This window comes from Labeo rohita, chromosome 16 (assembly GCF_022985175.1).
Source record: "Labeo rohita strain BAU-BD-2019 chromosome 16, IGBB_LRoh.1.0, whole genome shotgun sequence".
Lineage (NCBI taxonomy): Eukaryota > Metazoa > Chordata > Actinopteri > Cypriniformes > Cyprinidae > Labeo > Labeo rohita.
The window spans coordinates 21,797,789-21,867,332 of NC_066884.1; the positions used below are offsets into that span (position 1 = coordinate 21,797,789).

The 69,544-nt window shown below is 37.6% G+C and overlaps 7 protein-coding genes across 14 annotated transcripts in view; 6 read left to right on the forward strand and 1 right to left on the reverse strand.

Annotated features, from left to right (window-relative positions):
- Positions 1-281: 281 nt before the first annotated feature.
- On the forward strand, positions 282-6,932 carry tubb5 (tubulin, beta 5). Of its 2 annotated transcripts, none has more exons than XM_051130338.1 (4): positions 282-441; positions 2,557-2,665; positions 4,764-4,874; positions 4,968-6,932. In XM_051130338.1, exons 1-4 carry the CDS (start codon positions 385-387, stop codon positions 6,023-6,025), a joined length of 1,335 nt encoding a protein of 444 aa, XP_050986295.1. In that variant the 5' UTR covers positions 282-384; the 3' UTR covers positions 6,026-6,932. The 2 variants fall into 2 exon arrangements, with proteins under 2 accessions (XP_050986295.1, XP_050986296.1); XM_051130339.1 differs by having other exon boundaries at positions 4,767-4,874.
- A 645-nt stretch (positions 6,933-7,577) lies between these two features.
- On the forward strand, positions 7,578-17,457 carry mdc1 (mediator of DNA damage checkpoint 1). Of its 2 annotated transcripts, none has more exons than XM_051130331.1 (10): positions 7,578-7,620; positions 8,028-8,174; positions 8,598-9,188; positions 9,280-9,361; positions 10,643-11,841; positions 12,038-15,417; positions 15,502-15,684; positions 16,637-16,762; positions 16,860-16,970; positions 17,057-17,457. In XM_051130331.1, the coding sequence occupies exons 2-10, from the start codon at positions 8,036-8,038 to the stop codon at positions 17,264-17,266; spliced, it is 6,021 nt and encodes a 2,006-aa protein (XP_050986288.1). In that variant the 5' UTR covers positions 7,578-7,620; positions 8,028-8,035; the 3' UTR covers positions 17,267-17,457. The 2 variants fall into 2 exon arrangements, with proteins under 2 accessions (XP_050986288.1, XP_050986289.1); XM_051130332.1 differs by having other exon boundaries at positions 7,580-7,620; positions 8,024-8,174.
- Positions 17,458-17,693: 236 nt separating this feature from the next.
- si:dkeyp-77h1.4 (uncharacterized) lies at positions 17,694-35,487 on the forward strand. 4 transcript variants are annotated; one of them, XM_051130334.1, is made up of 10 exons: positions 17,694-17,829; positions 17,910-17,951; positions 22,043-22,095; positions 24,032-24,052; positions 24,161-24,433; positions 25,199-25,495; positions 28,361-28,648; positions 28,730-28,908; positions 28,997-29,098; positions 29,193-35,487. In XM_051130334.1, the coding sequence occupies exons 3-10, from the start codon at positions 22,050-22,052 to the stop codon at positions 30,108-30,110; spliced, it is 2,124 nt and encodes a 707-aa protein (XP_050986291.1). In that variant the 5' UTR covers positions 17,694-17,829; positions 17,910-17,951; positions 22,043-22,049; the 3' UTR covers positions 30,111-35,487. The 4 variants fall into 4 exon arrangements, with proteins under 4 accessions (XP_050986291.1, XP_050986292.1, XP_050986290.1 ...); XM_051130335.1 differs by having other exon boundaries at positions 17,910-17,935; XM_051130333.1 differs by having other exon boundaries at positions 17,694-17,951.
- A 2,151-nt stretch (positions 35,488-37,638) lies between these two features.
- On the reverse strand, positions 37,639-44,018 carry si:ch73-54f23.4 (zinc-binding protein A33). Its single transcript, XM_051131595.1, has 7 exons — positions 44,009-44,018; positions 43,572-43,711; positions 43,253-43,348; positions 41,939-42,172; positions 41,510-41,532; positions 41,301-41,416; positions 37,639-39,124 (listed from the first exon to the last, which is right to left on the reverse strand). Exons 1-7 carry the CDS (start codon positions 44,016-44,018, stop codon positions 38,562-38,564), a joined length of 1,182 nt encoding a protein of 393 aa, XP_050987552.1. The 3' UTR covers positions 37,639-38,561.
- A 3,536-nt stretch (positions 44,019-47,554) lies between these two features.
- Positions 47,555-54,092, forward strand: ino80e (INO80 complex subunit E). 2 transcript variants are annotated; one of them, XM_051131820.1, is made up of 8 exons: positions 47,584-48,085; positions 48,178-48,248; positions 48,329-48,381; positions 48,464-48,536; positions 50,031-50,148; positions 50,408-50,506; positions 50,686-50,894; positions 53,998-54,092. In XM_051131820.1, exons 1-7 carry the CDS (start codon positions 48,005-48,007, stop codon positions 50,890-50,892), a joined length of 702 nt encoding a protein of 233 aa, XP_050987777.1. In that variant the 5' UTR covers positions 47,584-48,004; the 3' UTR covers positions 50,893-50,894; positions 53,998-54,092. The 2 variants fall into 2 exon arrangements, with proteins under 2 accessions (XP_050987778.1, XP_050987777.1); XM_051131821.1 differs by lacking the exon at positions 50,408-50,506 and having other exon boundaries at positions 47,555-48,085.
- Positions 54,093-54,148: 56 nt separating this feature from the next.
- On the forward strand, positions 54,149-59,551 carry LOC127178740 (uncharacterized). 2 transcript variants are annotated; one of them, XM_051131817.1, is made up of 2 exons: positions 54,149-54,887; positions 57,020-59,551. In XM_051131817.1, the coding sequence occupies exons 1-2, from the start codon at positions 54,603-54,605 to the stop codon at positions 58,310-58,312; spliced, it is 1,578 nt and encodes a 525-aa protein (XP_050987774.1). In that variant the 5' UTR covers positions 54,149-54,602; the 3' UTR covers positions 58,313-59,551. The 2 variants fall into 2 exon arrangements, with proteins under 2 accessions (XP_050987774.1, XP_050987776.1); XM_051131819.1 differs by having other exon boundaries at positions 57,023-59,551.
- A 2,520-nt stretch (positions 59,552-62,071) lies between these two features.
- The window catches only part of vars1 (valyl-tRNA synthetase 1), an 18,361-nt gene continuing 10,888 nt past the window's right edge, over positions 62,072-69,544 (forward strand). The window contains exons 1-16 of the mRNA XM_051132182.1: positions 62,072-62,156; positions 62,819-63,163; positions 63,376-63,519; positions 65,006-65,213; positions 65,401-65,516; positions 65,617-65,692; positions 65,785-65,885; positions 66,535-66,662; positions 66,880-67,044; positions 67,150-67,231; positions 67,401-67,520; positions 68,128-68,236; positions 68,311-68,399; positions 68,480-68,570; positions 68,662-68,786; positions 68,907-69,010. Of these exons, the coding sequence (XP_050988139.1) occupies positions 62,819-63,163; positions 63,376-63,519; positions 65,006-65,213; positions 65,401-65,516; positions 65,617-65,692; positions 65,785-65,885; positions 66,535-66,662; positions 66,880-67,044; positions 67,150-67,231; positions 67,401-67,520; positions 68,128-68,236; positions 68,311-68,399; positions 68,480-68,570; positions 68,662-68,786; positions 68,907-69,010 (2,003 nt within the window). The 5' untranslated portion in view covers positions 62,072-62,156. The remainder of the gene's footprint in view (positions 62,157-62,818; positions 63,164-63,375; positions 63,520-65,005; positions 65,214-65,400; positions 65,517-65,616; positions 65,693-65,784; positions 65,886-66,534; positions 66,663-66,879; positions 67,045-67,149; positions 67,232-67,400; positions 67,521-68,127; positions 68,237-68,310; positions 68,400-68,479; positions 68,571-68,661; positions 68,787-68,906; positions 69,011-69,544) is intronic.

The following is a 69,544-nucleotide window of genomic DNA, read 5'->3' on the forward strand; positions in this document are numbered from 1 at the left end:
GTGTCTAGATAGTAAAGATACAGATGAAAAGTATGTTAAAACATTAGTCACAAAGGAGATTTCCTTTAAAAGTGTGAGCAAAAAAAGCTTAACAAGAAAACCACAACTGGATACAACCAGCATACTTTTCTCTTTTTTTCTCCATACAATCCTTGTTGGCACTCCCTACATACTTCTGGTCTGCACTCCAATCCCTGTCACTAAAATGTGTCCTGCACCAATCAGGATTCTCAGCATCCAGCAAAGCCCCGCCCACTACTATTCCAGCCTCGTTCTGGAGACTCTCCAGAAATATAAAGCCTTTGTCCGGCTTTTGCAAATTATTGCTGAGCCACGCCGTTACTTTCAAGATTTGCTTGAGAACTTCTCACACAATTACTAACAATGAGGGAGATTGTTCACATCCAGGCCGGTCAGTGCGGAAACCAAATCGGTGCCAAGGTAAGAACAGTTTTTTAGAATAAACTGAGTCATTTATATTGAGCATCTACGACTAAGTAACAAAGAGTCGTAATATGTAACAATAAATCCACTGTATGTAAAGAATGCAAGTGTTATTATAGTTCAAAGTCTAATCTAAAAGAGAAAATTGTGATTTTATCATATTGTTTCTCAACATGCATTAAGCATATTTTTGCAGAATGTACCTATTTTAACTTGCACCTTTAGCAAAGGTTATTAATAATGCATTACACTATAGCAACACGTTATAGACCCACTTCATGTACAAATTTTTTTTTTTTTTCCATTACACTGCTTTGTCTTTTTTTGCCTCATCTGAACCCCCCTATACACGCCCAAAATATGCGGATCCCACTCCTCATTCATTCCCACTATTTCTTTAACACGGTCTGTATAGCTATTTCTCTAAATAAATGATACTCAGATTCCACAGACTCCAACTATAAATCTCTTTGTCTGTAAATCAGAGCTGTGGGTGAAGGGATTCGCTGGGGAAAGGGGGGTCTGTCCTCTTTCTTTCTCCTATTCTTTACAAAGCACCGGGTGTGGCGGATCCGAAGCGAACAGCAGCGCTCTCAGTAATTACCATGACTACCCGTTATCAGTGTCACAAGCCTTTTAAACAGCTGTCAGGACCAGTGCTAGTGCCGTGACACGTGGCGTTAATATTACCGCCGCATACCTTAACATAATTTTGACGCGAAATTATTTTAGCAAGCGTTTTCTGAGTTTGAACTAAATACGGTTATTAAAAAATCGATGTGCAGATACTGAGCGCTGTGATTCAGCGGTCAAGCGGAGGATGATGGGAAGGGTGGGGCGATGGAGAATGACAATGAAAAATGTTGATAGTAATAACAATAGAAAGTAGAGTAACAATGTGAAATTATGAAATTAAATCAGGTTATTTTTAGCGTGAGTCATTGTTTAATTCGCCCTGTTATTACTTTAAAAGTACACCCTTAAAAGTAAAGGTTTCTTATTGGTTCCATAAAGAACCTTGAACATCCACGGAACCTTTCAAATACAGAAAAGGTTCTTTATAGACGCAAAAATGGTTCTTCTATCTATGGCATCACTGCAAAAACACTCTTCCTGAGCCTTTTTAAAGAGTGTATTATCAAAAGATTTTTAAATATCCAATTAATCCATTAAATCTGATTTTTTTTACCACAAGCCGGCAACAAAGACATATTCACACCCGTGGCCTCATTAAAGATGCACATTTTTTTCAAAGATTGCCCATGAGATGCTGGCATCAGAAATTAGGTTAAATCGTCTTCGTCCTTAAGACTTTGACATGCCTTTCAAATGATGTGATTGCGAGTGTGTTGAACCCATCTGAGGTCAGGGTGGGGACGGGGAGGCATCCACAAATGGACTTAATGGTTCAAACAGCTGCTGCCCATCCCTGCTATGCTACGGATATAAATGAAATATGAATAATTAATGAGTTAATTACATATTCATGAAACCTTGATTCTGTGAATTGAAAAATCCAAAAATCCAAAATTGTCCTAAATTGTGGTTAAAAGGTCATGTAGGTGAAGCTGGATGATTTCATATGTGTCTGCCTGCTATTATGTTGATATACTGTGGTGACACAGCAGAAATGTACAGTAGGTTGCTTGGAGTAACAGGTTTTGATAGGCGAGAGTGTCGGAACAGGGTCACGGTAGGGCTTTGTCAGTCAGCGCCTTCCAGTTTATTGGCCTCATTCTTTCAAAACAATTATTTTCAGTATATCCCGAGAACAATCTTTTCTTTTTCCATTCGCTCGCAGCCTTGTTATAAGTCCATCTCGACCCCTCTCTCTCTTCGCTTCTCTCTCAGATTAAGGTCACTTGGACAGTAACATAGAATTAATGATTTAAACATCCATAAAGCCTCTTTCTCAGCTGAAACTCATTGAACGGATTCCAGTCATTGCAGATTACAGATTAGCGATAGATTAGTTTACACTTTTTCTCAAAGTATTTCAAATGTGATTTACAGAACATATGTAGCGTTGCATAAATGAACTGCTGAAATGATTACAGAACTATGTTTAATTGCATAGGGGATATGTGTTAAATTGCAATGTGGTGTTTGCAGTTCTGGGAGGTGATCAGTGATGAACATGGCATCGACCCAACAGGAACCTACCATGGAGACAGTGACCTGCAGCTGGACAGAATCAGTGTCTACTACAATGAAGCTACAGGTACTTTACTAATTTGCACATGTAGGGCAAGATGGGTAAGATGTCTCCTTTAAGAACAGTGTGCATTCACTGTTTAGTTGTATTATATATGTACAGTATTACATACATATTGAGAGATGCGTTTAGCATGTAGAGGATGATGATACATCAAGAAATATATTATTAGAGTCATCAAGAAATCAAAAGTTCATAGTTTTCATATGAAAACATTGCTAACCCCCTCCCCCACAACATCTCTTCTTCAATGAAGCATATACTGGCATGAGGGCGGGACCAAAACCCTCCTCTCCAGCAACCTGTCACTCACATGAAACAAACGCAGTAATTAGCAAACAACAGCAAGCCAACAATTCAGTGAATTCCCAATGGTGAAATCAAGTCCAGCGCTACATTTTTTTTTTTTTTGGGTGAGAGAAGGTGTTTAATATGGAAAAACATCATAATAGAGAAGAAATGAGGGGCAAAATATCTGTTTAATGCTAACTTTTTAGGAAATAGTTTGTTCATTTACTTTCTAAAGCAAAAAATGAAATATCATAAAAAAATGACAAAAACCCTTTTAAGATGAAATTAGAAGTTTGAACTGATTTCTTTTCTTTTTTTTTTCAAAATATGTAAAATGTTATCGTTTTTAATTATTTATTTTTGGAAAAAATGGTCATTAACCCTTTAAGTGCCACCCCCTATTTTTCTGAACTTAAATTGTTATAATTCATGAACGCTTTGGAATACAGACACAAGACTCTTTTTAAAGAAGACAATCAGCAGTTTATTGAAAGTATGAAAAAGTTATAGAAAAGAAAAAGCACTATACTTTAATTTCATATAAAATAAATATTTTGCATAATATTTTTGAATACAATAATATTCTATATAAAATTAAAGCCTTATGTCTAAATAAGTTGTGTTTCAAATTTAAAGTTAATATAAAGGAATGAGATTCCTGAGATTTAATTTAGGGCGTTATACCACAAACAGCCACTGGGGTTTGCCATGCAAATTTTCAAATATGTCTACATTTCTGTCAATATTACTCCTATCACAAAATGACCAAATATGGAATCCTGAGACTCAGACCTTTCCAACAATATGTATTTTGTCAAGATTATAAAAAGTTTTGATTGTAAAATACCATAATACATTTTGTAATATGACACCTGACACCGCCCACTAAAGGGGAGAAGACAAAAGATATTAAACAACCATTTCCATGGTAATGCAATGTCCGATTTAAAAATGGTTTTCACAGGATGAATTTTGAGGTTTAAGCTTTTAAATGATACATGTGACCTTGGACCACAAAACCAGACATAAGTCACACAGGTATATTTGTAGCAGTAGCCACCAACAATACATTGTACGGGTCAAAATTCTTAAAAAATGCCAAAATTCATTTTTAAGTAAAGATCATGCTAAGTATTAAATAAAGATCATACATTTTCTACCGGAAATATATCAGAACTTAATTTTTGATTAGTAAAATGCATTGCTAAGAACTTTATCTGGACAACATTAAATGCGATTTTCTCAATATTTTTATTTATTTATTTATTTATTTTGCACCCTCAGATTCCAGATTTTCAAGTAGTTGTATCTCAGCGAAATATATTCCTATCCTAACAAATTATATATCAACGGTAAGCTTATTTATTCAGCTTTCAGATGAAAAAATTGATCCTTATGATTAGCTTTGTGGTCAAGGGTCACATATAACTTATGATGATTACTGAAAAATGTGATAGGGAAAAAAGACCACGAAAAGCACCAAGCGGCCCACAGGGGTCTCTATTTTCATTTTTGAATTCTATAATAAATATACATTTTTTATTCTACAAATATAAATACTGTATACTGCTGTAATTAAGTCAACATTAAAGCGTAATCATTCAATAAACATGTTGAGAAGAGACTTAGTGACATTAATAGATCACAAACTAATTAAACATGGAGAGGACATCCTACCTCATCTTGCCCTACATCTTTTATTAATTTTTTTTAAAGCCCTAAACTTGCATGCCAGTATTAAAATACCTTCATTTATGTGTACTGAGCTGGTCTGCTTCGTTCCCTTGTCTCTGTCTGTCTCTGTCTCGTGGAGGAGGTAAATATGTGCCAAGAGCTATTCTAGTTGATCTGGAGCCTGGCACCATGGACTCCGTGCGTTCAGGACCCTTCGGACAGATCTTCAGACCAGACAACTTTGTGTTTGGTGAGTAACTGGCAAAAAATATGCAAAATATGTTACAAATATCACATTATAGTAGCAAACTGATGCGTGCGCTTCCTCCCCGTCACATTACAGGACAGAGCGGTGCTGGTAACAACTGGGCCAAGGGCCACTACACAGAGGGGGCGGAGCTTGTAGATTCCGTTCTGGATGTGGTCCGTAAGGAGTCTGAGAGCTGTGACTGCCTGCAGGGCTTCCAGCTGACCCACTCCCTGGGTGGTGGTACCGGCTCTGGCATGGGTACCCTGCTGATCAGCAAAATCCGTGAAGAGTACCCAGACCGCATCATGAACACCTTCAGCGTGGTACCTTCCCCAAAAGTCTCTGACACCGTAGTGGAGCCTTACAACGCCACACTGTCCGTCCATCAGCTGGTGGAGAACACAGACGAGACCTACTGCATAGACAATGAAGCCTTATACGATATCTGCTTCCGCACCCTCAAACTCACCACTCCCACATACGGCGACCTCAACCATCTGGTCTCCGCCACCATGAGTGGCGTCACCACCTGCCTGCGCTTCCCCGGCCAGCTGAATGCTGACCTGCGCAAACTAGCCGTCAACATGGTGCCCTTCCCCCGTCTGCACTTCTTCATGCCCGGTTTCGCCCCTCTGACCAGCCGAGGCAGCCAGCAGTACCGCGCCCTCACCGTGCCTGAGCTCACACAGCAAGTGTTCGACGCCAAGAACATGATGGCCGCCTGCGATCCTAGACACGGACGCTACCTGACCGTGGCCGCTGTGTTCCGTGGCCGCATGTCCATGAAGGAAGTCGACGAGCAGATGCTGAACGTCCAGAACAAGAACAGCAGCTACTTCGTCGAATGGATCCCCAACAACGTCAAAACCGCCGTCTGCGACATTCCACCTAGGGGCCTCAAAATGGCCGTCACCTTCATCGGAAACAGCACGGCCATCCAAGAGCTCTTCAAGCGCATCTCCGAGCAGTTCACGGCCATGTTTAGGCGTAAGGCTTTCCTCCACTGGTACACGGGAGAGGGCATGGACGAGATGGAGTTCACCGAGGCAGAGAGCAACATGAATGATCTGGTGTCCGAGTACCAGCAGTACCAGGACGCCACCGCCGAGGAAGAGGGCGAGTTTGAGGAAGAAGCCGAGGAAGATGCTTAAGAAGGAAACGAAATGTGTTTGGGAAGGGTAGTGTGTTCAACTTTGAGTAAATGTAGCAAAACGCATAAGGAACAACTTTTAGTGTCTCAATCAATTGAAGTAGAAATTAGCACTAGACAAACGGGGCCAAAAATAACCAGAGGAAGGCAGAAAGAATGTTCTTAAACGCGTGATGGGTGGATAACAGTGTTTACGATTATAAATCACTCACTTTATGTATTTCTTTACCTTTCTGATGGTCAGTTCCTCTCTGTACAGAACGGGGAAAAATAAAGTGGCAAACATCCAGTTAGAATCAATGTTAAAATAGTGGGGTCAGGAGGACAGTAACATCTCTTTTTTTTTTTCCATTGTGACATTTGTTTCTCTTTGCCTGCAAAGAGCTCAAGTTAAAATTATTATTATAGTGTTTTAATGTTTTCTTTTAATAATTTTGCACTAGAACAGGGCAACTCTGTGAGATAATGGCACTTCAGTGTGACCTCAGCGGGTCTGATTGCAGTATTTAGAGAAATGTTTTGAAAAGTATGTTGTGTGGAAGATGAAGGACAAGAAACGGACTGAAAGAAAGATAAGGTTCAGAGTAACAGGGTTACTGAATCTTAACCTCGCTTGGACGCCAGCCAACGTCTACAGGAGGATGAACATGATTGATGAAAATGGACGATACAGGAAAGTATTTGATTATCCAGATGGAAAGAGCGTTTTAGCATGTTGAATGGATTGTTGGTGCAAATTTTTAATTCATGGACTCTCTTATGTCTTATATCTGAGCCCATAGTTTTAAGTGTTACTGCATATTCTTTATTTGAATGTTTTGATGTTCCTTAATTGTCCCTGTGTGGTAAAAAAAAAACTGAGCCTCTGGAGAAAACCAAAATAAAAATGAAAACAATTTCGTTAAAAATCAAGCCTTTGCTTTGGTTTTTGGTGTGTTTTTGTTGCATTACACCATATATGTCACTGAAGAAGGAATTTAATAAAGTCACATTTAGGTTTGCACTTACATAAACTATGCCTTAATGAAAACATTAAACACATAAAATAGCAAAGTACATAATATATGACCCTGGACTACAAAGCCAGTCATAAGTAGCATGGGTATATTGTAGCAATAGCCAACAAAACATTGTATGTGTCAAAATGATCGATTTTTCTTTTATGTCAAAAATCATTAGGATATTAATTAAAGATTTATGTTCCATAAAGATTTTTTGTACATTTCCGTAAATATATCAAAACATAATTTTTGATTAGTAATATGCATTGCTAAGAACTTCATTTGTACAACCTCAAAGGCGATTTTCCAAATAGTTTGATTTGTAAAGAAAAGTAATATCCACATTCCCGCGTCTTGAATTGCTAATGTTTAAAAAAACATTTTCAAACACGCCCCCTCTGCAGAACGCGCGGAAAACTTGGACAAAGGCGCCTGTATTTCCTCAGAAGACCAATCAAACCGCAGTGACGCATTGTCAGCCAATCAGTGTACGCTCAGTTTCTGATTGACAGCTTGACTAGCGAATCAGTAGTGTTCGTCTTAAGGGCGGGACTTAGTGTTCAGGAAATGGTTTCCAAGTCTTCTGCATGATAAGGTAAGCGCACATTTTTTTAATAAAAAGAAGTAGATCACGCACGATCTATCAGTACAAACGTTAAAAAACACTCATGCTTTGCATGTTCATCTTTGCATTTGAAGGGAAGCATTATTTCCGATGAAATATTCCTGAAAATGAGTGTATACATTATTTTAGCCAACTAGGCACTGCTGCCAGTGTGGCACTTATGAAAACTTTATTCGATTACGAAATGATTAGAAAGTCATAGCAATGTCCTTGCATCACACACAAGTGTGTTAAAGTAAACTGTGTTACACACACATCGCTATGCATCAGATGATGTTGATACTCTTGTATTATTTATTATTTATATCCGTATTTACTTTGTGTTATTCATGACAACCATATTTTCGTTGTTACAACACTCTTTATCTTTTAGCTAGAGAGGAGGATGGATGCCACTCAGCAGATTAACGATCCCTTCTCTGAAGAAGAAGAAGAAGAACAGGAAGAGGAGGAGAAAGGAGGACCAGAAAGAGAACAATTAGCAACACTGAAGGTGTTCAAAAATGACCACATACCAGAGACAGGTGAATGTTCATATTGACTAAGTTACCTTACATATTAACTAACATTAAAACCTAATATGTGACCCTGGATCACAATTTTCATACAACATCCACTGATGCATGGTTTGTTAGGATAGGACAATATTTGGCTGAGATACAACTATTCAGCAGTCAAAATCTAAAATTAAGGTTTGGTATATTTCCGGTAGGAAATTGACAAAATATCTTCATGGAACATGATCTTTACTTAATATCCTAATGATTTTTGGCATAAAAAAAAAATCGATAATTTTTACCCATACAATAAATTGTTGGGTATTACTACAAATATATACTTGATGGTGCTACTAAATGACTGGTTTTGTGGTCCAGGGTCACATAATCTGTGCGTTATTGAAATTATGACATTGCTTTCTCTTTTTCTGTCTTCACACATTCATTCAGAATTCCCTCTGTACGTCGGAGAGAATGTCATCGGTCGTGATCCTGCTGCCTGTTCTGTTCTGCTTCCGGCCCGATCTGTATCCAGTCGGCATGCTGTCATCTCCATCTCAGTGTTCCGCTCTAGCAGCGATCGTTTCGGTAACGGTGATGATGTAGAAGCACTTTTATGGGACATGGGCAGTTTGAATGGAACCAGAAAAGGCAGATTGAAGCTGACGCCTCAGGTACGATATGCTTTGACCGAGGGAGAAAGTGTGGTGCTCGCTGATGTGCCGTGTCAGTATGTTGCCCTGAACATCTCGAAGGAAGATACACGCATAACTCCAGAGAAAGAAGGAGTTTCCAAAAAGGAGAAAAATTCAGGTCTGGTGTTATCAAGCAGTGACTCGGAGTCAGAGTTGCGTAAAGGTGTGCAGAACAGGTTGAAAGTGAAAGAGAGGAGCGTTTTGCCTCCTGTGCCTTTATGGAGCTCTGAGGATGAACAACCCAAGGTGAGTTCACCACAGCCAGCTCACAAACTGCCTGAGATCACCCTGGTGCCTGAATCGGACTCAGACGGAGAGAGCGCCCCGGATGAAAGGAAAGATTTTGGTAGGTAAATTAAAATGTAACACATATTACTGAGAGATTTATTAACATACTTTTTTCATGCTTGTTTTTTTTTCTTTCTTTATTGCTTTAGTTTCAGACTCTGCATCCTCCTCTCATCCATGTAGTTCCACAGATTCATCATTCCTGACCCCTGCAAAAGTCATTCCAGAGAGGTATGTTAAATGTTTCTTCAATGTTTTAATTGTTTTCTTCTAATTTTCCTTGATCTAGTCAAAAAAAAATGATGCATAATGTTGATAACTGATATAAACTCCATTAGTGTTGGGAGGTTTAACCAAAAAACTGTATCATGGTTTTTCTTAGGATTCTGGTGGTTTCACAGTTTATTACACTTTATTTCCCTGACTATGACTTTATATGAATCAAAACGCATGGAACAGATGCAGAACCGCTGCGTTTTAATCACAATCCAAACAAACAAGTTACATGTAGCATGAGCAGTTTTTGATGTAAATTAGACTGTGTAATTTAAGCAAAAACAGAATGGTCTGACCTTTTTTCTTTTTTTGAAAAAGCTTTGTGAAATTATAAAACATAAAACAACTGCACAAAAACAAAAACAGCAGACAGGCTGAATGAGATGCAAATTCACTCTCTGACAGCAGGTGGCGCTTATGGAACAGCGGTATTATAGTGTTTCCTTGGTTACTGCTGTAAACAAAGTAGCGCTGAGTTTTTAAATGCTACATTAATGTGCACTATATGGAGGAAAGATGAAAAAAAATGCCATCTAAACCTATAATAGTCGTTTTTTTTCAGAGATGCATAACCCCCTCCAACAATTCAGCACTTTTTAGTTTAATATTTTATGCATTTTCAAACAAAAATGCACTAGTGTAAACATAGGCTTAGCTACTTGTAACGGTATTACATTTTTTCAGAAATTTACACCGTATGCGTAATTCAAACCAGTTTACCATTTGAACTGAAATTGAAATTCTGGCATTGTTTACTCACCCTTAAACATGTATGGCTATACGTTTTTTGTAAAACACAAAAGAAGACATTTGAAGAATGTTTGTCAGTTGTTTTTGTCAATATTATAAAGGTCAATAAGATAAAAATGCACATAAAATGTGATGTTCCTCCTCATGTGGTTCGAATTTTTTGAGTAAGTCTTGTAATAGTTTTCGGTGGATCACTCCTAGTCACATATTTACAATTAAAGGCCATTATTAAAGGAAACGCTCAATGTGATAAAGCAGAAATTACTTTACTGTTTGAATTCACTTTGTAGACCAATAGAAAGCTGCATGGTTTAAAATTGACTTCTATGTAAACGGTGTTTCATATAATGTTAAACTATTAACAGTAAACCTTTCTTACCCATGTGTGATTGCACCTTAATGCTATAAACTGTGCATTAACACTTGTGGATTTCAATATATTGTCTCCCAATTAATTAGTTTCACCATATATTTTTTTCTTATCAGTGAGGATGAAAGTTCCATCACTCCATCTTCTGCTTCAATAGACCGGTTCAGACTGAGGCAAACCCCTGATTTAAACTCATCTAACCCTAGCCCTCTAGTCTTAAATCTGGACAGTGACATTGATTTTGAAGAAAAGGACATGGAGAAAAGCAAGTCTGAAGCAGAGGCCCAGCCTGAATTGGCTCCAAAAGTGGAACCAGTACCTTCAGCTGAATTTCATATGGACAGTGATACTGATGTTGAGGAAGAGGAAGCAGAAGCAAATAAGCCTAAACCAGAGGCTCAAGAAGCAGTATCTCTGGAGAAATCTGTGTCCTCGGTTGGACTTCATATGGACAGTGATACTGATGTTGAAGAAGAAAAGGAAGAGAAAAATAAAACTGAACCAGAGGTTCAGATTGATCAAGTTCCAAAGGTGGGACCTGCATCTTCAGCTGATCTTCATATGGACAGTGATACTGATGTTGAGGAAGAGGAACCAGAAGCAAGTAAGGCTGAACCAGTGGCTCAAGAAGCGGTAACTCTTGATAAATCTGTCTCTTCAGTTGGACTTCATATGGACAGTGATACTGATGTTGAAGAAGATGCAGAAGAGAAAAACAAGACTAAACCGAAGGTTCACACTGAAGAAGCTCCAAAGGTGCCATCAGATCTTCATATGGACAGCGATACTGATGTTGAGGAGAATGAGGCTTCTATAACTGAAAATGTCTCTAGAATAGAAGCAGTTTCAAAAAATCCTCCATCAGCAGCAGCACCACATACAGAATTCCACATGGACAGTGACACTGATGTTGAAGATGAAAATCCCATCAAGGTTTCTACTGCTACAGAGGTTTCACATCCTGCTGGAAAGGAAAGTGATGTCAGACCTACAACAGCGTCAGGGACAGACATCCACATAGACAGTGGCACAGATGTAGATGAAGAGAATGAGGACAAGGAAAAGGTGATCACCAAAGATCTTCTGTCCAACAGTGAAACAGATGATGAGGATCCTTTTAAACCTTTACCAGGCAAAGCTGTGAAGGTTGCACAGAGTCACAAAGTTTCTGTAGGGAGCAAAGCAGAGCAATCCGAAAAGAGCACCCATAAAAAACAAGACTATCATTCTCAAGGAAAGACTAATCTTGAGGAACCAACCCAAGCTTTTGGTGACTTAGAAGAAGATTGGGACCTAATGCCCACACAAGCATACGGTAACCATCCTACTCACTTCCTTTTCAATCTCATTCTTTTTTAATTATAATATTTATACATGTCAATACAGTACAGTAAATTCCTGAAAACTTTTATATTTCCTATGACAGGGGTTTTCAGACTGGCAACCCATTAATTGAACCCATACAATTCTTTTAAACTAAGATTGTAATTATTGTGTTGTGTCAAATTTAGGAGCTGCTGGAGCCAGTGCTAGGCTCAAGCCAAAGCAGCTTGATCTTGAGGCTACACAGGCATATGGAGCAGAGACAGACAGGGAGGAAGAGCAGGAGCCTTTGAACCAAACCCAACCATACTCCAACCTCTCAACTGCTGAAACTCAACTCATCCCTGTAGCAAAGCCTGATGATGAGGAAGAAGATGAAGATGAAGAGACACAAAATGACTCGCACCTTTCCACAGCAGACACTCTGATCATAGCCAGCACCCCAAAACGGGAGGAGCAGACACAGCCATTTTCTCTTTTCACAGCCCAAACACAACTTGCCTTTGAGGAAGAAAACAAAGAGATTTATCAGAATGAGCCTACCCAGCTCATGACTGACACCATGGATGAAACACAGGAGGGTGAGGAGAACATGAAAGGAGGTAGGAGAACCCATGGTGAAGGAACAGTAGGCAAAGGTAAAAACACCAATTCCTGTCTTATAATTGCTGAAACTCAGCCCATGTGTGAGGAAGAAGATGCAACAGATGCCGATCTGAGTGGGGACAGCTTTCAGAAACCAAGTACAAGACAACAGGCTGAGAAAAGAGATTCTGTTGATGAAAACAACTTCAGCTCCCATCTTACTATAGCTGAAACGCAACCAATGTGTGATGAGGAAGAAGCACCAGATCAGGACAATGTGGTCAGCAGTACACTTATAGAAAAACCTTCCACTTCCCATATCATCATTGCTGAAACACAATCAATGTTTGAGGAAGAAGAAGCACCAGAGGATGATGTCAACAAAAGACAAACCGAAGATGAGCCCATGCATAATATTGAAAAAGCCTCTACCTCCAGTCGTGCCATCCCTGAAACACAGCCTGTTGCCGAAGACAATGAGGGACAAGAGAAAGAGCTCAGCAGCAAGATGTCCATCAGAAGATCACGCAGGTGTAGACCAAAAAAAGAAGACCTAAAACCTGCAGAGGCTGCTGTCGATCACACTATAGCAGAAACACAACCAATGTGTGAGGAAGAACAAAGTGAGGATCTGAAAAGTGAGGTCAGCTCTGGGACACAGAGTAAAAGCCAACAAGCACATGAATGCAAGCCTCTAGAACTTGCTGAAACAGACTTGAAAGTATGTGTCACTGTTGCAGAAACGCAACCTATGTGTGAAGAAGAGGCACCATGTGAAGATCTGATTGATGCGGTTAGCACCAGGCAGATAAATGAAGATAGATCCGCAGAACTCCCAATCCCCTCTAGCTCCCATGTCAGCGTAGATGAAACACAGCCTATGCATGAGGAAGATGAAGGACAGAAAAAAGACCTCAGCAGCAAGTTGGCAAGCAGAAGTTCACGTAGGGGAAGACCAAAGAAAGATGATGAGGTAGCACAAGCTGCTGAGGCTGCTGTTCGTCAGACTATTACAGAAACCCAGCCAGTTCCTGTAGAAGTGATTGAAAGGGATGAAGATCTTAACAGTGGAGTGAAATCCAGGAGATCCCGCAGAGGAAGGCAGATAAAAGAGGACATTGTTCCACAACCTGCTGAAGCTGCCGTCAGCTCCATTCCCATTATCACGGAAACGCAGCCTGTCAATGAGGACAGAACTGAAAGGGATGAAGATATGAGTAGCATCAGATCAAAAAGAACCTGCAGAGGAAGACAAAAAGATGAAGGTGAACCTGCACAGTCTGCTGAACCAAACTCTGATCTCAGTGTTGTTGAAACACAGCCCATGGTTGAGGAGAATGCTCTAGAAGAACCTAGTGGCAGAAGTAGCAGGAGACAGAAGAAAGTTAGGACAGAGGTGGAGAAGGAGAACGCCCTAGAAGAACCTAGTGGAAGAAGCAGTAGGAGACAGAGAAAAGACAAGACAGAGGTGGAGAGTGAGACAACTGCATCTAGTAAAGTTCAAGGTAAAACTAGAAAAGGGCAGGAAGGAAAAAGAAAGAGGGGGAAAGTGTTATCTGAGGACGAGGAAGAGAGTGAAGAAGACAAACCCACAAGGAGAGGAACCAGACGGACAGGTGTAAAAAAGAAGTGTAGTGAAAAGGAAGAAGAGGAAAGATTGGAGGAGAGGGATGCCCAAGAAGAGAAAGAGAGGATGGAGAAAGAGCTCCAAGAACGAGAGGAGACAGAGAGGTTAGAGAGGGAAGAAAAGGAGAGACTGGAGTTAGAGAAAAAGAAACAAGAAGAACTTGAACAGAGGGAGAGGGCTGAAACAGAAATGAGACAAAAACTAGAAAGAGAGCAGAAGGAATTAAAGGAAAAAGAACGACTGAAAAGGGAAGAAGAGGAAAAAAATAGAAAAGAAAATGAGAGAATTCAGAGGGAAAAAGAGGAAAAAGATCGTTTGGAAAAAGAAGAGAAGGAGAGGTTGGAGAGGGAGAGGAAAGAACTAGAAGAACAAAGACGAAAAGAAGAAGAGAAAAAAATAATTCAGAGGGAAAAAGAAGAGAAGGAACGTTTCGAGAGGGAAAGGAGAGAACTAGAAGAACAAAGACAAAAAGAAGAAGAGGAAAGAATCCAGAGGGAAAAAGAGGAAAAAGATCATTTGGAAAAAGAAGAAAAGGAACGGTTGGAGAGGGAGAGTAGAGAACTAGAAGAACAAAAACAAAAAGAAGAGGAGGAACAAAAAGAGAAGGAAAGATTAGAAAAGGAAAAACAAGACATTGAGCAACTTCAGATGAGAGCAAAAGGACAGAAAAAGACAAAGGAGAGAAACCAGAAAGAGCAAAAAAATGAGCAACTGGAGGAGGACAAGACAGAACTAGAAGCTCCTCTAGTTCCTCCATCCAGACGAACACGCCGCTGCTCGAGCTCCTCTATGAACTCGGATCAGTCTGTATCCTCACAACAGGAGGCGCCCGGCCAGAGGGGACGAGGGCGGGGCAGGGGGCGAGGCCGAGGCCGAGGGAAGCAGACAGCTGATGAGCAACCCATCAGTGCTAGACAATCTAGCAGGAGAGGACCAGCTAGTGCATTTGAAGACCCAGAGCAGGACTCCAATTCAACAACCCGTTCCCGATCCCGCTCCAGTTCTAGAAGTTCTGAAAGATCTGCTCAAAGTATCGGACCTTCCAACCAAGGGACGAGAGGAAGAGGCAGAGGCAGGAAGAGTACAAAGCTACCAGAACCAGAAGTTGTTCCCCAAGCTAAAACTCCTGGAAAAGGCAGGGGAAGAGGAGGAAGGCGTTCTGGTGCAGAGAATGTAAATGTCGGAAAAGACAATGAGCATGAACAAGATGCTGAAGTGGTGGAGGACAGTGCTGCTGTACCCCAGACCAACAGCAGAGGTCGTAAGAGAGCAGCCAACACTAGCACATCCCCAGAAGAGGCTTCTGCACCCACACCCAAGACTCCAAGGCGCTCTATGGCTAGTCAGGCGCACAAGGTCACACACACCCTCAAATACAGACATTTACCAGCAGGTTTTATCGCTGTGTGGATGACACCAATCTGTCATCTTCCCTTTTAGGTGTTATTCACTGGGCTGACAGATGAGGACGGAGAAAGAGTCGTCTCTCGGTTAGGTGGCAGTCTGGCAAAAGGAGTGAACGATATGACTCACCTGGTGACTGATAAAGCGAGACGCACTGTTAAGTTTTTGTGCGCCGTTGCCAAAGGGGTGCCAATCGTGACTCCTGATTGGCTAAAGAAGGTGAGGGAGTACATATTTGAGGAATGTTCCTGGTTCAACGAAGCCAAACCTAAAATTCATAATTCATATGTGGCTTTAACACCTATAAAAATGAAATTTAAGGATGAGTTTACTTCTGAATTACAATTTCCATGTCATCCAAAATGTTCATGTCTTTCTTTCTTCAGCTGAAAAGAAATGAAGGTTTTTGAGGAAAATATTCCAGGATTTTTGTCCATATAGTGGACTTTAATGTTTCAATGCAGCTTCAAAGGGCTCTACACAATCCCAGCCGAGGAATAAACATTACATAGCGAAGTGATCGGTCATTTTCTTAAAAAAAAAAAAATAAAAAGATGTATACTTTTTAACCACAAATGCTCATCTCGCACTAACTCTGTATGACTTTACGCATTACGTAATCAGGTTAGAATAGGTCACGCGTAGTTATAGTTCTTTGTCTGTGTTCTTCAGTTTAAAAAGGTAGGCTACGACGCAAATTTTAAACTCCTTATCTCTTCCAACTTAAAAATCATCCAACATCGTTGTTTCATCTTTTTTTGGTAAAGGACGTTTGACTTAGTTTTTCACGTAACCTTTCCAATGTGACTACATATTGCGTGAAGTCTTGGATGCAGATCGAGTGCAAAACAAGCATTTGTGGTTAAAAAAATTGATTGTTTCGCTAGATAAGACTCTTATTCCTCGGCTGGGATCGTGTAGAGCCTTTTGAAGCTGCACTTTAATTGCAATTTGGACCTTCAACCCACTGGCCACCATTGAAGTCCACTATATGGAGAAAAATCCTGAAATGTTTTCCTCAAAAACGCTAATTTCTTTTCTCAACTGAAGGAAGAAAGACATGAACATCTTGGATGGCATGGGGTGAGTAAATTATCATGAAATTTCATTCTGGAAGGGAACAACTTTAAACTCAAGATAAGCATGACAACATACTCTCTTACGCTCTCAGTGTGGAAAAGCTGGCCATTTCCTTTCTACTGATGAATATATATTGAAAGACGCCGAGCAGGAGAAAAAGTTTAGCTTCAGCCTACAGAAGTCACTGCAAACTGCTCAAAGTCAACCACTTTTAAAGGTATCAGTCCCTCACATGCACATTAGTGTTTCAAGCCCAATCCTCAAGGGTACCATTTGCATCACATAAATTTTCTCTCCTAATTTTGCTTTTGTAGGGTTATGAGATTCACGTAACCCCTTCTGTGATGCCGGAACCATCTCAAATGAAAGAAATCATTACCTGCTGCGGAGCACGCTTCCTCCCTAAAATGCCCTCTGCTCAGAAGGTACCCAGAATCAATGCATATATTCTCCTACTTGAATGCACATATTACATATTCTTATTTTTATTGCAATTTCTCCTTCTATTCAGGAGCACACTGTGGTGGTGTCATGTGAGCAGGACAGGGCGCTTTGTGATAAAGCAGTGAGTCTGTCATTGCCGGTGGTCAGCACAGAGTTTCTATTGACTGGCATTCTGCAGCAGAGACTTGACCTGCAGGCCTATTCTCTCACTTCCTCTCTCAACGCATCCAGTCAGCCTGCAGCCCCCAAAGCTGCTGCCAGGGGCCGAAGGAAGTAGCGACAATGACATAGGAAAGGACTTCTTGTTTAATACATTAGTGCCAGTCTGTGATAGAATCTGATACATGGATGTTCAAGTTCAGATTGCTTAAGTTATGTGATGCATACTATGTCAGTTTTACGAACACAGTAATGAGTTAGATGAGATGCTGCTACACTTCTAACCACACACCCACTGATTCCTGTGAATGTGAGAGCCGGAGAGAATGTGAGGTGGATGTCAATGAATGATGAATGTTAATGAAAGGACAATGAGCGCCTCTCATTTTTTAACGTATTACTTCAATAAACACTTTCAGAGCCATAATAAAGAAATATAGTCTGGTTTTGTCCTAAATGGAAACAAAATGCAGGATAAAATGGTTTAGTGCACATTTATATTCGTAAGGGCGTTGGTCTCAGTGATGAATCGATCTGAAGAACACCTTAAAGACCTTCACGTCGGTTCTGCAAAGGTTGGCTGTGTGTGTTCGGATCCGCTGACACGCCCATAAGGGGTTGAAGCGCCGGGCTTTACCGACCGCACTCGAGACGCTGCAAGATACCGGACAGATTCCTAAGGTGCATCCTAGTCCTTAAGTGATTTTCGAGGTGGAAAGGAAGCTAAAAGGAGCGAATAACGGAATTTCCCTCTATTGCAGACTATCAGCTGAGGAGGATATTGGAGGTGAGCGGTGAACACGGTAAGGAAGAATGTCAATTTTGCGGCAGAGATGTCATAAACGGTGGCTTGCAGGAATTTAAGGGTTAAATTCTGCAGTTTCTGCTTCGTCTGGTACTTTTCCGATTGGAGAAAGTTGCCGTTTGCTGTCAGAACACGATTAAAATGAGGTGTAAGAGGCATATTTGGTGATTCAGAAGCGCATTGTTGAGGAACATCTGCATAGCATCACATTAAATGCCCAGTCAGCGTTCGAGCGCCGGTTCATTTTCCTGTATTAACATATAAAATGTAACCATTAAAATACGCATTGAGATTAAATTACAGGAACATTTAGACTAGAAGAGCAGAATTCTCATTGGACCTATTTATCGTCATAAGCTATAAATATAAATTTCATAATAACATTAATAATTTACATTTTATATTCTCAGGGAATTTAAAGCTAATTTTGCCGGTACTGCGGCTTAACTGGCCCGTATCATTTTGTCGTGCACCGTAATAACCCCATACGTGTGTAGGCGATCTTTCTCATCTTGTGACCGAGAGAAAATTTGTTTGACTGGCAAATAGTTTTATGATTGGGAGGGAAAAAGATCATAACAGAAGGTTTTCGTCAGAAATGGAGGGTAGATGGGGTAAGTCAAAGCTGCCGCCGCCCCCGCCGCTCATAACACATAGGGACTGTATCTCAAAACCCATTCTGATGCTTATCTAAACGCCATATTCTCTACCATAATGATGCCTAAAAATGGTGCCTAGGTAGTCAGCCCATTAGGTTGTGAGACACAGACATGATCGCCTTTCATGTCATACATCACACCCTTTTAACCACAGCATCGCTTTGAATTGATTTAATTCAAGGCTTTAAAATAGATTATGATCCAGGAGGTAACGTTAGTGTAGTCAAGTATGTCTGAATGGAATGATCTGGAAGTAATTTCCAGATGCCCCATCCTGGTCTCTTAGGAGATGACCTGCTTCTAACATCAATAACCACATATGAATTCGGTACAGCACCTTTTCTAAAGGTTGAGGTTGATTTCCCTGAGCTCCTATTCATCTTGATTTATTTCCCTGGTTTACGCAGCATACATTCTGGAATAATTTACCAATATGTAATATTGCAGTTCACATATCTGCAGAAGGTTGATTTGAGCTCCTGTTCATCTCTGGATAAAAGCATGTTGTATGTGAGCGCCCTGTCATCCGGCCTGCCCATGTTTTATGTATGCTGTTGTGTCTTATAGGAGAGGAACTGTGAGGTAGCTGTAAGAGGTGTCATACTGAGAGAAAGAGAGAGAGTGAAAGCATGCAAGTGGACCAGATGGCATTTAGTCCATATGAAACTAAAATAGTGCTGATGCATTTACACATCAGCACGTGTTTTATTGTCTAGAGAGAGATGCTCATTTGCCGTTTTTCTAATTTTTAACTGAATGGCAATAAAATGTTCATAAGCAATGGTTGAGCATCTGGGCAGAAGCCTGTTATGAAATCACTGAATGGCCTAAATCCACGTCTGCTGTTCTGGATGCTTTCGTTGCTGTCTAATATGTCTGGTAAAGGTTTTCTCAGGATTCTTTCTATGCCATTATGCATGAAGTGCCGGCTTCTTGCAGACTGTGAATTAATGTGTTTGTCCTAATGTTTTAATATTACTGATTATCATAAATCATGCTTATATTATTCCACCTGTAATAAAATTAAAATTAATTATAATTTATGTATTATGTTAAGTGTAAGTTTAGTATAAATTATAATTTGTGTACCAAAATATGTAAGGGTTTGTACTGTCACAGAATATCTGAAAATACCAGGATTTTTTTTTTTTTTTTTTTTTTTTTTTTTCAGGCCAGTAAATGTAAGGAAAATAAATAAAATCTTTGAATAGTGAACATTTTTTAAATAAACAATTTAAAATATTTATTCACAGACACAAATATTAATATATTATCTTTTACTCCAAAATGTTTAATTGACTAAATGTTGTTTTTCCTTTTCCTTTTTTTGCATGTAAAATAGTAATCTGTTCATTCTAAAGAAATGTATATATATATATTTATATATATATATATATATATATATACCATATATATTTTTAATAGTAGATAATAGCAGTTATAAGTACCCTAGTAAAAAAATAAACATAATATGTTTAAAATATGTTTATTTCATACTAATTATAGTTCAAAGTAGTGCTGGGCAACAATTAGTCATGATTAATTGCATCCAAAATAAACGTTTTGTGTACATAATACATATGTGTGTACTGTGTATATTTATTATGTATATATAAATATATACACATGCATGTATATATTTAAGAAAAAAGTCTTATGCTTATATATTAAATATATTTTTATATAAATTATGTGAATATATATATATATATACATGTAAATACATGTAAATATTTTCAATACATATACTTTATATATAAATAAATATACTCACATATATAAAACTCACCCACATATATGAACAAAAACTTTGATTTTATTTTATTTTAATTGCAATTAATCGTTACCCAGCACTAGTTCAAATCTATTAACATATTTACTGACATATCGCTTGAGACTTAATGATATAAAAATTATATTATATTTGTAGTACTACTTGTGCACAATGCACATTTCTTAATATTAAGCCTAAAATGTGTTTTAACCCTTTAACTGTCACCGTCCACTCTGTGGGATGCCTAAGTTTACTTCACCATATTACTAAATAAATCCTAATCTAATCATGACAATCTACACATTGTTGGAAAGGTCTAAGACTCCTAAATAGATATTTTACCATATTTTTGTGTTACAAATTATGTAAGAAAAGTAATAGATTAATATATGTCAAGAGTGCAACTTAAGAAATCTACATCATAACAAGAGTTCTGACCTTTGTCACAAAAGACTTTCTTTGTTGCCTTTTTCCCTATCACACTTTAGAAATCATAAGAAATCATATATCATGTCAAAACTTAAAAACTTAAAATTCATCCTTTGAAACGCATTTTTAAAATCAGACATTGCATTACCACAGAAAATGTACATCAAAATCATATTACAAAATGTTTTCATTTATGAATTATAAAAATTTAAGTCTAGATAGTGCATTTTTATGTCTGTGTTCAAAAATGGGAGTGACAGTTAAAGGGTTAATGTCACTATTGATGAGTATTGAATGATTTTTGAATAATATTGGTCTTCAAATGCAGATATTTGAAGTGCATGTTGTGCATGTACAATTGCATGTTTTTTTTTAAGTAGTATTGTAGTATACTATATGAAATAAATGTATTTCCAATCCATTTTAATATATTTATTTTTCACTAGGGTAGGGCCACGTGACATCTGCTCTTTTTTTTCACAGAATTAAAACGTTATTTAGTTTTACACATCGGAGAGAGATTTTTTTATAGAACGAACCAGGCTAACAGAGTCCGATTTCATTTGCTATGACATTTTAATGTCTTCAGTTCAGTCATTAAATATCCTTCTGATTATGAAGATAATGATCCGCCCAGCTGATGTCATAAACCCCTCATTCCATTTTTACAGACAGCACTGTATCTAAAAGGATAACTTATAATGAAATGAGATCTCTTAACTGGGAATCTCAATAATACAATAATTGAAACAAGATTGTTGCTTATTATTTATTACATACCCCTCTGAGATACCAGATTAATGTTGGTTAGATAAGCAATGCACAAGACAAGCCAATAAAGACACAATTACTAACACATCCAAATAGCTCTTTAAAGAGGCTCATTTGTCAACAGGGCCCTTTTACTGTGATCCATGGCTTGATGATCTAAGCCACAGCTGACACATCAGCCATAAAAGCTAAAAAAAACAGTCATAGACATCTGTGTAACATTAACATAAAGTAAATTGTTTGTGATCACACCCTTTTCACAGCTCCACATCAAAGCACTCAATCGATCTGTGTCCATTTGCCAATAAAACTGCCAGTTTTGTCAGTTTTATTCTTTTTGTCTAGATGGAATGTGAGAGAACTTCAGCAACACAGCCTACCAATGAAACATATTTACAATGTCAGTGTTTAGAATTTAAATCCTCGTTGAATGTTTCCATGTGTGAATGTTTTCAGAGCCAATATGCAGAATCTGAGACTGCTCATCTTAAGCGTGCTGTTGTACTCAGGTAAGAAAGAGTCCTTGCATCATTCAGTGCTTGATTTATCTCCATGAACTGTGCTATAATAATCCCTAAAAATACAACTGCATTATATACACTATAAACAATTTAAATGAGACAGACATGTAGATGTTTGTGAAAGATGTTTTCTCTGTTTTGGAGGAAATTTGTTAATACTTTACTATAGCCTAGTTAGGGGTGGATAATTTTATCCATTGTTTATTATTTATGCAACAATACATATTATAGTTGTAGTTTTTATTAGTAACTATTGCTATATAGCTTATAACTTTGTCTAGTGTTCTTATGATTGTTTATAGCATGATTTGTGAAAATTTAACGACTGTACTGATATAAACGTCTTCATGCTAGTGTTTGCATATTTCATTTTATTCTGTAACCTACTTGTTCTACAGATCTGTGTACTGTTTTTGACAGCGTCGATAACGTTTCTGACAGATAATATCATGATATTTTTTTAGAATATCATCGTTTCTCTTACCCAATGTGGTATCCTGTCAGCAATAACCTGCCCGTGGGCTTTTTTAAATACAGTCAGTTTAAGTGCCGGCGATGCAGTGTTGCCAGATATTGCTATTAAAACTATCAAAAGCCAAAAAATAAATAAAAATGAACTGAAATCTTTTGCAAATAAGATAAAATATAGATTTTGCTGACCCTAAAATGCATAAATGTAATAAACTTCCTACTTTATTACATTTCTAAGGTGTCAAATAAAGTGGAAAAGACAAGTCTAAAAACGCTTATAATGGCTGGATCTGGCAACATGGAGGCTGCGCCCGCAACCTACTCTCTCAAGCCTCAAGCCTCTCGCAGCGATCAGTTTTATACCACGGACGCTAAACATTTTTGCAAACTGTCTAAACTAAATTATTAAATGTCATGCAGACATCGTTATGATGAGTTTAGCAGCAAATTAGTAGTTCAGAGAACAAATTTTATTTTTGAACATGAGGACCTGTCTGTCTCTATCATTATTAACACCATAAGTGTTGTTTTTTTGTGCTGGAATCTTAAGGCCATTGGCTATGACATGCTAATAGCTAGTGTAGATATTTAATTACAGCCCTGATGTACAATGCATCATCTCTATGTGCTGTAATATTCTCACAAATAGCAAGGGAGTATTGAATGTACCCACTTGCAGGGACTATATACTGCATAGCTTTTAGTTATATAATGAATATCTAATCTAATATGACCAGATCTTTAATGGGTGTATTAGCCATACTGCAATTTCTGAAACAAAGCAGGAGTTTTCATAACTTATAGATTGGAATTTCATTCCAAAATTCAAAGCTAAAACTTGCCGTAAATTCACGTGATTTGCACTTTAAAGGAATAGTTCACCTAAAAATGAAAATTACCCTGATTTACTCACCCTCTAGCCATCCTAGGTGTATATGACTTTTTTCTTGCAGACAAATACAATCGGAGTTATATTAAAAAATGTCCTGGCTCTTCCATGCTTTATAACTGCAGTAAATGGGTGTTGAGATTTTGAAGCCCAAAAAAGTACATCCATCCATCATAAAAAGTACTCTACGTGACTCCAGGGGGTTAATAAAGGCCTTCTGAAGTCAATCAATGTGTTTGTACTTTATAAACCGTAATCTCTAGCTTCTGCTAACCTAGGATGGCTTGAGGGTGAGTATATCATGGGGCAATTTTCACTATCCCTTTAACTCTTACCAAATTTGGAATTTGTTTACTAAAAATGTTGTTTAAATCTTTAAAATATTCTAATAAACTATGAATTGTCATATTAGTAAATTAAAAATGTAGACAGTATTTAAATGTTGCATAAAGTATAAATACATTGTCAGTTTCTGTATGATTTGACTAGTTGATGCCACATTGTGCTTCTAATGAATGTGTTTATTTAATCTAAACATTGGTGCTTTTCTTTTTGGCTTTTTAGCATTCTCTGCAACTCTGAAAGGTAAAAAAGTCCCTTTTTAATGACGTTTGTTAATACAAGATAAGCAGTTTCAACAATGCAAAGAAGTAAAACCCCTATAAAATATATATATCTTTGTGTTTCTTGTAGCCCAAGAAGAGTCTCAGACTCTGTTTTTTGGGGAAGACTTCCACATCCTTGTTCCAGCCGATGGAGCTGACGTGACGTTCAGGTCTTCGATTGTCCCAGGTCGTGAAAAGCCGCTGATGAGTGCTGGAAAGGTGGTGGATGTTCGTGCCAAACTCAACTCTCTGTCGAGCCACCTGATCTTGGAGAATGTCGGAGAAAGTGATGAAGGAGTCTACACCATCACATCTAACCAAAACCCAGAGGATGTTACACGCATCACACTCTATGTTAGAGGTACTGCATAATTTACCAAAAAATTGTTCACACATTTTTTTACAGCAGCTTGTACACTAAATTGGATTGTGCACACATACACACTAGAATAGCTCTGAGTGACTTCCATTATTATAGGAAGTCATGTGGTGAACAGTAAGGGAGGTTTAATGACCTGCTGCAGTAATTGTAGCTCTGTCAGGCCACACTGGTTGCCTTCCGTTCTTCTCTACCTAAAGATCCTTCTTTCTTTCTACCAACTATCTATTTCTCCCATTATCAGCTGTGCTGACTGGCACTTGGCCTTTTTTCTTTCAACAATTAGTCAGAGAAAGGAAGTGCTTAGGAAAGTCAAACTGAGCTGGTAATATGAGCTGTTTTATTTTCTATGGGGTTTGTCTTTTTTTTCATAAACATTCAAATTAAACCGATAAAACTGATTAAATTAAAAGAATATAGTAAATAAAAAAGCTGTTATTCTTATATGCTAGCTAGTTTTTGAATAAATGTTGATTTGTAGTTATTGCTAAACTTATATTTCCCGTAATTTAAAGAAAACATTAATTTGATCATTTTTCTTACAAAAACTTGGGTAACATTGATGGCTGTACTTGGCCAATCAACAAAAAGGTGAAAATGGAATTTAATCATTTACTTATTTGATGTGTTTAGAACTAACAATTGTTCATGCTACATTAGGTTAGTTTCATGATCTAAAAGTTCATACAATAAATGCGAAATCTCATTTATCTCTTGTGTTCCTTTCCTTCGTCTCTCATTTTACAGATTGCTCTAGTGAGGTCATCGTTAGGTACGGCTTAGATTTTCATGTGACACTGCATGATATCTCAGAGCCAGTGCGTGTGGGCTTTCGCCACATCACTGTGGAGGCCAATCAGACGTCAGTGCCGGCTGACGAACTGCTGAATGCTGATGGAACGCCCAAGGAGAACTACCAGGACCGCGTTGAGATCACTCCTCAAAAGTTCACTTTGCGTGCTGTTACAGGGGCTGATGAAGGCAGCTACACCTTTAGTGATTCCATTGGGAAAGTTCAGAAGAAGATCTGCCTGAATGTGAAAGGTGAGAGCAGGAAGAAGAGGTGGGAAAACATATTTTCCAGGATTCATGAAACACTGATATTTTTTCAAATAACATGTTAAATGAGACCTATTATGCCACTTTTTATTTAAAATGTAATAAGTCTCAGGTATCCCCAGAATGTGTTTGTGAAGTTTCAGCTCAAAATATCACACAGATCATTTATTATGTCATTTTGATAATGCCTATTTTGAGTGAAAGCAGAAACATGTTGTTTTCATTTGCAATGCAAATGAGTTGCTGCTCCCTGCCCACTTTTCCAGAATAGAGCTATGATTTTACAGCTCGTACCTCAGTTACTCTGCCAAAAGACATCTGTTTGCTTTTGATTATCGTGTTCACGTTAAAATCATGCGTTTTAATTATTTTAGTTTAAACTTATGATACAGGGTTTTCTGATCACACACTTTCGAAGCACACCCAGTAATGTGAGTACTAAACTAAGCTCTCTTTCATGTCTTATTGCGCTTAAACTGTCAAATACGCACAAGGTAATGTTAAAAACACACAGGAGTTACAAAAATGGTCGGTTATATCTGTAAAGGTAAACAGCTGGGAAAGTAATCACATGTTTATATTAGATCTGGGTGGCAGCAGTGTTAAATAAATAAAATAGTGTTCTGTGCTCGTCTGTGCAGCCAAAAACAGAACAGTTAGTATGCTTTGCTCGAACTTTTGCCATGGCATTAAAACTGGTACACCACTGTCGCTAGCAAAAAAACAAAATGATGGCTCTGTGGGTGAAAACGTGCAGATTAAGGGGTGGTAATATTATAATATCTATGTCACGGGAAGAGTGAAATCTGAGCGGCTCGTTTTTTCACATGCTTGCAGAAGAAATCTTAACAAAACAAAGTTACTGGGTTGTCCTTTTTTTTACATTATCTGGAATGGTAGATGCACCGGAGACCCGATTATAGCACTTAAACACAGAAAAAGTCAGATTTTCATGTCACCTTTAATGTCCTAACCTTCTGACTTAAGCAAGTACAGCAATAATTAGCATTTGTAATTGTGATAAAATATTAATATGTGATTAGCTATGGAGAACAGTTTGAAGGAGAAATAAAATATGTGAAGGACAATAAAATAAATAATCGAAAATACAAAAAACCACAAAGAAGGCGAATAGGACCACAATGTGAAGCAGAAGGGTCTTGTATCATTTTAAATGGATTTATTTTGCAATAATAACCACTGTGCATTTTCCCGCACATTACACGGCTATAAATAAATGGAAGTATTGATTTGTGGTGAAATGACTTTGTTTCTTTTATTTTGTGAGGAGAAAGAGGCCGCAGAGTAATATGAGATATATGGAATTAGCGTAAGAGGTTTTTGTCAGGGACAATAGTCAAATAAACCGTTTAGCATTCATCATACCAAACTTTAGGTGGCAGAATGCTGCAAGCAAACAATCAGAATCAAGTATTCTGAGTTCTAAAGCTAAAAACTGAGGTGTGAAATATACTGGAGGTTGTTTGTATGTAATACACACTCTGAATAATAAAGCTTCTAAAAGGGAGGTTTTGCAGCAATGCCATATAGGAACCATTTTGGGTTTTCCAAAAAAAATCGTTCAGTGAACAATTCTTAAAGAAGTTGTTCACTTCCAGAATGAAAATTTCCTGAAAATGTACTCACCCCATGTCATCCAAGATGTTCATGTCTTACTTTCTTCATTTTCAAAGAAATTAAGGTTTTTGAGGAAAACATTCCAGGATTTTTGTCCATATAGTGGACTTCAATGGTGGCCAATGGGTTGAAGGTCCAAACTGCAGTTTCAGTGCGGCTTTAAAGGGCTCTACACAATCCCAGCTGAGGAATAAGGGTCTTATCTAGTGAAACGTTCACGGTCATTTTCTAAAAAAAATAAATAAATAAATAAAAATAAAAATGTATATACTTTTTATCCACAAATCTTCATCTTGCACCAGCTCAACCTCATGCATTACGTAGTCATACATGTGTGATGTAGGTGGAAGTACCGGCCCAGTGTTTACAAAGCAAACATGCAAAGAAAGTCCAAAAAGATGTCGGACGATTTTGAATTTGGAGGAGAAAATTTTAACTGAAGTACACAACTAACCACGCACAACATTTCCAACATGATTACGCGATGCACGAAGATAGTGGAAGGTGAGCATTTGTGGTTAAAATATAGAATTTTTATTTTAAGAAGATGACAGATTGTTTCACAAGATAAGACCCTTATTCCTTGGACGGAATTGTGTAGACCTGTTGAAACTGCAGTTTGGTCCTTCAACCCGTTGGCCACCATTGAAGTCTATTATACAGAGAAAAATCTTGTAATGTTTTCCTCTAAACTTAAATTCATTGCGACTGAAGAAAGAAAGACATGAACATCTTGGATGACATATCAGGAAATGTTCATTCCGGAAGTGGACATCTCCTTTAGGAGAGCTGGTGTGTTTCTTAGTGTAAAGAACATTTTATTAATCTAAAGAATTTTTTCACTATAAAGAACCTTTTGTGCAATGGAAAGCTTTCACAGATGTTAAAGGTTCTTTATGGAACCACTGATGCCAATAAAGAACCTTTATTTTCAAAAGTGTACAGTCAGTGGAGAACTCTTTGTGTATGTTATAAAACATTTAAAGAAAGGGTAGTAGGGGAAGTACAAAGACAGGAAGAACCACAGATGGAATGGAGTATGTCATTTTCTGCCTCCAGCATTTATTCCCTAAAATATTTATGCTTTCTCCTCCCTGCCGATTCTTTTTCTTCCTTCTTCATTCTCATGACATCATCTTAGAAAAAACCTGAACATCTCAGCTTCAGTAACAGCTTTCCTTCTTCTCCTCCTTCCTTCTTTCTTTCCACCAGCACATCAGATATTTGTGACCCTTTCATACGGTGGCACTCTGAAAATAAACCTGCACATGAATAGCTCCTTAGCTCGCCTGCAGTACACGCCTAAGTCTGATAAACAGATGCATTTAATCATGGAGAACGGAGAGCTCAACCTGCCTCCCAACCTGGATCTTGAAGGTCGTTTCTCTGTGGAGGATACTTTGTGTTTTCTGACGGACGTGAAGGCCAGCGATGCCGGGGTTTTCAGTGTGACTGACTTTAAGGGATTCCTGGTGTCTGATGTCCACCTGGAGTTGGAACGTGAGGACATACAATATGACAAAAAATAGTTCAATGATCTTTCAAGTTTTGGACTTAATGATGTATCTCTTCCTCTTTCAGCATACAGGCTTCCTAAACTCTACATTGCCATCATTGCTCTGGTAGCATTATTGGTGTTGCTGCTGTTGGTGTGCTTGGTGTCATGTTTGGTGAAGATACGCAAACGTGCAGCAAAGGCCAGAGCTATTGAGGAGAAGGCCCAGAATGCTGGCAAAGTGGAGGGAGATGCCTTCAGACAGGTATATACCACCTATGTAAGTACCAAAATATGAAAGAGGAACGAAAAAAGTGCAATAAAGTATAAGCTCTTGCTCATATTTTTTGCAGGTTGTGAAAGATGCCTGTACCCGTCAGAATGAGGAAGCCCCGGCCCTGTCACAGAAAGAAGACATCACTGAGAAATCACAGAGCACAGAGGTTAGCATTAAGGTGAGCACCAGGAAGCTCTAAACCTCAAGTTTTTGCTCGATATAAAATGCTGAATTATGTTGAAGGAACGCTAAGTTCTGAGTATGTCCCTCAGGGGTTGGAGGTGTCTACTAAAGAGCCAAGCCTTCAAGAGAGAAACATGGAGACCAGTGACTCTGGAGTGGGTTTTAACACCACTGGGCTGCCACTTGACAGTGACACTGATGCCCCCACAGCAGCTATAGCAGATTCAGATGTAGATCCAGATGCTGCCCCTGATGTCAAAGCCGTTCCCGACCAAACTCCAGAGTCAAAGGCAGAGCCTTCAAAACCAGCACAAACTTCTGATTTGAAACCAGCACCCGTGGCCAAGTCGACAGCTCCTCCGCCACCTTCTCCCGAGCCCAAACCACCAGTTACACCTGAACCTGAACCCAAGCCTGCGGCTACACCTGAACCGAAAACGACCATCTCACCACCACCTGAAACAAAACCGGCCTTAAGCCCGTCGGCAGAACCCAAGCAACCTGTGACACCTGATCCGAAACCAATTCCAAGTCCAACCCCTGAACCTCCAAAAGCAGTAACACCAACTCCTGACGCAAAACCAGCCGTTACTCCAGATGCCAAACCAGCAGTTTCACCTACTCCTGAAGCCACACCAGCTAAAGTTGCCAGTCCTGAACAGAAACCCGCTGCGAGCCCCACACCTGATCCCAAGTCTCCGGATCCTAAACTGGTTTCTCCTGAGCCTAAACCAACTTCGCCAACTCCACAGTCTAAACCACCGGTCTCGCAGATTCTCGACTCGAAACCAACCACAAATGGTACTCCCGAATCCAAGGATGACATCGAGTCAAGTGCACCCAAATCTCCTGGGCTGGATGTGAAGGGCACAACCCCTCCCAAAACCCCTGATACTGGGAAAAGCTCAGTCAAAACTCCTGAGCTCATCTCCAGTGGAGGTCTAGACTCGGCTTCCACCAATGACAGTGCACCACCTACAAGCACTGATGGAGCTGCCACCAACTGAGATTAAAACCATAGCCTCGTTCCTGCCTCCTCCTAGTGTATTAACCACCACAGACAATCGAGACACTAGACTTAACAACAAAGAAGAGCTAAATGACTTCCTACGGGGGTGGGTTCCTCAATCTTTTAAGTCTCACTTTTAATACAATTAACATGCATCAATAGAAAGATCCACTGTAAATCCACTCAGTTTACTAATATGTAATCACCCTGTAACAGAGTTCAAATACAGAGAAGAAGCATTTCAGACCTTACACCATAGGCTAATTTAATCCAGAATGAGGGAGGCTGTTTGGGGAATTCCAAGAAAGTGTACAAAAACAAATCTCCCTTCACGGAAATAATACATCACTGCATGAAGACACTGAGAAAATAAATTATATTATCGGTTGTGTAATCCAAGTTACTGTGGTTGAATTTGGGGAAAGGCACACAGGAATATGGGACATTAATCATTTTCGTTCTTTATGAGATCATTTCTGCACCATTTCGATCGGTCGGAGAATCCAGATAGCAGGACTGATACTGAGAAAGCGACCAACCTTCTTCTGTCTGAGAACTGGAAAAATCTTGTGCCACTTTCACGCATGCAAGTCAACATGTCATTTTGACAGTGGAGATGAACGAGGAAATTACTGGAAGTGCAAAGCAGAAGGAAGAAAAATTTGACCATTTGACCAAAAAAAAAACCAAAAAACAAAAACACACACAATCCATAGACTAATCTGTGACTCTGTGCCTGGAGAACATTTTTAGAATCTTCTTCTATCAGTCCAACCTATGGATGTTCTTCTCCAGAGATGTAACTGTACATTTCCCGTTCATTCGTAACAAAAATATTGTTCTTGCAGATATTTCCATGATCAAGTTACAAAAATCTGTTAAAAAATGGTTGATGAGAAACAATTGATAGCAACAGTATATGTAAACAGGTTTGCTTCTTTGAGTGAGCTGTGTTCAGATTGATATATTTAAATAGTGAGTTTTCTGGTGCATTGTGATTGGAATGAATTGCTTCTACCAAATCAGGTGATGAGGAAAATGCGACAAAATATTGAATGAGTGCTCAGTTGTGAAGGATGCAGCAGACTACTGCAATATGCTGTTACTTCTGCTGGCACCGTACAGAATGTCTTCACTCCTGCGATACAAACAACTGAACTGGCTTTTTAAAATGCTTGTTTTAAAATGCGTTCTCGATAACACACGCCCTTTTGTGACTGTTTCACCATCATTTGATGAAATACTCCCACAATCAAAAATGTACTCTACAGAAAATGTACACTCCTAAAAATAAAGGTTCCAAAAGAATGTTTTTGAAGTAATGCCATAGAAGAACCATTTTTGGTTCCCCAAAGAACCTTTCAGTGAACAGTTCTAAAAAGAACCATTTTAAAGAAGATTTAAAAAATCTAAAGAACCTTTTTGACTATAAAGAACCTTTTCTGCGTTTGAAGGTTCAATGGATGTTCAAGGTTCTTCATAGAACCACTGATGTCAATAAAGAACCTTTATTTTTAAGAGTGTGGGCATGTTTGGGTTGTAAAGAATGGTGAATGCAGGTGGTTAGTAAATAAGACACAGGCTTTTAATGCTGAAATACAGTGCACAAAAGTGGCGCAAGCAGAGAATTAGCCTCTGAATGTCTTCTGTAGTTTAATTCTTGTTGCTTGAAGAGCAAGGGAACCTGGTTTGTAAGAAGATCTAGGTTGTTTGTGTTGCTACAATATTCCACAGATAATTTTGGATTTGTAGTCATAGTTGAAAGACAATACAGTCTCGCATATCAGTTTACATATATTCCTGGTGCCTCTGGTAGAACCTGAACACCACTGCCTGTTAATGTTGTATGAGTCCAGGAAACTGCTCCTACCACACTATCCGTGGGAGCTGATGTTAAATCACAGGGAGTAGCGGGGATGGTAGCTAAGTCGATTTTCGTCTCAACATCTTGAAGTGTGGGCAGATCTGACAGACTGGAGGTTTGTGGGTAGATTTTCTAACCGAAGATGATCACTACCTCACATTTAAGCCTGACTAAACTACTAAACCACTAATTAAACAACATTGCAAGGTATGTTGACATTACGTTTTTAAAAAAAGTAGGCTTTTGGCAAAGCACAAGGTTTAAAAATGCAATCACAAGTTTACAAAACTCAATCAGATATTTGGCAATGCATTTCCCACAAACCTCTTAAAATGGCCTTGTTCCTTCTCAGCCTTTAACAGCTGTTTTAATATCACCGCAAGGAAATGTCACTTGAGAGCCATATAGTTTTAACGTCACATCTCATAGTGTAAATATCACAAACCCTAGATGTCATAATCTTAGGAGCACTGTAGCATTAAACGAACGATATATATCCCTGACAAAATGGATACATAGTAAATAATTCTGACTTAAAATGGCTTATAAGCACATCCAAAACATACTAAGTGATGTTAAAGATGCACTCAGTAATTTTTGTTTGTTGCACTGGTTGATTGGACAATAGTCTTCGACCTACACTGACACCTAATGGTGTGGAGGTAGAATAATGCAAAAGTGATAGTTTTAGGCTACCCATACCATTGTAGAGGAGATAAAGGGATTATTCAGCTAGTCATGTGATTTCAACATGAGGTGACCCACTCCATGTAAAATAAAACAGCTGTTTAGGCTGATATTATTTAGACTTAAACTTAAAAAAAATTACTGAGTCCACCTTTAAAGTTAACCCCCTCCACTCTGTTTGGAGAGAGAAAGTTGGTATTGAAGAACATCTAAGCAATATAAAAATGTGCGGATACACACACATACATGTACACATGCATAATAACAGCTTGTTTTTAAGTACATATTGTGAGGTTCTGTAGTTTGGCCTCTGAGTTTCAAATTCTTTCATTTCTCACAACAATTCACAGGCAGACACAGCAGGGTTTGGTATCATCGTTTATCCGATACGAAACCTATTAACTAAGTGTAGCATGCTCCCTTCAGCTAATCGCATTGGTTGTTAAGGGTGAGCTTGATTTCACATGCCCTTCCTTTTCGTCTCCAGCAGATGATGTCACTCTTAAGTGCATCCCGGTAATGCACATTACACAGTTTTCCAGGCAAAATCGATTTTTCTCTGATAACTCCCTGAATCATCACAGTGTCTTAAAGCAGAAGATCATGCTTAAGATATTCTTCACCCTTCAGGACACTGCCATTGATATTAGTCTTGTATCATGACATGATTACAGTCTGTTTTTGTATTTCGTGTGTTGATGCTTGTGTTGTATGTATGTGGGTGCAATATGGTATTTATGATGAGAGATTATAGATGTTATTCATCCTTGGCAACATCAGGAGGCCTGTATGTGTTTGTACAAGTGCATGTGAGTATGTCTGTGTGTGTCAGTGTGTTAGCAAGAATCTCCATTGGATAGCTGTCATTTCAATGCAATTAGCAATGTCCTTTTTCTCCCCCCGCTGGCTGGTAATTGCTGTTCCTTTCTAAGTGGTATTAAATTCAGATGCAATTTAAGAGAGTGCACAGTGCGAGATTTCTATCAGACGGGACTTAGCTGTCTAGTGGTACCTGACTGCTATCTGTTTGATGCCGAGATAGCCGTGTTACAGGTCATTTTGATTTAGTCAGCGCTCAAGGCTACATCAATGGAATAGTAATTCAGTTTATACAGTGCTTTTCCCTCAAAGCGCTTTACAAAATTCAGACACTAAAGTAACAATGCATCATCATTGCGGTTTGTCATTGCATGCTATAGAGTTACGCTCCCATAGTGTCTGTCTGTGCTAGTGTGGTCATGCATATGTAGGAGGTAGTGTGTAGATGTCTAAAAGTACTCTGATTTTCATGTATCGCACGGCTCCGCAGGTCTCTGATTGGATTATTCCATTGTGTAAAACATCCCTGCTATGGATGTCACTGAAAATGTTGCATTCTATGTGTCACCCTATATCTTTCCATTCCATTCGTTAGACCTGATTGGTCGAAAACATTCTAAAGGGCATTAAAGGGACAGTTCATTCAAAAAAGAACATTCTTGCATTTTTAAACTCACCCTCATGTTGTTCTAAAACTGACTTTCTTTCAAAAATAGTTTTTTGCTCACACAATTAGTCAATAGAGACAAGTGTTGTTTTAGAGGGATAGTTCACACAAAAATGAAAGTTCTGTCATTAATTACTCACCCTCATGTCGTTCCAAACTCGAAAGACCTTATCTTGTGTTATTCCATTCATATTCTGAACACAAATTAAGATATTTTTGAGGAAATCCAAGAGCTTTCTGACCAATGCAACTGACACGTTCAAGGCCCAGAAAGGTAGTAAGGACATCATTAAAATGTCCATTAGTGACATCAGTGGTTCAACCGTAATGTTATGAAGCTCCAAGAATACTTATTGTGGAGGAGGAGGAGACTGACACAAAACTATGGACACACATGGACTATTTTATCGATGCCTTTACTACCTTTCTGGGCCTTCAGCATGGTAGCTGCGTTGCTGTCTATGCAGGGTCAGAAAGCTCTCGGATTTAATCAAAAATATCTTTATTTGTGCTCTGAAGATTGATGAAGGTTTTACGGAATGACATGAGGGTGAGTAGTTACCCAGATAGCATGTGTACGTCTGCAATACATCTGTTACAGATCACTTGATCTGTACAAACATCTGACAGATGTCAGTTTTACATGTGTTCTAAGTCATAAACATCTTAAAGACATCTAATATATGTCTATTTGACATCTGATCGGACACGTCCTATAGACATATTGCAACTGAGCAAACACTCTAAAAAATACGTCTTGCAGATGTAAATGCAGACGTCAAATAGACGTCTCCGTGATGTGCGTGTGCTATCAGGGTAATGACAGAATTTTCATTTTTGGGTGAACTATCCCTGTGAACCCGATTGATTTGCTTAATATGGACTAAAACAATTGAAAAATGTGTTAAATTGTCTTTTGTTACACAGAATAAAGAATAATTCTAATAAAGAATAAAGTCAAAGGTTTTGAAAACACATGAGGGTGAGTAAACAGTTTTCATTTTTGGATGAACTATCTCTTTAATCTTTACTCAGAATTCAATAGGTGTGGAATTATCTCTCAAGAGTGAGGAAAACGAGCGGTGAGAATGTATAGAGTATGAGAAGCCCAAGTATCCTGTGGTGTTGTGCGTGTTCCAAGTAAACTCAACGTGCAGTTGTGTCCCACAGGTGCATGAGAGGTTTCTGCCTCTCTTTTCCTCTCCTTATTCCACCTGAGTGATGCTCTACGGTCCCGTTCTTCCTTTTTGCACAAACACAACACATGAACATTTTGTAAAGAAGTGATACTTCCTTTATTTCATGCCTAGAAATGATAATAAATGATTTTAAAATGTTTCTCGGTGTGTTGTTGTTTTTTCTTATAACCTGTGACGCAGCAGTTATAAAGGCCTGCACATAGCACTCTGACACGGCTCTCCTGTGGCTGTAAGACATTTGCAAAAAAAAAAAAAGTGCTTTCTGCTCTTGTAGTCAATCACATTCAAAGTCACTCATCTGTCTCTCTAGCTTTTTCATCCTATCTCCCTGGCCTGTTGCTGGCAGGGTGCAGAGGGACCCTCCCTCTTTTTTTTTTTCTGTCACTCCAACAGCACATAGTTTCCAAAGTAGTTCCTGGCCATGACTAAATGCAACAGACCTGTCTAGTTTATTTATAGACTGGTAATGGTAAACAGTTGCTATTAATAGTATGTCAACAGGCAGAGAAATGTATTTATCTATTTTATTGTGCCAGAACACTTATTAAAGTTGAGGTCAAAAGTTTACACCCCCCTTTTATATTCAGTAAAATAAGAGGAATCATACAAAATGCATGTTATTGTACTGACCTGAGTAAGCGATTTTACATAAAAGATGTTTACACATAGTTCACAAGCGAAAATAATGCATGAATTTATAAAAATGACCCTGTTCAAAACTTTACATACACTTGATTCTTAATACTGTGTTGTTACCTGAATGATCCACAGCTGTGTTTTTTTTTTTTTTTTTTTGTTTAGTGATAGTTGTTTGTGAGTCCCTTGTTTGTCCTGAACAGTTAAACTGCCCGCTGTTCTTTAGAAAAATCCTTTAGGTCTCAAAATTTCTTTGGTTTTCCAGCATTTTTGTCTATTTGAACCCTTTCCAACAATGACTGTATGATTCTGAGATCCATCTTTTCACACTGAGGACAACTGAGGGACTCATATGCACCTATTACAAAAGGGTCAAACACTCACTGATGCTCCAGAAGGTAAAACCATGCATAAAGAGCCAGGGGGTGAAAACTTTTGAAGAGAATGGAGATGTTTACATTTTTCTTATTTTGCCTAAATATCATAATTTTTCATTTAGTACTGCCCTTCAGAGGTTACAGAAGATAGTTGCATGTTTCCCAGAAGATAAAAGTAAGCTAAATTTACCCTGATCTTCAAATTTAAAAAGTTTTCACCCCCCCGGCTCTTAGTGCATCGTTTTTCCTTCTGGCGTGTCAGTGAGTGTTTAAATCTCATGTAATAGTTGCGCAAGTCCCTCAGTTGTCCTCAGTGTGAAAACATGGATCTCAAAGTCATACAGTCATTGTTGGAAAGGGTTCAAATACACAAAAATACTGGAAAAACAAATAATTTGTGGTACGTGAAGATTTTTTCTGAAGAACAGCAGGCAGTTTAACTGTTCAAGACAAACAAGGGACTCACGAGCAACTATCACTAAACAAAAAAAAATTACAGCTGTGGATCATTCAGGTAACAACACAGTATTAAGAATCAAGTGTATGTAAACTTTTGAACAGGGTCATTTTTATAAATTCAACTATTTTTTTCTCTTGTGGACTTTATGTAAAAGTCTTTTATGTGAAAGATCTTTTTTTTTAGGTCAGTACTAAATAACCTGCATTTTGTATGATCCCTTTTATTTTGGTAAAATAGTTAACATTTTAAATTATTTTGAAAGGGGGGTGTAAACTTTTGACCTTAACTGTATAATACAATACATGCACAAAGCTGACCTGCAAACAATTTGCATGATCAGTGACATGTATTTTATTTATCTGCATACAATATAGCAAAATGAAAACGAATCATAGTTCACTCCTAAATGAAAATTCTCTCATTATTTACTCACCCTAATGTCATTCCAGGCTCTATCCATCCATCATCCAACTGTTTATTCTATGTAGGGTCACGTGGATGCTGGAGCCCACCCAGAATCTTGGGCTAAAGGCAAGGAAACACCCTGGACAGATGGTCAGTCCATCACAGAGCACGCGGAAATAACCCACACAGGCAGAACATTCAAACTCCACACAGAAAGGCCAAACCACGGAGCTTCTTGCTGTGAAGGTTGACACTGAGCCAACATGGCACCCGAGGATAAAGCACCTGGTACTTCCAGGCAGTCTTCCACCCAAGCCAAATCCTGCTTAGCTTCAGAGATTAGATTAGATCCAGCATTCTGAACTCATATTTATTTTTACATTTTTTATTTTGTTTCTTGCTATTTATTTTATTTTTTTACACACCAATTGCCAACAGCCTGTCAAGCTCCAAAAAGGACAAAAAAGCACTATAAATGTCCATATGAGTCATGCACTATTTATTCATCTTCACCTTCTCTGAAGCTGTCAAATCAGATATGGTGCGTATGGTGCATGCCAGACATCAATAAAATCAAAGCTCACTGGTTTTTTAGAGCCTCATAAGCAACATCAAACCATAATGGCATACAGTTTTGGAACATAAAATATTGTAAATATTGACAGAATGTTTATGGTTATTTTGATGAATTGCTTAAAGGAATAGTTCACCCAAAAAAGAAAATTCTGTCATAAATTATTAACCCTGGTTTCATTCCAAACCCATACGACCTTCATTTATCTTTCAACCACAAATGACGATATTTTTGACGAAATCCAAGAGCTTTCTGCACCTGCCTAGACCGTCAGCAACACAACTGACACATTCAAGGCCCAAAAGATAGTAAGGACATCGTAAAAATAGTCCATCAGTGGTTCAACCTTAATTTTACGAAGGTACAAGAAGAAAACAAAAATAAGAGTACCACGACGCTTCATAAAATTACAGCTGATCCACTGATGTCACATGGACTATTTTAACAATGTCTTTACTACCTTTCTGGGCCTTGAATGTGTCAGTTGCATCGCTGTCTATGCAGGGTCAGAAAGCTCTCGGATTTCATCAAACATATTCTAATTTGTGTTCCAAAGATGAATGAAAGTCTTACTGGTTTGAAATGACATGAAGGTGAGTAATTAATGAAAGAATTTTAATTTTTGGGTGAACTACCCTTTAAACAGTTCATCCAAACACAACTACACAGCAAAACCGGTCTCTAGTTTTACAGGCATACAAGCTTCGAAGTGATCAGAATTCAGCACTTCAAACTGTGTCAGCGGTAAGTGATAATATCCCTTAGAGAGATGGATGAAATATGGAAAGAGGAGCGCAGTTCTTTCCTTGATCTGTGTCACATGGGTTAAAGAATGGATAGAGCGGCTCTAGGACACTCCCCATGTCGAAGGAGAAGAGTGGATTCATAGTGACAGCATTGTAGAAAGAAACCTCCTCTTTATCACAGTCCAGGAAGATGCCGATGCGGATGGGGGGAGTGTGCGAGACCACCTTTGTGGGCTTTGGGTGGGTGCAGGCCGTGATCGAGCCATGTCTAAGGGAAAGCGTCCACAGTCCGTTTAATGTGGAGGAAGAGTCCATCTCTCCACGGGGTATGTCCGCTCTGGCCACACCCACACGCCAGGCGGTCTTGCCTTTCACCTCCACCTCCCAGTAATGACGGCCATGGGTAAAGGCCTCTGATCCCATCAGGCAATAATAGAAGTGGAAGCACTTTGGGTTCTTTTCATCTGGGTTCTCATCGGGCAGCACCTTGTCTTCCTCAAAAATCACTGAAGTTCTCTCAGCAGATAAGGTTAAAAGGGGATGTGCCGTTTCAGGGTCAAAAGTTATCGTGGATATATCTGTGTATGCAAATTCGTTATTCAGAATTGATTTAATCACATTAATCAGTAATATGTAGCACAATCATTTTAATGTAACAAACAATACACATTTAAAGAAATTCACTTCCAGAACAAAAATTGACATAATTTACTCACCCCTTGTCATCCAAGATGCTCATGTCTTTCTTTCTTCAGTCGTAAAGAAATTACGTTTTTTGAACATTTCTGGATTTTTCTCCATATAGTGGACTTCAACGGTGCCCGCGAGTTTGAACTTCCAAAATGCAGTTTAAATGCAGCTTCAAAGGGCTCTAACCACTTGGTTATTTTCTAAAAATATGTACAATTTATATACTTTTTAACCTCAAATGCTCATCTTGTCTAGCTTTGTGTGCACTGTGTATTCCGTTTCAATACAGTTAGGGTATGTTGAAAAACTCTCATCTCATTTTCTCCTCCAACTTCAAAATCGTCCTACATCGCTGCAGAAGTACCGACCCAATGTTTACAAAGTGAACATGCAAAGAAGATCAAACAGCCTTTACAAAAAAAGGTAAAACGGCGATGTGGGACAATTTTGAAGTCGGAAGAGAAAATGAGATGGGAGTTTTTTTGACTGTCATGAACCGGAATACACACGCAGAGTTCACGCAGAGCTAGACAATATGAGCGTTCGAGGTTAAATAGTATATATATTGTACTTTTCTTTTTTTTTTTTTAGAAAATAACCAATTGTTTCACTAGATAAGACCCTCCTTCCTTGGCTGGGAAGAGCCCTTTGAAGCTGCATTTAAACTGCATTTTGGAAGTTCATACTTGGGGGCACTATAGAAGTCCACTATATGGAGAGAAAATTGTTTTCTTCAAAAACATAATTTGTTTATGACTGAAAGAAGAAAGACACAAACATCTTGGATGACAAGGGGGTGAGTAAATTATCTGTAAATTTTTGTTCTGGAAGTAAACATCTCCTTTAATAGCCTATAGTAGTGGTGTTTTGTTCTCGTCCTCTTTCTCAAACTAACTTATATTTTTCATCTTTCACTGAAGAACAGCATGAAGAAATGCACATAATAGCATGTGAGCATTTTGAAGTAGCATTTCATATGTTCATCCTGAATGTCCAGTATACTCCACTGAATGGATCAGTGATTTGAGTCTGAATGACTTGAATTAAAACAATCACTGCATCTCAAATCAAATCCTTCCCTACTATACTATATATCAAGCACCAGAATACTTTGGTGTTGATAGTGTTGCCACAGAAATGTAGAATTCAGCTCCAAATAGAGGGTTTTCATGACGCATCATCAATAGGTAATTTTGGCAGCACTGAATGTAAACACTTCAACTGAATTGAGCGAAACTCGCATATTTTGCTGATTATTTCTGCTAAAATGGTCAATTATTGTCATGTTTTGGGCTGTACTAATCAGTCTGATGAGGAAAAAACATTTGGAGTACTACAGACTGACAAGTTATAAGTTATATCTAAAAGAAGAGTGCAAAAAAACTGTTTGAGGAACTAAAGGCATTTGTGTTTGGCCAAACTGAACCAGGATTTCCGGGGCAAGAATCTTGACAACATTTGTGTTTGTTCTATTCATTTCCAGTCAGGTAGGTGAAATATTAGGCAACTATCTTAATTAATACTGCTGGAATGTATCTTTACCACATATTAACTTTAGTTTGTCAAAATATTTCTTCCTTTCATGCTTACTGAGTCTTTCTCTATATGATTTAGCAGCTTCCACACATTTTTTTCCCGTGGTTTAGACAGCATAAATTAGCAGAACAACATATTCATAAGTACATAACAGTGCAATCCACGCAGTTTTTTACATCCGAATTTTTCCGAGTACCAAACCATGACCTGGTTGTGCGTTATTGTAACAAAATGGTGGACAAATAGTACGTTCAAAATTCATTCATACATATTTTTTAACGGTTGCGAATAGTTTAAATTCAAATGTAGTACCAATTTTGGACGCACCAAATGTTTTAAATACTTGACTCATAACACAAATCTAATTTTTAGCGCCACCACCTAGCGAATCATCGATAAATGGATTCAAAAGTCACTTGGATGAACATAAACACCACCACTATAGTAAGAATTTTATCTCCTAAATTAAAATATTTCAGTTTTTTAGTATGTAATAAAATTATATTATTTAATATTTAGTCTCAGTACTTGGATAGAGGGATGCTTTCATGTGTTTCCAGATCCGGTACTGAATGGGCCCCACAAACTGACCAGAGAGAATTTCGCAGTCTACTGGGGGAGGACGAATGAAATTCACTTCACATCTAATAAAGATAAACAACCCCAGATGAGCAAGAACAGAGGTAGACGGTGAACAGAATGAGAAAAGTAAGTGAGAAATACGAAAAGACACTTGCCTTTTCAGAAGCTCTTTGATTTCCTAAATGAATTTGAAAAACAGTGTTTAGAGCATGAAGGTTCAGATTCAAAGTCATATTTCATTGCCTGAATACAGCAGCTCTTCAGATTCACTCTTTCAATCATGTGATTGTTAAGCACTTGATCTGAACAGTGTCAAATGACATCTAGCACGTTCTGTGGATGTCTACGACATGAGCTATGATATAACCCTGATAGTATTTCACAGTAAATATGTGAAGTGGTCGGAGTAGATGATTTCATAGCACAAAAATAAAATAAAAAAATGTCAATTTAAAATAGACAATCCATAGAGGGTAAGGACTAGGATTTCTCTCCTAGTGCAGGTCACTACACATCTTAAAGCTTAAAGATAAAGACTTCACTGCTTAGTCTGTCATTTCGAACAACTTAAAATGGAAATCCACCTTCAAAAGTTTGGGGCTGTCATCCTCCCGCAGTTTGCAGTTCAGTGTCTCGATGGCTTTCTCCAGATCTCTACTCTGCATGGCAATCTTTTTCTCTCTCTCTTTTAAGATCTTCACTCGTCTGTCCCTTTCCTTCCTCAGCCGTTCCAGATCCGTCTCTTCCTCCTCATAGAGGAAACGATGGAGGTTTTGAAACTCTGCTTGGATTTCACGCTCTATCTCTTCAAATCGGTTCTGTGAAAAAAACATTAATAGGACATTAATGACTTAATGAGAAACGAGAAGGAAGAGAGACTAATAACTTAAAAGACTAATAACTCTGGAGAAATGAGAAGGCTGAGATTAGCTTACTAATGAAGTTATTACTCAAATGTATTACTAGAAATTGTCCATTAAGAGTTCTAAGTACCGTAGTACGTTATGTATTGTAGAAACTATATTACGCCAAATCAGAGGATGACATACTGTACATCAAAAGCTATTTAAATATTAACATAAACCATTTTTGAACCATGTACACTCTTAAAAATAAAGGTGCTTGAAAAGGTTCTTCACAGAGATGCCATAGACGATCCATTTTTGGTTCCAAAAAGAACCATTCAGTCAAAGGTTCTTTAAAGAACCATCTCTTTCTAACTTTTTTATAATCTAAAGAACCTTCTTTTGCCACAAAGAACCTTTTGTAAAACAGAAAGGTTCTTCAGATGTTAAAGGTTCTTTATGGAACCATTTAGACTAAAAAGGTTCTTCTATGGCATCATGAAGCACCTTTATTTTTAAGAGTGTAAAATGTTCTAAAATGGTGCTGGGAAAACTGAGTAAGTAAGTAAATAAAAGTTCTTTCTAAAACTCATCAGAAATTATGACATTAATCATTTTAGCCAGTTTTATGTTTCCCTAACAGAAATGGTAATGTGGGCTGAAAATGTTGCAGTGTCACAGTAATAGAAAGTCAATAATGTATAACATTTTAACTATTTTATAACTTACAATGTAAATAGGTCTTTGAAAATATACAGATTCCATATATTTCTGAGCCATGGAGCATAATATCTGGCCTATAGTGATGACCCTTTCCAAAAATATATGGAATCTATATATTTTCATGTATAAAGACCTGTTTACACTATAAAGATATTACAAAATATGTAACATTATTTACTTTATATTAATTACACCCTACATATTTTGTAATAATGATTGTTGTTTTGCGAGTTATCTTTTCATGTTAGCCAGCAAGTGGTGTTGTGAAGAAAAGACCATTAACACGCATTCAGTCACACATAAAAGTTACTAAAATAAACCAGGCAATACCTCGACCTCCAGTGCGTCCACAAAGGCATCTCTCTCAGCCTCATAACAATCGTCAATTTCATGTTTGATCTTTTTAATGGCCTGAATAAGCTTCTCCTGAAACACAAACAGTTAGTTTGTAGTGTAACAAGCTCATTCAGTAAGTCAACTAATTAGATTACGACATAGTTAGCCCTAAATGTGATCCTAAATGTGTTATCATTTTTAGAAAACAACACACTGAAACTCTCGTCCCACTTGGAACCTTCTAGAAATAAACACAGTTCACACTGTGTATTTCACCTTGCCATGACAAATGAAGGTGACATTTTATTCTTACCTTTTGGGCGCAGAGGAGAGAGTTGTTAATGTTGTTGTTTGTGTCCTTCATGTGATTTGTGTGCATTCCAGTTTTCCTTGTGAGAACAAAGCAGACAGAACTCTGGGATCTCACATGTGAGAGAGAAGGGTTAAAACAAGCTTAGTGATAGATGTCTATTAGAGACAAACACAGAGAGAGAGAGAGAGAGAGAGAGAGAGAGAGAGAGAGAGAAAAGGTGGGAAGGACAAAGGCAATATGAGGGCAATATATCAAAGGAGGGTGACAGACTGACACCAGACTGGCTTGAGGTAACCAGCATATTCGACTGATCTGAAATAAATGAGTCGTATTAAAAACAAATACAAATAATTAATGGCTTTGACTTTACATAATAGGATGTAAACACAAGAAGAGAAACGCGAAGGGAGGTATTGTGGGGTCCTCAGCTGTCTCACTGCGCCACATGAGCGATTTATGGAAGTGAGGGTAGAGATGTTCTATTTCTGTCTGCAACAAGAGCCAACGTCAGAGAACAGAGGCAGACTATTACAGGCAGAAAGACAGATCGTAGGGCTGGTGAGGGGCTTATATTTCACTCTGTAAGGGGTCTTACACAAGGATTTTGTCTATGTGCGTGTGTGTGTGTGTGTATGTGCACAAATGATATATAACAGCAGAGAAAGAGCGACTATGTGCCTGTGTTGTATGTGCAAACAGAGGAAGATTATGTTTCATAAAGAGCAGTCTGTCAGGCAAAGATTTTTCAAATATTTCTGTGGAAAAGTCGAGGGCAGAGTTGTATGACAAGAAAAAATCCTTTGTGGAATACGTCACCTCTCTCCTTTTCTCTCTCTCTCCTTTCTGTCTGTGAAAACTGCTCAGCCAAGGCAATGTATTATTCATGGACGTGTCCTGAGTCTCTGACTGCTGGGATGCAGACTCAGGAAAAGGGAGAGTGCAATCTTTTCAAATGCACAGTTATATAGAACACATACAATGTATTTACAAGACACCTTAAAACTGTCAAATCACACAAGGTATTTTAAAAATTAATCATATTGGGCAGTGTGTCTCTGTCTCTTTTTCCTTTTGAGACGTAGGGGTCCAAGATATTTTCTCTGGAAATTCTAATGCAGTGGTGACAAAGCTGTTTGCTGTTGAACATATTTACTGGGCTAAAAGTAAGTAAGAGTGTCAGTAAATGTATGTTTTGCAATAACACTTAATTTAAATTTGATTCAATTTTACATGGGCCATTCTACAGAATTGGTCCAAATTGCTGTCCCACAACCAAAAAAACACATTTAAAAAGCATTTAAGTATTCAAATATTAGATCCTTCTATTATCTTTTGAAACCCACAGCAATATTTAAAATGTCAGTAAGCTTAATATATTCAAAATCATCATTTATTGGGTACTTTCAGTTGGAAGGTGGCTATCCAGAACCCTAACCCTAAATTTCAACTTATGAAATAGATGTTGAAACAATTTTTGTGTTCTTTTCCATTGTTGTTTTTACAAATATCTTTTAAGTTTAAAATATATATTTATTTTATTATATTTTCTTTGTAAATTATGAAACTTTTTGTAAATAAACGTGTCCCGCATTTTCACGTCACTACCGAAACACTATGTTTTAGTCCATTGACTGAGATTGATTTTAACCCTTTAACTGTCAGTCCCATTTTTGAACATAGACAAAGAAATGCACTATCCAGACTTACATTTTTATAATTCATGAATGAAAACATTTTGTAATATGATTTTGATGTACATTTTCCATGGTAATGCAATGTCTGATTTTAAAATGCCTTTCAAAGGATGAATTTTGAGATTTTAAGTTTTGAGCTGATATATAATTTCTTATGATGTCTAAAGCGTGATAGGGAAAAAAGGCAACGAAGAAAGTCTTTTGTGACAAAGGTCAGAACTCATGTTATGATGTAGATTTTGAAAGTGGCACTCTTGACATACCTCTACATAATTTCTAACACAAAAATATGGTAAAATATCTATGTAGGAGTCTTTCCAACGATGTATAGTTTGTCATGATTAGATTAGGATTTATTTGTAATATGGTGAAGTAAACTTAGGCGTCCCACAGGGGGGACAGTAACAGTTAAAGGGTTAACACCCCCCTACATCGTCTCTCTCTCACTCATAGCTACATGGTGAGTAGACAGGCCCCATCATTTTGAGGTAAATGTGTTCAAAAGTCTGAAAATCAGTATGTAACTTGTAAGAAGGTAAGAATGTCACTACTTAACATCATTATTCTATAATTAAACATACATTTTTGGGAGTTATTCCATAACATGTAGTTTTTATATGTGTACCACTGTTCAGAACTGTGCTAGCTAACCATGTGCTGATTAGCATCTTTGAGATATGGTCAAAAGTATCTAAATTGTCACTACCAAAACATCTGGTAGAATTTCGGTAGTCACATCTTTCTTTTTTTTGGGGTGTTATTCCATTAAACGGTCACTACCGAAACAATCATGACTGAAACATGTCATTGTTTCAGTAGTGACAAAAGAACACATAATCCTCTATTTGGGGGAAATAAACAAAATTTTAGTACAGTTATGCAAATTATAGTATTTTAATATGTTTTAGTATCTGTGGGTTAAAATTGTGTAATGTGATGTGGTCGTGGGGAAGATTTTATTAACTAAAATATAAAGGAATCATGTCCAAATTATTTTACCATTATAGTTTTACAGTTCTACCCTTTATTTCACTGGGCAAACACATCCTAGGCCATAGTATGGAAAATGGTCAAGCACATACTGTTATTGTTAGAGGCCCACTAGTGAGGCCATGGTATAGAAAACCATCTGTTTCCCATGAGTAGTTACTCCAGGGACCCCCAATAACTAAGGCTGACATGTTTGTGTGAGAAGACCAATATAAAAAGCTGTCTCTGACCAAGTAGGATCAGTTCTCTATAGAAAACTTGGCTTGATTGTTTCAGCAATAAAGTCTAGCTTTTGGTGTCAAACCTGAGACCTAAGAGTATTTCTTCAACGGGAAAGAGGGAAACCACAACAGTCGCTACCAAAACATTACTGCCACTACCGAAAATGTGCTGTCACGACCAAAGCATGGGATGTTCTGTCAAAAATAAAGTATACTGAATGATCAACTAAGATGTTATGATAGTGTTTGGTTCAAAGTATATTCAAACTAATGAATCCTTCTTAAGTTTGAAATCAGTATGATCAGCTTTTTGCATTTTACAAAGAAAAATTGGGTTCAAAATATAACAAAACTCATAAATTCAGATAAAATATTGTTGAAGTTGTAATTATAATTAATTTACCTCTGAAGTTTTTAATAAAATAGAAAATATTGGCATGGAAGTACAAATCTTAATAGGTCAATATAACCATTCTTATTAAATTCTATATTACTCTTTTTCAGTAGTGACAAATTTGGGGAGATGACAAATATTCCAAAACTTTCTGAGATTACAATATGAGAATTAACTGCACAATTATTAGAAATGTGTACCTTGGATATTATACAATATGCATACATACAAAATTTGTGGAAAAACACATTTCCAGCTCTGACTTTGACCCAGTTCTGTAAAATGGCCCATTTATATATATATATGTATATATATATATATATATTTTTTTTTTTTTTTAATAAATTAACTTCAATAAAATAAACAGGATGGTACAAATAAAAAAGAAATGTAATGTGAAGGTTATTGAGGCCCTCTAGTGGACACCAACTCGGTGGTTTGGCTATAGATTTAATATACATAATTATAATTACATTTCAGTCACATTTATTTTAAATTAATTTCGTGTATATAATTCATTTTAATTGTACTGTACAGTTATATTGTAACTGATTTTTATATTTTGTTGTTTTTTTATACTGTTGGGGATGTGCACTAACAAAGATAGTCGAAAAAGAACTTCACAATTCAAGAATACTCACGCAATGTGGTGAACTTTGAAGTCAACATTTGTTTAAAAACACATTTTCTAGTGACAGATTGACTAATAACTGCAAAATCCATTTCCTGTACGTATTACGTTGTTAGCGGAAGTAAACAAAGAGCACGTCGCGGTTCAGCACAGTACCTGACATGCGTGAGATGATGTGTTTATTGTCCTTGTTAAATATCCTGTAATTTTGTTTGGCATAGTATAGATTATTACATTGTCATTATCTAATTTGTGGAGTCTAACGTGTTTGTTATACTCGATAAATACATAATTTGTTAATTCTTTAGCTTGCTGAATATGTAGCTTTAGCATGGCTAGCAGAGTAGCAGTAGTTTTTTGAAATCTATTTCAGTCTCTTAAATCTTTCTGGACAAGCATAGAGATTAACATTTGGAGGACAACACTACAGTTTCGATCTCGAAAACATATAAACTAGCAAAACCATTTAAAAAAGGCGGTCTATATTCGTTTAAGCATCAGAAATGAACGGGCAAGCTGAAGTAGAGGTGGATTACAAGAGAAAATACAAAAATCTCAAACGCAAATTAAAGTTTCTGGTATATGTGAGTATCTTTTTCCTCAATGTTCATTTTTTAATTTATCATTTTAGATTGTTGTTAACCCTCCGTCTTAATTTTTTTTTTTTGTTGTTCAGGAGCAAGAATGTTTTCAGGAGGAGCTGAGAAGAGCTCAGAGGAAACTATTAAAAGTTTCTAGAGACAAAAGGTAGAACCTGTAGTGGAAGTTATCAATTTTTACTCTTGTTTGACCCACATGCACATAATTAAACACTTGTTTTGTGTCAGTTTTCTGTTGGACAGACTGTTGCAGTATGAAAGGGTGGATGAAGAGTCTTCTGGTAAGTCTCCAATGAATGTTGGTCTGCACACCTCTAGGAACCTTCAAGGGATATTGTGTGCTAAGAGTGTTTTTGTTTTCAGACTCTGATGCAACAGTTTCCTCAGACAGTGATGGAGAAGGAGCCAGAGAGAGAGAGAGAGAAGCAGGGAAAAAGTTAGTTTGCAGCATGTGATTTTTTTTTATTTTTTTTTTTATGCAGTACAGTTTAAAATTTTGGGCTCAGTAAGATTAATTTAGTTGCAATAAAGACTTTTATGTTATTAAAAATTTTACAGATTACAAACTTTTACATGGTTTGTTATAACTACTAATCTTTAGAATTTTCTTTTCACTAAAGAATCTTAAGAAAAATTGGTTTTTACAAAAATACTGAGCCGTTTTTGTCAATTTTGTAGCATTAATAATAATAATAATAATAACAAGATGTTTCATGAGCACCAAATCAGCATATTAGAATGATTTCTGAAGGATCATGTGCTTTTCAAAAGTACGCTCTGTATGTAATTCATTTTAATGCATTTATATTGTAACCGATTTTTATATTTTGTTGTTATTTTTATACTGTTGGGGATGTACACTAACAAAGATAGTCAAAAAAGAACTTCACAATCCAAGAATACTCACGCAATATGGCGGTGAACTTTGAAATCAAAATTTGTTTAAAAATAAATTTTCTAGTGACAGATTGGCTAATGACTGCAAAATCCATTTCCTGTACGTATTATGTTGTTAGCGGAAGTAAACAAAGAGCATGTCGCGGTTCAGCACAGTACCTGACATGCGTGAGATGTGACTTCTTGAGAAAAATTGGCTTTCACAAAAATACTAAGCCGTTTTTGTCAATTTTGTAACATTAATAATAATAATAATATGTTTCTTGAGCACCAAATCAGCATATAAGAATGATTTCTGAAGGATCATGTGAGTAAAGGCTGCTGAAAATTTAGTTTTGCCATCACAAGAATAAATTATATTTTTTAATATATTAAAATGGAAAACATTTATTTCAGATTGTCATAATATTTTACAATATTGCTGTTTTGACTGTATCTTTGATCAAATAAATCCAGTCTTGATGAGCATAAGAGATGTCTTAAAAAATTTAAAGCATTTAAAAAAAAAAAAAAAACTCAAACTGAGTATAGAGACCTTTAATGAGATGTTAAATACACATTTTAATGCATGTTTGGTTTTGGAATTTTGCCATAGTCTGAATTACATAAGACTGCATTGCATTTGTAGTTCAAATGCTAATGTCTACCACTCTGACTATTTACCTTTCAATCATCTATTGAGCTTAAAAATGTTTAGTTTGCCCTGACACATGCTGCTTAGAAGAAATAACCATCTGAATGAAAAAAGATTTGTGAAAGCACAACATTTTATATGCACAAGACTTCATAGAACATAGTAACTCATATGCAATGACAGTTAAAGTACTTTTGAATAAGTTATGAATGCAAATTCCCTTCAGAAAGAAAAAAAAATTTAAGTAGATTTTGGGAAGCAAATAAATTTAAGACAGGTGTGGCAACTTTTCTGTTTTGCTCAAAGTAACATGCTTTGTATAAATGATTTCTGCTGTTGCCTGTTTTTAAATTTTTTATAGCTCTGTCTCTATAGTAAATGTATTGGTTTGTCTTTCAGAAGGAGGAGTCCTGGAATTCCTCCTGTCCCTTCGTCTTCATCTCCTCATCTCTCACTCCTGTCCCGCTCTGGTGCGGTTCCTCTCCAGTCATCTGCTCCGGCACAGTACCTCAACACTGTGAGTACATCACACCCCCATGTGCGCTCTATACGTTTCATACTATACGTACCGCACTCATATTTTTCAGTTACTCACATTGTTTTTGTCACCTGTTAATTTGTCATTTTATTCATTTTTTTCTCTCTTTTTGTCTTCACCTCACCTGGTTTATATGGACATCACACACATCACTCTGGGCACGCTGGGTGTGTGTGTGGGAATGACTGGTACTCTTTGATCACCTTGTGTGTATGGGTGTGTGATTCTGGGTGAGCAGTTACCCTTCCCTCCTGAGTATTTGGCTCCCTCTGCTGAGCGAGTGAAGAAAGAGAGAAAAACAAAACTGGCCAAACACAGGAAAGACGGTTCAGGGAAGGTGAGAGAGGGAAAGAGAGGTTGACGCTGGAAACACAGTGGCCTAGATTCATGTGGCCTACACTGTTTGTCATAATCTTACAGTTATAGTAACACACTTCTCTTTATGAATTTTAGTTACATGTGATGCTGAAATGCAGTCTAATAACAGACATTTCTCTGCTTCTTCCTATTATTCAGGTGGTTGGCCCACTCACGTCCAGTTACCCTGCAGGCAGTGGTGCAGCTGGGGGTGCGAGTGGGCCGTTCAGCTGGGTCCCACAGCAGATGTTGAGTGAGGATGCAGCCGAGGAAGAGGGGGATAGTGAAGGAGAGAGTGACCGAGGAGAGGAGGAGAGAGGAGAAGGTGACGAGGCAGAGCTGGTTATTGACATACCCAATGAGTGAAGGTAATAGACAAATACAGGGCTCTGTTAGCATTTAGCAGGAGCTACAACTACTGAAAAAGATTAGTTCACTTTCAGAATAAAAATTGCAATGGAAGCCAATGGTTTGAAGGTCCAAATTGCAGTTTCAGTCCAGCTTTAAAAGGCTCTACATGATCCCAACCAAGGAATAAGGGTCTTATCTAGCAAAACAAAGTAATTTTCTAAAAAAATAAAAATGCATATACTGTTTTACCACAAATGCTCATCTTGCACTAGCCCTGCGATGCACATCTGCAGCTTCATGCGTTATGTAATCACGCATGGTTAGTAGTTAGCATATGTCTGTGTACTTTGATTAAAAAAAAAATAGGATAGGACGAAAAACTCCATTTCATTTTCTCCTCCAACTTCAAAATCGTCCGACATCGTTGTTCTGCCTTTGTTTGTAAAGGACTTTCTTGTAAACACTGGATTGCTACTTCCGCCTACATTACGTGTGATCTTTCCAAAGTGACTACGTAATCCGTGAAGTCAAGCTAGTGCAATACGAGAATTTGTGGTAAAAATGTATATACGTTGTGTTTTTTTAGAAAATGGTCGATCGTTCTGCTAGTAAAACCCTTATTCCTTGGCTGGGATCCTGTGGAGCCCTTTGAAGCTGCATTAAAACTACAGTTTGAACCTTCAGTCTGCTGATCCCCATTGAAGGCCACTATATGGAGAAAAATCCTGGAATGTTTTCCTCAAAAACCTATTATTAGGAATTTATTAGGAAATTTTTATTCTGGAAGTGAACTAATCAATGAATTCAAAATACACACAGGTTGCTTTTCCAGGGCTCAACAATAAGAATGGAAAATTAATGTTATCTAGCTGGTTAACAAACACTACTGTTCAAAAGTTTGGGGTCCATAAGATATATATTTTTTAAAATGCGTCTCTTATGCTCACCAAGACTTCATTTATTTGTTTAAAAATACAGTAAATGTTTGTAAAATATTATTACAATATAAAATAACTGTTTTCTGTTATAACCTAATTTAAATTAAACCTAATTGCTGTGATGGAAAAGCTGAATGTTTACTTCAGATATTCCGTGTCACATAGTCCTTCAGAAATCATTCTAATATTCTGCTCAAGAAACATTTCTTATGATTACCAATGTTGAAAACCGTTGTGCTGCTCAATATTTTTTTTAATGCATTTTTTTCAGAATTTTTTGATCAAAAGTCAGTAGAAAGTTAATAGAAAGTTCAGATAAGCCACATATATTCGAAGTAGAAATGAAAGTAACAATGTAAAAGTCATCACTTTCGAGGTGGGGGATTAGCCTAAATTTAGCGATGTGTGGGGAACTGCGTCAACGAGCCACAGCACAGCAAAGCATTGACTGAAGTGGCCACTTCAGAGCTGCAACGTGCAGCAGACGTGTGCAGTACAGAGGGTCGAAACACATGCCGAAGCCGCAATCTACTCCGGTTGCCGCGTCGGAGCCGTAACGCTCAGCAGACGTGTGCAGTGTGTGGTAAGAGATGTATTCATCATACAGTGTAGATAACGTTAGCTTCACTTATAACGTGAATGTTTTTTTTTAAATGCATAAACTTGCACTAGAATAGGCTAGGCTAATCAGTGATGATGTTCTTTGATAATGTTAGGCTGCTTTTAGCCTTATGCTGGAACTGGTTTCGGGCAATGAAACTTAAGTATGTAAATAATTAAATACATTAGCACGATAATATCATGTATTGGCGGTCTTGCAGGATGACGATAGGACCCAACACTACTGTAGCGCATTATTTACTCAGCCTCCATGCATCCTAGGTGTATATGACTTCCTTCTTTCAGACGAAAAGGCCTCCTGTAGCGAATCAATGCGTTTTTGTAAGAGAATTATCTATATTTAAAACGTAAGAATCAGTTTAATCTAGCTTACGTTAACAGTTGACACGGAACTTGCTTCTTTGACAAGGGTGTGGCAGTAGTGAAACACTGTCTAGGATGTTGACCAATCGCAGTGGGACAGCTAACCAATCACAACACATTTTGTTTTTCGGAAGGCGGGCCTTCATTAAACCCGGAACTAATCGAGCCATATGTACCAGGCTGGGAGAAATGTGTTGTAATAATGTAAATTATGTTAAAAATAATGCGTTTTTCAAACCACCAAGCATGAAAGCATGTTCTAGTACACCCCCAAAACAAAATCAAGACTTTGTAAAAAAGCATAGTAGTACCCCTTTAATAAACTTTCTCTAATAGTTTACTGATACGGTTGTTTATTGTTTTCATAAAATGTTATTTTCTGCAGCAAAATGTCTTGCAGGTCAAGGGGGTGCAGGTCAATTTTGATTGCAACTGTAAATATAAAAGAAAACTTAATGATAAAAGAAGATAGAAAGCGTAACATTTAATAAAAAATCTAAATATTTCTAGCAAATGTAAAATTGCATGCTGTGACTAATAATTGATCATTTTATTTTTGGTGGGGCTTGTGAAGGTGTTGGCAGGACAACCAAAAATGTTATTGTTGAGCCCTGTTTTGTGAACTTGTTCTGCGCACCTTGCATAAACATATTATTAGATCATTCAGATCCTTCTAGACAGGTAAGTACTCCATTTATCCAGTGTGGGAAATTGGAGATTGACCAAGTAAAAAGGATTTTGTGATCGTCATTAGGAAAATTGGATCTGTGTTAAGTTGGCGTTCGGTTGTATAACAGCTTGTGTTACAAAAAAACCTGACTCATTGTGGATACTGGATAGGCTTATTTTTAAAGACTGCTGAGCTGCAATGTTTTAACTGTAAGCATGCCGTAAATGTATAGCTGCGCGACAGCATTTAGACAATAAGAATACAGGGAGAGAGTGAGTGAGCAGAAGAAAGAGAGAAAAACACACTGAGATTGAGAGAGCCACACCCATTTTACCCAGGAGCACATCAACACTAGCCCAGGCAAGTTGCTGTGGGATTATAGAACACACACACACACACACACACACACACACACACCATGAACATGAACTAGATCAGAACAGAGCAGTTTATTACTAGAAACATGTTGTGTCTCTAAAAAAAGATATTACGTTAATGCAATTAAAATCTTTTTCTTTTTTCCCACAGGTGCTAAAGAAGCTTCAAGCAAAACAATTGTTTTTCAACATCATTTTTACTATCTTCTGTTATTTAGTTTTTATTATTAAATATTTAAAATCCTCCCCTGTGTTTCCATCTGTACTTTCTGTGCTGAGTAGTTTTTGAGTCACTGCACCAGCACTTATTTTCATACACCACCTCTGACTTGTGAAATACCAAATGTATGACTGGACCTTCTTTTCTTTGTTTGGCCTGTAGATGATGTCACAAGGCCTTTTTGCCCATAAAAATGACTTTAAATGTAAAAATGGCATGCTGTAGTGTTGATGCTGGGGAATGTTGACACACAGGTAGTCATTAAGGCGTGTGAGAGGTGTGGGTACTGGTTTGTGTGCATTATAGCAATACTAAGATGAGGTGTAGTCAGAAAGTGTGATTTAGAAAGGGAGGGATGGATGAAAGAGAGTGAGAGAGTGAAAGGGGGAGGGATGAAGAAGGTGAGATTGTGCTCAGACTCATTCTGCATAGCCGAAGAGAGGGAGAGAGAGTGTAGCAGGAGCTTGTTTTTGTGTAGCTGCTAGTTCAGCACTGTTAGCTGCAGTCTCTGCTTCGTTGTACTGAGGGTTTCGGCCATGCTGCCCAAACTCGCTGTGATCCTCTCTGCAGTGCTGTTTAATGCTGTTGTCTGGGCAAGTACACACACGGATCACGATCCAGGGTTCTCCCAGTGTCAAGAGTGTTTTTTCAGGGGCACACCTCCACACTCTCTGGCTGAGCTGGGTTTGGAGCAGAGGTGTCACGGGCATCTGACAGGACGGCCTTTTGCGTCGCTCTATAATGCCAACTGCCAAACCACCGTCTATACAGCTCTTCACCTCAGCTTGAATAATGGATGGGGCAGAGGAGAGCAGAGCACGGTGAGACACGATGTTTTTCTCTGTCTTAGTCACTGTCTTAGAGCTTGTATAGACTTCAGAGGAAGATTTGAACATGTGCATTTGCTAAAAATGCATGGTTGTGATGAAGTGTTGCCTGTTATTTTCTTGTGTACTAAATGAATGTAAGTACAGGTTATGGATGACTGAATTTTTGAGTCATTACAGTTTCTGCTGACAAGGCTGTCAAGTCAAGCGGAAGAGAAAAAGCTTGGCATTTCATGAACCATTTTTGGAAGGATCAATAAGATGAATCTTATTTTTGTTCTATTCATTTATTCAAAAATGTAAAAATGCAGGTTGCACACCGACTCGAATACACCTATGATAAGCATGTTTTTAATTTGTACATTAAAAGTTAGTGCATTTTAAGAATATTATTAATATTATTAGATTAAAAACAGACTCGTCATAGAAGTGTTGTATTCCACTGCTTAAATTAATTGCATTTTTGATTTTTTTATACCTAAATATATACATATTTACATTAAATAAATGTAGGCTAATAAAACGATTTTTAACAAATTGTAACAAAATTGCTTCGATTCTTATTACAATTTGGAAAACATGTCTGCAAAGTCATACTGTGCAACCAACATGCAGAAAACAAACAGGAAATTACATCATAGAGAGTTTCCCTGGAGACCCGGTGTGTCAAGGCCAGTAATTCTCCTAAAATATCCCATAATTAGACCTTTTTTATGACAAGATGATGGTAATTCTGGTCGTAAAATGTCATGTGGTGCAGCTCCCCAGTATCTACGATCAATATACACAACCAGTCAAAAGTTTTTGAACAGTTAGGATTTTTTGTTTTTATTTGTGTGCATTTATTTGATCCAAAATGCAACAAATTCCTATGATCAAAGCTAATTTTTCAGCATCATTACTCCATTCTTCAGTGTCACATGATACTTCAGAAATCTTTCTAATATGCTGATTTGCTGCTCAAGAAACATTTTTTTTTTGTTATTATTAATATTTAAAACAGTTAAACATTTTTTCAGGATTCTTTGAATATAAAGATTCAAAGATCAGCATTTGTCTGAAATTACAAGGTTTTCTAACATTATACACTATACCATTCAGAGCCACTAAACTATACCATTTTTAGGAAAAAAAAAAAGTAGAAATTAATACTTATATTTAGCAAGGATGTTTTAAACTGATCAAAAGTGATGATTAAAAATTTATAATATTACAAAAAAATCTATTTCAGATAAATGCTGTTCTCCTAAACTTTCTATTCATCAAAGAAACCTGAAACAATTCTACTCAGCTGTTTTCAAAATCATAGTATTAATAATAAATGTTTTTGAGCAGCAAATCAGAATATTAGAATGATTTCTGAAGGATCATGTGACTGGAGTAATGATGCTAAAAAATCAGCTTTGAAATCACAGGAATAAATTGCATTTGAATATATATTCAAATAGAGTACGGTTATATTACATAGTAAAAATATTTCAAAATTTTACTGTTTTTGCTGTACTTTGGATGAAATAAATGCAGATTTGGTGAACAGAAGAGACTTATTTTAAAAACATAAAAAATCTTAAAAAAGCACATTTTTAAGAACTTTTTAAAGATTTTTGATTTCTTTATGGACTGATATACTGACAATGTTAAGACAATCTAAATGAGTTGAATTAACAAGGCTATTCATGAAACTGACTCAGAACAGGTTGTTTCGTTCAGTCACACCTCAAAACAAACAACTCATTCCTTTCGTTCATCCACAAAACTCCCAGTTTTCAAATTCTTTATGTAATGAGAACACTGTCATTATTTTTTCACCCTCATGTCCTTCCAAAAATCTTCAGAACAAAAGATATTTTATATAAATTCTGAGTTGTTGTTGTTTTGTCCATATAGTGAAAATTTAAAATTTTTTAATATATATTTTACATTTTAAAAGTAAGTCACACAGGTTTAAAATTACATTAAGGTGACAATTGAAAATTATGTCAGAATTTTCATTTTTGGGTGAGCAATCCTTGAATGTAAAATATGCAGTTTTGTCCGTTTGTATTGTGGATAAATGAATTTTAATGTATTATTTTGCAATTAACCAAGTGATTAGGTGAATCTATGTTTTTTTTTTAACCCATCAGCAGGATGCCAAAGAAGAGATCAATGACCTGTCCCCCGTGGCAATCCCAGCTCTTTATAGAGGAACCACTAATGAGACCCCATCACCCCATTCCAACTACCCTCTCCTCAAATGGGATGCTCTAACAGCAGAATTCATACGGAGCTCCGTCATGCCAACGTGTTCAAAGACGAATGGAGATGTCTATGTTCAGATTGGTTTGGGAGGGTTTAATGAGTGCAGGGGGAAACTGTTGTGGTCAGCAGTGTGCTGTGCTGCGTCAGATGGAGAAGGTAGTTTCAGTTTTGGGCTAGTGAAGGAGGGCGACATGAAGGTGCTCAGCATTAAGGCTTTAGAGGAGCTAACAGGCGTTAGAGGCCTGTTTTCAGGAGGCTGCGGTGAAGCAGGACATCATAGCGAAGAGGAACTTGGATTGCTTTTGAAAAAGCAATTGGATGGGATCAAAACACCCAACTCTGATGTGCAAAGTGAAGAACACGTTGACAAACACTCTCAGGAAGAAGAAATATTAGAATCAGGAAACGAAAAACTGACTTCGGAGGATGTTAAAGGTGAAGCCAGAAGCTACACATCATCTTCAAGCTCAGACATGGACATTCTGGAGAGCACCAATGAGACGGAGAGCTCAGAGTCTGTCCTCCTCAAAGTTTTGTCCTCCACCATCTATCTCCTTTACGCCCCTTTCTCTCCGATTGTAAACAGAGTCATTAACCTTCCCTTCCAGCTAACCTTCATTCTTCAGGAAGATTTGGCTATTCTGGCTGCGGTGCCTGTTGACAGCTACACTTTGGTCAACAACTTAGTCTCAGGAGTGACTTCTGGCATTTCATGCGTGTTGAACACCTTGTACCAGACAGGAGAAATAAGCGTGTGCACGGCATACTCCTGCCTCAGTCCGTTAGGCGGCAGCCTGTTCGTGGCGTTCCAGGAAGGATTCTTTGGGACGGGAACTCTGGCATCAGACGCCTTGGGGATCGCAACAGGAACGGTGGGGGGTGGTTTTAGGATCATCTGGATGATTCTTGGGTCAGTCTGGGATCAGATGGCAGATTACCTATGTGTCGTATCCTCAGAAATGGGCCACCAGGTGTCAACAGTGGGAAGTGGGGTTGGCAAACTTACCTTGAAAAGTGGAAAGGGGGTGGGCCACATGCTTAACATGGTGGTTTCCATCATAGGTGGAGTACTGGGCAATACAATATCGAATGTCCAGGAAGCTTTTGGAGGGAGCTCAGGGGAATCATCCGAATGGCAAACACCTGAATTGCTGAAACCTGAAGTGGTCGGTGAATAGACTTAAATGTGTGTATATGCCTGTGTTAGATACCTTATTTGCATATTACACCACAAATAGAGTGCATTAGTGCCTACCCACTTTTTCAGCGACCGGAAGTATTTTTCCTATTTATTTTTTCCATAGAGAAGTCTTTGTTAAAGAGTTATAAGCCATGAACCAAACCAAATATAGCTGAAGTCAAAAGTTTACATACACTTTGCAGAATCAGCAAAATATAAAAGGGATCATCCAAAATGCATGTTAATTTTTATTTAGTACTGACCTGAATAAGATATCTTATATAAGAGACGTTTGCATACAGTCCACAAGAGAAAATTTATAAAAATGACTCATTTCAAAAGTTTACATACACTTGATTCTTAATACTGTGTTTTTTAGTGATAATTGTTCATGAGTCCCTTGTTTGTCCTGAACAGTTAAACTGCCTGCTGTTATTCAGAAAAATACCACAAATTCTTTGGTTTTCAGCATTGTTGTGTATTTGAACTCTTTCCAACAATGACAAGGCGAAGGAAATGCAATGCATTAAGAGCGGGGGTGAAACTTTTGACTTTTAAGATCAGGGTAGATTTGACTTATTTTGTCTTCTGGGAAACAGCTAATTGAAACAATATGATATTTAGGCAAAATAAGGAAAATGTACACATCTTCATTCTTTTCAAAAGTTTACACCCCGGCACTTAATGCATCGTTTTTCCTTCTGTAGTGTGTGAGTGTTTGAACCGTCTGTAATAGTTGCATATGAGTCCCTCAGTTGTCCTCAGTGTGAAAAGATGGATTTCACAATCCTACAGTCATACAGTACACAAAAATGCTGAAAAAACAAAGAATTTGTGGGATCTTGTAGCTCACAGTAGGTCTGTCTTAAACGATTTGTAAGTTATTGTTAAAAATCTGTTCTTCTATGGAGAAACTGAATGGGATTTTTACTTCTGGAACCTGACTGTTGCACTCTATAGTGTCTGCACACTGAATATTAACCATATGGCATGTGGTTATGAATCATGAAACCTCTGTTTTACATTCTGCCTTAAAATACCTACATGAGCCTCCTAATTTTTTGGGAAAAAAATGGAAGGTGCAGGGTGATTTGTAACTCTTTCAAGGTGCTGAGAAATGTTTATTAAGTGTAAGAAAGATGATGTAAATGTTGTGAAATGTTGGTCATTTCATCTGACATGCAAAGACCTTGCTGTGTCATGGTTTATATGCTGCAATAAAACCACTTCTCTGTGAGTCACGCTGTCTGTCATTTATAGTTTTATCTATAAACAATGTCTTCAAGGTCATTGATGTAAGTCTACTGATTAAGACTATAAACAGCAAAGAAAGGTGCATAGGTGTGGATAATATTTATAATGTACTTAATGCAAATTATAACAGCACCTGGTTGTACAGTGCATTGCAAAAGTATTCATACCCCTTAATTTTTTTTTACAAATGCTTTAAGTTAAACTGGTTTAAATTACCCCCCCCCCCCCCCACATCAATCTACACTCCATATACCATAATGACAAAGCACAAAACAGATTTGTGACAGCTAACAATTGCAAATTTATTAAACATAAAACACTGAAATAAGTGCATTGCATAAGTATTCATACTCAGTACTTAATCGAAGCACCTTTACAGCCTCGAGTCTTTTGGGTATGATGCAACAAGATTTGCACATCAGCATTTGGCAATTATCTGCCATTCTACACCTCACCTCTTCACCTCAAGCTCAGTCAGCTTGGATGGGGTCTGGCAGACATTTTTCAGGTTTTTCCAGAAATGTCCAGGCTGTGGCAGAGTTGTGTCACACAGTTGTCTATAAGCCACTCTTGGTATGTGCTTCAGGTCATTTTCCTGTTGGAATGTGAACCTTCTGCCCAGTCTGGGGTTCTGAATACTCTGGACTGGGTTTTAATTAAGCCTATTTAAATTTTTGGTGCATTGAGCTTTTTCTTCTCCTCTGACAGTTACCTCAGTCCCTGCTGCTGAAAAGTTCTGAGAGTCCTTAAGATGCTTTGTTGCAAATTCCAAGTGTGTTTTCAAGTGTCTTCACTGAGGAGGATTGAGTTTGGCCACACCGCCATAAAGCCCAGATCAGTGGAGTGCTGCTTGTCCTTCTGTAGGTTTCTCCCATCTGCATATATGACAAATGGAGCTCAACTAGAGTGACCATCAGCTTCTTGGTTGCCAGTCTAACCAAGGTCCTTCTTCATCAATTGCTCAGTTTGGCCCTGAGGCCAGCTCTAGGAAGAGTCCTAGTTGTTTCAAACTTCTTATATTATGGATAATGGAGGCTACATGCTTCTGTGAACCTTGTGTGTGCCTTTCCAAGTCATACTCATTCAAATTAATTTGCCACAGGTTAACTCCACTCGAAGTGTAGTAACATCTACAGTACAAGTAATATGAATACTCCTGAGCTCAGTTTTAAGTGTCCCAATGTGTAATGGACACATTTCAGTTTTTTTATTTCTAATAAATTAGCAAAGTTGTTACAAACCTGTTATGTGATTTGTCATTATGGTGTATGGAGTGTAAGCCTTAATAGCCTTAATATAAGGCTGCAACACAACAAAACATTAAAAAACAAAGGGGTATGAATACTTTTGCAAGGCACTTTACATAATCTTTTACTATGACCAGCCATTTATGTGAATAAAATATGATTATAAAGTGAATGAACGGGTTCATGATATTGAACTATTCACCCTATTCTTCAACGCGGAAGTAAGCCTATGGGTAAGACTTCCAGTTCATTAGTCACTGTAGGGAAATAACGAGAAGAACAATGTGCAGTAAACAGTAAAACTGTTTGCACAAAAACCTAGTGTGTTCATAATTAAGATAATACATTAAAATAATACGTAAAAACACACCAATTTGTAATATCAAGCAGCAAAACAAGCTATTTTGTACAACTAAAAATAGTGAGACACGGATGAGACCAGAAGCTGGACCCATAAATTTTACAAATGCTGTGCCCACTCTTACGGGAAAAATAAGGTGGATAGCCATATTTTTCCATTTTTGTGAGAAGCTTTCACATGTCTCCAATGTGATGCTGGACCACAAAACCAGTCATAAGTTTCAATTTTTGCTGAAAATAAGCTAAATAAGCTTTCAATTGATGTATGGTTTGTTAGGATAGGACAATATTTTGCCGTGATACAACTATTTGAAAATCTGGAATCTGAGGGTCTGAGGGTGCAAAAAATCTAATGATTTTTTAGCATAAAAGAAAAATCAATCATTTTGACCCAGGCAATGTATTTTTTTTGGCTAAAAGAAAAATCAATCATTTTGACTCAATGTATTTTTGGCAAATATACCCATGCTACTTCTGACAGGTTTTGTGGTCCAGGGTCACAAATATGATCTTTCTTGTGTGAGAGAAGGTACCTATGTAAATTCTTGTAAAGACCCAATGCTGCAAAATTAATATTATAAATGTCTGAAGCATTATTTGGAAAATAAATAATACTGTTAGATATTATGTATAATGTACTGTTAGATATTTATTTTACATACTTATTTTTTTACTAGTTTATTTTACCCAAATTTATTTGTTTATTTTGTAAGTTTTTTTACACCGTTTTTCTTTATACTTTTCTATGGATCCCTTGCGGACCCAAGTTTTTCAGTTCTCATTTCCAGTGCTAGTGGCTTACAGCACACTGTAATTGTAATTCATAGCGCCTCTATCGGACACTTTAATAAGTTACACATTTATTGCGTCAGACGGATGCGCTTTACGACCGGTTACATCACTTTACGGCAGCGGTTATAAGAAGCACTGGATTCTCTGCATGCTGTATTTAGGCTGACGTTTCCCCACTGCTGCCTACAGGTGAGTTACTAATGATATTCAACGAGACTTTAACAAATACAGAGCCTGACGTATTTATGCTGATAAATGTCACTGAAAGTGTATATGTCTTGTATGTAATTTCTTGACTTTTGCAGTCATAGCTCTGATGAAATGCAACGTACAGATCATGCGTTTAGCCAATTAGCCGGTCTATTTTTTTACGTCAAATTACTAAAGTTATTATTGAAGCATTACAGTATAATATAAACATGAAAGGTTAGTAAAAGAGTTTACTGCGATTTTAAAATGAATAAAATTACTTAATTTATTGAGATCATTTTCTACATATGATGTGACAGTGTTATAGTCAAGTACAGTTTGTCATCATGTAAATATGTAAGAATAGCAAAAACGTGTGATTATATAATAGTTAACAGTTAGTTGTAAATATAGTAATATTTAAAGATTTTCTTAATTGACAAAGAATATATTGACATTAACCTGATCATTTTACTTTCGTTTCCTTATTAAAGCTCTGTGGTGGAGCAGTTTAATAATATAACAGTCACGTACACAAAACTGTGGAAACTAAAAATTAAATTTAAATTCAGCTTAAGAGAGTTTTACAAAATATTCATTTATTTTCTGGGGGGAAAAAAATCGAATTATTAGTTGACATGACTCTTATATCTCTTTGTCAGATGGACACTCTATACATCTCTTCCCACCCTGATGACTTCAGGAGTTTGTTGCCCTTGATCGCTGCTGAATTCTGTCGATCTCCTCCACGAATCGTTCATGAGGATCCTCCGGCTGAGGTGGCCAGATCTCGTCCTGCCCTGGTCATAGCTGGTGCGGGGGGCACCGTGCTCACAGGTGCCAGTGCTGTGAGCTGGTACCTGGCAAAAGCGGGCAACCGGACAGGCAGTGACAAACAGCAAGAGAGTCAGGTGTGGCAATGGCTGAGCTTCGCTGAGAACGAGCTGATGCCGGTGGCCTGTGCTGTGACATTCCCTCTACTGGGGATCATGGGGGTTGATAAGAAGGTATGAGTTTGTCTGTATTGGTGCATATGTGATCAGAATGCGTTATCACTTCATGCTCTGATTGTCAGTGTGTGTCATGTGTTAAATGATAGCCATCAAAACAACACATTCTGAGTACAAGGAACTTATTTAATTAAAAATAAAAAAAATAAGATGCTGCACTATCTTTCATTATCACATTTGATGTAATATGAATTCATTTTTAATTTTAGCTGCAGCAGAGTTCCAGAGCAGAGCTGCTGCGTGTTCTCAAAGCTGTAGATGAGACACTAGCGCCGCGGACATTCCTCGTAGGAGAGAGTGTGACTTTGGCGGATATGGCTGTTGCTGTGGCAGCACTCCTGCCATTCAAATATGTGAGTATTGACCTTTTTAAGTCTCTTATCATAACAGGTTCTATTTAGTTCATCCAAAAATAGTACAATTCGGTCATCACTGACCCTCATGTCATTCCAAACCTGCATTTCTTTCTTCTGTGGAACAAAGAAGACACTTCGAAGAATGTTTGAAATGTTTTGGTTATAAAATGAAAGTCAGTGGAGTCCAGAAATAATGTTTTTGGCCCATACAGTGACTTTCAGACAAAAGCATGGAAACCCTTTTCCACCACTGAATAAAAAATAAAAATGTAATTGCAACTTTTTATTTTACAGTTTTGACTTTTTTCTCGCAATTGCAAGTTTACATCAATTGTGAATTATAAAGTCAGAATTGTGAGTTATAAACTCACAATGGACTTTTTTTTTTCTCTGAATTGTAAATTTATATTTTGCATTTGTGACTTCTTTTTTTCTCAGAATTGCAAGTTCATATCTTGCAATTCTGATTTTATAACACGCAATTGTTAGTTAAGTCAGAATTGTTTGATATAAACATGCAATTCTGAGAACATTGCAGTCTTTTTTTAAATCGCAGTTGCAAGTTTATATCTTGTAATTCTGAGAAAAACGTCAGAATTGTGAGATAAAAGGTTGCAGTAACCAGTTTTTTTTCCTGTTTTTTGTTCAGTGGTGGAAATGGGCTTCCATAAGAAAGTCAGTGTTATTTTAGTATTATTTTAAATGCCTTTGTAGTATGTATTAGTGTTTTGAATAAGGTTTTTAATTTTTTTTTTTTTTTTTAGTTTTAGTTAATTTATGTGGTTTTGTGTATATATATTTATTTTTTACATAGAGAAATCTTTGTTAAAGAGTTATAAGCCATGAACCAAACCAACTACAGTTGAGGTCAAAAGTTTACATACACCTTGCAGAATCTGCAAAATGTGAATTATTTTATCAAAATAAGAAGGATCATACAAAATGCATGTTATTTTTTTTTTTATTTAGTATGGACCTGAATAAGATATTTTACGTAAGACATATGGTCCACAAGAGAAAATAGTTAAAAATGACCCCGTTCAAAAATTTACATAAACTTGATTCTTAATACTGTGTTGTTACCTGAATGATCCACAGTTGTTGTTTTTTTTTTTTTGTTGTTTAGTGATAGTTGTTTATGTGTTCCTTGTTTGTCCTTAACAGTTAAACTGCCTGCTGAAATCATTACTGGAAAGGGTTCAAATACACAAAAATGCTAAAAATATAAAAAAATAGTTTAAATAATTAACATTTTGGAGATTCAGCAAGGTGTATGTAAACTATTGACCTCAACTGTATACATTTCTTTATTGCTTTAATTTAATTTTATTGAAGGTTTTGCAATTTTAGTACTTCAATTTGAACTTTTTTATGATTTTCAGTAGTTTTAGTTATACAGGTTTTACATTTATATTTAATTTGTTGTAATTAGTGTCAAAGAATGATTGATTCCTCATTATTAGCATGTTTGTTTTCTTTGAAGGCGTTGGAGCCTGCAGACAGGAAGTCACTGGTGAATGTGACCAGATGGTTTAATACCTGCGTGAACCAGCCACAGTTCCTGAAGGTGTTGGGTAAAATCTCACTGTGTGAGAAAATGGTGCCTGTGACACCCAAACCTAGTGCTGCTGTCAGTGCCACACCAACTGCTGCTTCTGAAGCAGCTACACCAGATGGCGCATCTGCTAACGGTAAGAAGAGTGGTATTTTAGATTAGTGTTTTGTGTATTTTATGTCCTTATAAACTAGTAGGTTGAGACATCAGCTCATATGTAACTTTAAATAGATTTTAGTCTTATCACAGTCTGAATGCCTTTTAGAAGTTATCTGTGTTGCCACTGAATAGTTTGTTTGTCCGGTTGTCCTTGTTATTCTCAGGTCCTCCTAAAACGGAGGCTCAGCTGAAGAAAGAGGCCAAGAAGCGAGAAAAGATGGAAAAGTTTCAACAGAAGAAAGAGATGGAAGAGAAGAAGAAGATGCAGCCTCAGGCTGAGGTAGAGTGTGATCTCAGCATCTTATTGCCTTGTGAACACTCACACAAACAGAGATAGACAGACAGTTGAACTTGCCATATTATATTGTCCCCTCCAACAGAAAAAGGCCAAACCAGAGAAGAAAGAACTGGGTGTGATCACCTACAACATCCCCACGTCGCCTGGAGAGAAAAAAGGTGTGCTTTTGGTTCTATTAGCAGTAATTGTATTTTTCAAATGTGTTATGTAACAGTTTAGTCATTTGTTTGTCTCCCTTCATGTGTTTCAGATGTCCTGAGTCCTCTGCCTGATTCTTATAGTCCACAGTATGTAGAAGCGGCCTGGTACACCTGGTGGGAGAAACAGGGTTTTTTCAAGCCTGAATATGGGGTATGACATGAAAAAAAAAAAAAAAAAAAAAAAAAAATCAGAAGTGTTTTGGTTAATTCTGACTAGGCATATAAAGATATAAAATTTTCATGTTGCGATAATTGCTGAGGCTTTTATATTGTATCATGATGTTGTGAACTAGATTGCAAAAAAGTGTTATTATACTATAACAGGTAAAATATCTCCTTATAACAAAAATAAACTATACATTTTTTGTATTACTTCATTATATTTAAATGTTCACACGTTAATTCAGTAAACGGAAGTTTCAAACAGATTAATATGCAAAAGAATTCTAAAAAAACAATAGGTAACACTTTACAATAAGAAAAGTGTTCTAAAAAATGCAACCTAAAATTCTGAATAATACATAATTATTTATGGTATTTTGAAGTGCCCACGATAACAGTATCATGCATGTTCATTTTCATGCTATATCATATTATTGAATTTTGTTATATGTCTAATCCTGACACTCTGCCTCAGTAAACACTGTAAGTACACCACCATTCATAAGTTTTGGTTCTGTACGTTTTTTATTAATTTTTTAAAATAAATTATTACTTTTATCCAGCAAGGATGCTTTCAATTCAAACCTTAAACTTTTGAACAGTGGTATAAATTAATGAAATTATATTTATGCTTCCAGAGGAAGAATGTAAGTGAGCCAAACCCACGTGGAATGTTCATGTTGTGTATTCCTCCGCCTAATGTGACCGGATCTCTTCACCTTGGTCACGCCTTGACCAATGCTATTCAGGACTGCCTGACACGATGGTAACTAGTCACTATTATTATAAATATTTAATATAATTGTTAATTTAATTCATGCTTCATTAGCAGTCATCATATGTTTAATACATGATACTTTGTAGGTAATTGTTAATGTTTGTGTCATGGCAGCATGTGATAAATTATTATTATTACAATCTAGTGCGTCAGAAATAATGATGTGTGTAATCTTTGCTTTGCTTTTTTTGGTGTGGTGATACAGGCACAGGATGAGAGGAGAGACCACACTGTGGAATCCCGGCTGCGATCACGCTGGTATCGCCACACAGGTTGTGGTGGAGAAGAAACTGATGAAAGAGCGAAAGCTGAGCAGACATGATCTGGGGAGAGAGAACTTCATCCAGGAGGTCTGGAAGTGGAAGAACGAGTGAGTGTGACAGCTTGAGGAGAACTCTGGAATGGATTGACTGGAAAATAATTAATTTATCTCTAATTATATGAACAAATTTCTCTTCCTTTCGGTGTGAAACAGAAAGGGAGATCGCATCTATCATCAACTGAGGAAGCTGGGCTCTTCTCTGGACTGGGACAGAGCTTGTTTTACCATGGATGATGTGAGTACAATGCTCAAAACCCAGACATGTCTTGCTAAAACAAACCCAGGTGTTAAATGACATTCAGAAATTCTGGTTGTTGTTAACATGCTTTGAACTACTTAGCATTAAAGTGTCATTGTTTAATGATGGCTAGGCTGTAATCATGTGTAACACTGTCTGCTTGCAGAAACTATCGTATGCGGTCCAGGAGGCGTTTATACGTATGCATGAGGAGGGTGTGATCTACAGGAGCAAGAGACTCGTCAACTGGTCCTGCACCCTCAACTCTGCCATCTCTGACATAGAAGTACGTTCATATCTGCATGCATACAATCTCAGTCACTCCCATCTATGATAAATGAGTGGGAAAACTCACCCTCTGCCACTAACTTGTGATGCATTTAAAGGGATAGTTCCCTAAAAAAAAATTAAAATTCTATCATTAATTACTCACCATCATGTCATTCCAAAACTGTAAGACCTTTGTTTATCTTCAGAACACAAATTAAGATATTTTTGGTTAATGCGGTTTGACCAGTGTGTTGCTGTAGTGCAAGACTGTAATTCAGCCATCCCAAATGCAATTCAAGAGCAAACGCAGCCAAACCTGAGCAGCGTTTGGATGAATATGTAAATATACGTTGCACACTTTCCTCTCAATAACGAAATAAACAACAAAAACTGACAGTGGTTTGGAAATGATGTGGAGTAGCTCTCCAGTGGTGAGCTAGCTAATGATGAAATATATTACAGTATTACAGTTGAACTACTGATGTCACATGGACTATTGTCACGTCTTTGGATGTGTCATATGCATTGCTGTCTGTGGGAAAGTGGCTGAAATGCCATCTTCACTAACAGTCTCCAAGTCTTTTTTTTTTTTCTGAGGTCACGTGATAAGTTTTGTGTTCCAGGTCGATAAAAAGGAGCTGACGGGGCGAACTCTTCTTCCTGTGCCTGGTTACAAAGAGAAGGTTGAGTTTGGAGTCCTGGTGTCCTTCTCTTACAAGGTCGAAGGATCAGGTAAGAGTTGAGTCAGAGAAAATGAGTTTAGATGCACTGAGATACAGATGTTTTTAAACTGAAATGTTCTGCAGATGAGGAGGTTGTAGTGGCCACCACACGTATTGAGACGATGCTTGGAGACACAGCTGTTGCCGTCCATCCTAATGACTCCAGATATCAGGTGACACAAACGTTTTCTTCTCAAAACTGTGTGTTTGTCTGAAAATGTTTGCGTTAACAGAAAACCTCTTCTCTGTCCAGCATCTCAAAGGAAAGATGGTTGTTCACCCATTCTGTGACAGAAAGATGCCCATCGTGTTTGATGACTTTGTGGATATGAACTTTGGAACAGGTAATAAGTGTTTCAAGGACAGAAACTCATTTTCTGTAAGACTGTCTTTCTCTGGGTGGTTTTCAGTCTGTAATATGGTATCATTGTACAGGTGCTGTGAAGATCACTCCTGCTCATGATCATAATGATTATGAGGTGGGAGAGAGGCACAAACTTCCCTTCGTCAACATCCTAGATGAAAACGGCCTCCTCATCAACGTTCCTCCTCCATTCCTGGTAGGCACACACATGCTCTGATATATTTGACCCTGTTTACACCTGTTTAATCGTGCCACAAACATGATGGAAAACTGATTGATTGTTCTTTGAGTAATCTGCGTTTCTCTGGTGTTTTAGGGAATGAAGCGCTTTGAGGCGAGGAAAGCTGTGCTTCAGGCTCTGAAAGACTTAGGCCAGTTTAAGGAGGTCAAAGACAATCCCATGGTGGTGCCCGTCTGCAGGTTAGACACTAACTCAACTCAGTAACATTCAGCTGTTTTTAACTAGTAGATCATCTGGTCTGATAAGGTTGTGGAGTGAAGTGAAAAATCATTGCTGAAAGCAAAACTTGTTTACTAAACCCCTCCACCCACCTTTTTAGTCATGGACAGGTATGTAGGACACAGTACAGCTTTGGACGCTTTCACTTTTGCTTTCGAATTTGCCATCTTGGTGTCACATTTTGCAGGAAAACATAATCGTCTGTTGCGTTTACATCTTGACACTCTCACTTCCCATTTTCCAAGAGGTGTTGTGTTGCTGGATGTAATTATGAACATAGTGGTCATCTTTTTTTACTCCCGACATTTGATCCACTGAAGATGCAGTAGATTACGTTTGTTTGTGGAGGGAATGCACCTCCCGATCTACATAAATGCGTCTATGTTCGCGCAAATCATTCATGATCCAGCTTCACCTACAGCAGAAGTGAGTATAAGGGTTTTTTTATGAACCTCTGCAATGACCTTTCCTAATAACGTGCTAGTTAGCAAGTT

Coding starts and splice junctions, on each gene's coding strand:
- tubb5 (XM_051130338.1), top strand. CDS start 385: ATGAGGGAGATTGTTCACATCCAGGCCGGTCAGTGCGGAAACCAAATC. Junction 442..2,556: donor GAAACCAAATCGGTGCCAAG/GTAAGAACAGTT, acceptor TGGTGTTTGCAG/TTCTGGGAGGTGATCAGTGA. Junction 2,666..4,763: donor CTACTACAATGAAGCTACAG/GTACTTTACTAA, acceptor TGTCTCGTGGAG/GAGGTAAATATGTGCCAAGA.
- mdc1 (XM_051130331.1), top strand. CDS start 8,036: ATGGATGCCACTCAGCAGATTAACGATCCCTTCTCTGAAGAAGAAGAA. Junction 8,175..8,597: donor TGACCACATACCAGAGACAG/GTGAATGTTCAT, acceptor ACATTCATTCAG/AATTCCCTCTGTACGTCGGA. Junction 9,362..10,642: donor GCAAAAGTCATTCCAGAGAG/GTATGTTAAATG, acceptor TTTTCTTATCAG/TGAGGATGAAAGTTCCATCA.
- si:dkeyp-77h1.4 (XM_051130333.1), top strand. CDS start 22,050: ATGCAGAATCTGAGACTGCTCATCTTAAGCGTGCTGTTGTACTCAG. Junction 28,909..28,996: donor AGGGAGATGCCTTCAGACAG/GTATATACCACC, acceptor TATTTTTTGCAG/GTTGTGAAAGATGCCTGTAC. Junction 29,099..29,192: donor GCACAGAGGTTAGCATTAAG/GTGAGCACCAGG, acceptor TATGTCCCTCAG/GGGTTGGAGGTGTCTACTAA.
- si:ch73-54f23.4 (XM_051131595.1), bottom strand. Junction 43,349..43,571: donor CTCTCCTCTGCGCCCAAAAG/GTAAGAATAAAA, acceptor TTTGTGTTTCAG/GAGAAGCTTATTCAGGCCAT. Junction 41,533..41,938: donor ACAGCCCCAAACTTTTGAAG/GTGGATTTCCAT, acceptor AAATTCATTTAG/GAAATCAAAGAGCTTCTGAA.
- ino80e (XM_051131820.1), top strand. CDS start 48,005: ATGAACGGGCAAGCTGAAGTAGAGGTGGATTACAAGAGAAAATACAAA. Junction 48,382..48,463: donor GGTGGATGAAGAGTCTTCTG/GTAAGTCTCCAA, acceptor TTTTGTTTTCAG/ACTCTGATGCAACAGTTTCC. Junction 50,149..50,407: donor CGGCACAGTACCTCAACACT/GTGAGTACATCA, acceptor CTGGGTGAGCAG/TTACCCTTCCCTCCTGAGTA.
- LOC127178740 (XM_051131817.1), top strand. CDS start 54,603: ATGCTGCCCAAACTCGCTGTGATCCTCTCTGCAGTGCTGTTTAATGCT. Junction 54,888..57,019: donor GCAGAGGAGAGCAGAGCACG/GTGAGACACGAT, acceptor TTAACCCATCAG/CAGGATGCCAAAGAAGAGAT.